Here is a 72,089-nt window from a genome sequence, read left to right on the forward strand (position 1 = left end):
AATCTTCTTCGACAGCAAAATGGCAGGCCTTTCTTTTGTTGTGTCTCTCGGTGGATTAACAATGCCGACCTTTAGCCTGGTAGGTGAGCACAAACTATCTGTGCCAACCAGAGAACCTTCTGGAGAAAGGGTAGTTACCTAATGGTTGACAAACTCCTAATTCCATCTATTACTTTGCCTATTGCCAGTATTAATTAAGCAACAATCATATCAAGTCTCTTTGTTGTTGTTGTTGTTATTGTTACTGTTGTTGTTGCTGCTGTTGTTAGGTGCCACAGAGTCAATTCCAGCCACAGAAACCCTATGTGCAACAGAACAAAACACTACACAGTGCTGTGCCATCCTCACAATCGTTCTGACGTCACAGCCCCTAGTTGCAGACAGTATCAGTCGAGCTCCTTGACACCATCCATTTTTCCCCAAGCATGATGTCCTTCTGCAGGGGCTGGTCTCTCCTGATAATATGTCCAAAGTGTGCAAGATGAAGTCTTGTCATCCTTGCCTCTAGGGAGCACTCTGGCCGTACTTCTTCCAAGACAAATTGGTTTATCCTCTTAGCAGTACATGGCACTTTCAATCTTCTCCAGCATCACAATTCAAATGCATCAATTCTCCTTTGTGCTTCCTTATTTAGTGTCCTGCTTTCACATATATATAAGACAATTGAAAATACCATGGCTTGGATCACGTGTACCTTAGTCCTCAGAGTAACACCCTTGCTTTTCAACACTCTAAAGAGGCTTTGTGCTACAGATTTACCCAAAGCAACATATTTTGGTCTCTTGACCGTTGCTTCCACGAACATTGATTTTAGATCTAAGGAAGACAAAGTTCTTGACAAACTCAACACCTTCACCGTTCATCAAGATGTTATCTAATAGTTTATCACGAGGATTTTCATCTTCTTTATGGTGAGTGGTAATCTATATCGTTGGCTCCTTTAAATCTCTCAAATGCCATGATCTCTGTGGACTTGAGCGCCTCATGGCTTGTCCCCTCGTGAAACACTTCCCTGAGTTTCCTGACTTTGCTTGACCCATTCCTAATGACCTTCACTAGTAATCAATCCAAATTTTCCTAGAGAAAGTATAATATAAACCAGACAGATCTTGGCTGTTTGCTCACAAGACCTTTCCTTGCACAGAGTGGATCTACTTCTATTGCCGTCTCCTATTTGCTAATCCATCTCCTTTACTTCACAGACTAGTGTGTCAGGTAGACCTTGTAATCATTGCAACCCTCACCACGTGGGTAGCGTGCAGCACCCAGGGGAAAGTGAAAAGACACATCAACAAAATGATGGGTGGACTGAAAATATGAGAGGTTAAAGAAAATGGTCAGTGAGATCAAAGCCTTAACCTCAGGGTCCCTTTCTTAAACATGTGGATAAGATGACAGATTTGATGTCACAGAGCCACCTAGTCATCACTTTCCAAATATTTTGCATGGTTTTCTTCCTTTTCTCTTTGAAATACACTTTATCACCTCAGAACTTTTACATGACACACACCTATATAAACAAAGCACCATTCAATAGTTTTACTTGTGTGTTGACTTTGAAATAAACCTCTGCCATTGAGCATAAGGACAGAGTAGAACTGCCCCTTTCGCCTTCCAATGTTGTCCATCTTTACAGGCGCAGAAGGGCCCAGCTTATATACCTCCGTCTAATGGATTCTAACTGCTTCTGGAGCGGAGTATAGCATTGGAAACCCTGCGGGACAATTATATTCTGTGCTACAGGGTCACTGTGAGCTGGAATCAGTTTGGCTAGATGGAAGTGCATTGTATTCTGTTGTGGTATTCAGTTTCACTTAACTAAAACTTAGTTAAGTTTATAATATTTTCATAAATAAAATATTAAGGAGAGGGAAATCTCAAGAGTAAGAGGGAGCATCCTGGTGGTCCTCTGCCTTAGATGCTCAGTTATTAACTGCAAAGTTGCAGGTTCAACCTCACCAGCCACTTTCTGGGAGAAAGCTGAAGGCTTTCTAATCCCATACAGATTTATAGCTTCAGAAACTATGAGTCACTGTGATAATTAAGGTATTAAAGTACTAGGTCAACTTGGCTGGGGCAGGGTTCTCAGTGGTTTGGCAGTTACGATATGAATCCTTCATGATGAGGTCTTCTCAAAAAGTGTGACTTGTTTTCTATATAAGTGGACACTGTGGAAAGCTCATTTGGTTTTGTGGGATCCTGTACCTGGCTCATTGACTGATGTCACTCATCAGGCTCCAGTTCTTTGGACTTGAGCCAGTGGTCTGCTATGTTGCCTGCCAATCCTGAGAGTTGTCAGTGGCCTGCCATCTTACTTGCAGATTTTGTATCCTTCAATTCTGCTCTTTTTTTGATGTACTGTTCTTGAGTTCATCAGTCCCTTGCAGCTGCATGAGTTAGAAGAAGCTTCCAGCATGATATCTGACCCACAAGCTTGGAACTTGGCCACTTCTCCAACTGTGTGAGCCATTTCCTTGATGTAAACTTGTCTCTACATATACATATAGAAGCATCACTAGTTTGCTCCTCCAGAGAACCCAGTTTGAGGCAGCAGTCACTGAGTTGGAATCAAGTTGATGATAGTGAGTTTTGTTTGACTTGATGATATGCATATTCATTATTTTATTTTATTTTATCATTCCTAACAGTAAAAACACAACTTCATGAAAAAATGAAAATAAATCATATGTAGCAGTATGGAGCACATGAACTATGTACCAACCTCATCTTCGAAAATATTCAAATGACTCCTCCTCCCAATCTCACCAAAATGTTGCTAGGAAAAAGCAAACAAACAAAATATTAAAACAAAAATTCTTTTTAATAAGATACCTGCTCAATGTCATCTTTATGAGTTACAGTCTACAGATGCCTTAGAATCCAACACTACAGAAAAGCCTGCTTTGGGTTCTGAAGGTCATTGTGCATGCTCCAGGACCATTCTGAAGGTCATTGTGCATGCTCCAGGACCATTCTAAAGGGTTGATGCCCATGTAGTCCTATGCACTCTGCACTTAATAGATTATTGTTCTGAATATATATCATGTATGTTTTGTTAATTTCTTGAGATGCTTACTGGTAATTATTACGTTATTTGTGTGAGCATCTCTGTCCTTGATTTCAAAGGCAGTATGTTCATCATAAGTTGAAGAAGCAGCTTCTCTAATGGATTCATGCATTTTTATGTCAAGTGAGTAGAGCATAAGTAATTGCCTTGATCTGATTTACATGCCATTTGGGCTTAAGTTTTCATTCATATATTCAAACTTAAATCATTCCCCTTATTCTTTCTGAATATGTTAATATATAAATATTGCGGAAAACGTCACCATATACTGTTCCCTGGTGAAGTGAGTGTTCTTTCAGAGGAGAATGTGTCTTAATGACATTTATATTTCACACAGCAAGTCCGGGGACTAGCTGATGGTAATACTTAAAAAAAATGCTGACATGATGGTAGTATTCTTTAAAAAATTATGTTCTTATAAGTTTGTTACAACAGATTAAGTCCTAAATTGATGTCTTCTTTCTGATGGGTCAGGATTTTCCAAAGAAATCCTCATAGATTTTCCTTCACCTCTCAAATTATCATCCTTAGTCACTATTGATTAAGTATCCCTCGGAGCTTCATTTCCTTGTACACGCTGTGCAAAGCCAGTGAAATCAACACAATATTTATTTTCTTAAAGGGCCTTAAACTTAAGGCCCTAATGGTCAGTTCTGAAGGAATTCAAAGCAGCAAATGGGCATCCTGTTTTCCATTCCAGAAGAACTTCACAAGACCCAAAGAAGAGGGTGGTGTGAATTTGATGGGGAGTCGTGGCTTCCCTGCCTTTGCGAGCTTCATGAGACTCGGAAATGGGGAAAATGTTAGAGTAAGTATCTCGACAAAGAGCCAGAGAACTTAGTGTTGCTGTTTGCTATGAACAAAGCTTTAGGTCTATACCCCACTAGGAGGTTTCCATAACACCTGGGGTCAATTAAATTCTTGCTCATAATGACACTACAGGACAGAGTAGAACTGCCTCCCAGGAGCTTCAAGACGGTCATCTTTTAAAAAAAATCATTTTATTGGGGGCTCGCACAACTCTTATCACAATCCATACATGCATCCACTGTGTCGAGCACATTTGCATATTTGTTGCCATCATCATTGACACTGTCATCTTTATGAGAGCAGATGGTCACATTTTTCTTCTGAATTGTGTCTGGTGGAGTCAAGCCCCTGGCCATTCATTTAGCAGCCAAGTCCTTAACTATGCCATCTGGGATTCCTGGAGATGGCCATGCCGCCTTGGGGACAACTAAGCTCATCGAGAACACTGGACCGAATATGGGATATCCCTTTGTCTCACTGTATTTTATTATCACAATGATTGTTCAGGGCCCTATACTCAGGAAACATTTTCCCTCTGTCCGCTGAAACATTTGTGTGGTTTAGAGCCAAATATAGCCGTGACTCACCAGGATCAAGTGGAACGCCTCTTATAGCATTTCTTTTAATAAATTGAACTTCATAAAGTTTCAATCACACAAAACAATATAAGGATACTGATGTTGTGAATAGCAAAAGTAATACCATCACTGCCAGAGCTTTGGGCATACGTGTTGAGCACATGCTTTTCTTTACCATTTACAGCCTTAGGTGATGCCACAGTCCAAGATCCCATGGCAAGACTTCTAAGTAGTTGGACAGCTCAGGCTCCCTGGGCAGTTGTCCTTTTGTCGTCGTCACTGTACACCCTCAGTTAGATGGAGTGGGCTTGCAGTGATGGTGGCATAGTAATGTCCTACCTCTGTGGCTCCTGCCTGCAATTGACATCGCTCTGTCCAACGTCTGTTTTGCTGTCGTGTCATTATTCACTGATTATTTGATTTCAGAGGAGGAAATGAAGCAGCAAACAAAATGCACATAATTTTTTTAAGAATTGCTCCTCAGAGTAGTGATCATGAATATTCAGTGATCATTCTTGAAGTTTTTACAGGCCCACTAAAGGTAAGAAATGATCGGGATACAAGAAGTAGTAATTAAATTTTTAAGCACTTAGCCCGACACGTGTTTTGTTCTGTGTTCCCTGACAATCTGTTGACTTCTCAGATCTCCCCTTGTAGATGGTTGAAACCCGGGATTTCTCATCATTGCCCCCATGTCACTTAACAGTGCTTAGTGCTAAAGAAATACTTTTGATATTATTTGTCCATTGACTCATATAATAGTATAGTTTCTATTTGGAAACAGTTACCCTCTAAAGGACAAATTGATGGAAATAGTGCAGCCTTTACAAATAAGAATAAAAGCTTTCAAATTACAACATGTCAGAATATTTTAGCCAGTGGAGTATAAGAGTAGTTACTGGTTAAAACAAGTATCGGAGTTGAACGACAGTGATCTGCGCGTGATGCTCACAGTATTAATTCTAAACTATGTGATAACAAACCCCACTCCCCAAAAGTCCTGGATATTATTCTGAAGTCTCGGCTGAAAAATGGTTTCATTATAGAGTGAGGATACCATATACCCTAAAGACCTACATATATTAAATCCCTTAACCATTTCATAAACCAAGTTGTACAAAGTATGTTTTTGCTTTATTAAGTCTCTTGAATCCGAGGTTTTCATCCCAATTAAAAAAAAAAAAAGGTCGTTTTGGGAAACTGCTGCCCCTGGGTGACACAAATGGCATATATACTCAGCTGCCAACCAAAGTTTGGTGATTAGATCAATCCAGGCACATCGAAAGAAAGGCCTGGAGATCAGCTAAAAAAATCAACTGTTAAAAACCTTGCGGGTTAGTCCAACTCTGACACTAACTCACCTCCGCTGTGACCACTGCATTGTCTATGAGATGGCTATTGCAAAGAACTCATTCTGGGGTGGGTTATTTCTACTCTGACACAGAATCACCTGCACTGTGACCATTGCATTCTCTATGAGATGGCTATCGCAAAGAAAAATAGCTCTGGGGTCTAAACTGTTCCAGACCTAAGCTGTAGTATTGTCAATCATCTCAGATGCATTTGAAATCTAGAAAAGAACTAAAGAAGACCAAAGAAAGGAACTGATGTCTTTTGAGTGAGAGTATTGGTGAAGAACATCAGCTCCTCTGTGAGTTTCCAGAACACACGCATCTGGACTAATGAAGTACAGCCAGAATGTGCCGTTGAAGCAGGGATGGTGAAACATTGTCCTACGTGCTTTGGTCATTTCATCAGACAGGGCCAGTCCCTAGAGAACACTAACACACTTAGTGAATTAGAGGGTCTTTAAAAAGAGGAAGTCTCTCGAGTATATGAATCAGCACAATGGCTGCAACAACAATCTCAAATGCAACGATTGTGAGGACGGCGCAGGAGCAGGAAGTGTTCGGGTCTGTTGTCCAGAGGGTCACTATGAGCCAGAAGCAATTGAAAGGCACCTAAGAATATTACCATATGTATAAGGTACAACATGTGCCCTTGACATCATCTTTAAAGATCAGTGAAAGCATTTGAATGGTGGTCACACTGAGCGCACAGGTCATGCCCCTGACCTTACACCAGGATTTCTCTTTCGTTTCACATTTCACACTCTGTCAACAAAAATAATCATCCCATTTGCCACCGTCTGCTGCAGATGTACTAGCTCCCACTGAGTCACGTGATAATACACTCATTTGCATGGAGTTTGGACAGTATTGTTGTTGTGTGCCATTGAGTGGGTTCTGACTCATAGCAATCCTAAAGAGCAGAGTGCATCTATCCCCTGGAGTTGCCTAGGCGGCAGTTGTTCCTGGGGCAGCTCGCCAGGTCTTTTGTCCTCCATTGCTAGTGGGTTTTAGCTGCTGCATTGTCAGTTACTTAAAAGGGGGTGTGTGCATAGATTGCTGCTGCTCTTCTCTGGAACAGCTCAGTTAAGATGCTAAATCAATGGCACACAGCAACAACTATATTTCTCAAACTTCACACAAATGTGTATATTATCATGCGACTATTTGGGAGCTATTACATTTTCAGTAGATGATTGCAAATATGGTGATATTTTTCCCTGGCTCAGTGCCTCATATAATGTGACTTTGTAACCTTTCCTGCCAATAAAAACTGAACCCGGTTTCCTCAATTCAATGTAGACTCCTTGAACCCCCCTGAGACTGTAACTATTTACGGGAGTAGAAAGCCTAGTCTTTCTCCTGCAGAGCTGCTGGCGGTATTGAACATCCAACCATGCGGACCTCTGCTCTGTGTGACATAGACAATGTCAAATGGAATGTTGTTTCATGCTTCCTCTTACTTCCCTGCAATCTTGTCACTGAGGTCCAGTCAGCTGAGGCAACAAGGGAGACTTCCTGGTGGCTTACTTCAGTGAGAGTATAGGCTTTTAAAACCCTATAGAGCAAGTTCATGGTGAAACATAAGTCAGAATCAACTGAAATACCAGATTGGTTTGGGTTTTTAGTATGTAAGATGATGAAAGATAAGTGACACAACCCCTCCACTTTCCCTAGCCAGCTACACTCCATTCAGTCCCCAATCAACCTACTCTTCACTGATAACACCGAAGTCCTCGCCTAAATTAGTCTACCAACCTATGGGCTCATGAGGGATCAAACTACTGCCCACCGCCATGAAGTCTGATTCAGGTGCATAGTGATCCTTTGGAAGAGAGTAGAAGTGTTTCTTTTGGGTTTCCAAGGCTGTGAACCTCGACAGGAGCAGAAGGGACCACCAGTGGAATCTAACTGCGGACCTTTCGGTTTGCCGTCCACCACATAACCCTTTTGCAGCACCCTAACACCTATGCCACAAGTAAAAATAAATTACTGTGATTTAGCAATATCACATGCTTGTTTGTTTAAGCTACAGATTTGAGGGATTGCATTATTTTGGTAGGAAGTAGTGCCTAATGCAGTACTACCTGACATGTACTTTTAATTCATATAGGGCAGCGGTTCTCAATCAGTGGGTTGCAACTCCTTTGGTGGTCAAATGACCCTTTCTAGGGGTCACCTGATTCATAATAGTAGCAAAATGGCAGTAATGAAGTAGCAACAAAAAGAATTTTATGGTTCGGGGGGCACCACCACATGAGGAACGATATTAAAGGGTCATGGCATTAGGAAGGTTGAGAACCACTGATATAGGGGATAGGAAAAACTGACTTACCAGCCAGTGTGATATGAAGCCAGTAACACCTCTAACAGTTGTTTGTGACTTACCAAAAGCCTTTGAGATACCAGAATCGCTTTCCTTACTGTACTACATGAAGAGACACTTAAGGTGGAGGCTTAGACTGAGTTATGTTCACCTGAGACCTGTGAATCTTGCTAAAAGATGTTCCAACCTCAATATTATCCTGTGATTTTACTCATGACTCTAAAAGATGACAAAAATAAGCATCTTGCTAGCTCGTCCCATTGCATGAGACCAGTCAGCTGTCCTCTTCTGCTCCAGGTCAGCTCTCGGAGTTTATTGATTTGATTGGCAATAAATTAGGACAGAGAAGACTTTGTTTGAAAACTGCCTTGAATACCTGGGTACTACAGGTAATGGAATAGGACGCAATCACAGGACAATGGGCCTCCTGCTCAGTGACGAAGCACATCAGGGTGCAGGATCATCATTTATCAACTATGAGTGTGGAGGCAATGGTGGGAAGTTTCAAGGGAAGGTATTTATCATGAGGTATTGTTCTATTAAGCTGGCTTTATTTTGGTTATGTCAAGTGATTGATGTGCAGGAGATGTAATCATTTTGTCGAGAAGATGTTAGGCCGGCAAAGTGTCACCTGCTCAGTGTGCCATTATTAAACCGCTGCTGCCTCACTGACTCCCCAACAAGGAAGTTTCAAGCGCTTGTTAATCAGAGAGAGGTAATCCAAAAGCAAAGGCAAAGGCAAAATGAGGTGACAAAAGTACCTGATGTACTTTCAAACCATCAAGAGAAAGAACCAATTACATTAAATACAAGTTATCGTTAAAGAAAAGGTTAAAAAATTACTTATGACAATCACTAGAAAGTCATACTATCTTTGCTTTGGAATTTAAAAAAAAATAATTGACTCTTATTATCTCTCTGGAGAAAGATAATTAATCTTGGGAAATTATTGGTGTCTCTTAAATTAAAATTTCCCTGAGAAAATTGGGTAATAGATTTTATAATTTTAAAAAATGTTATCTGACCTTGGGCCTTATAATAAATTTACTTGCAACCCTGATATTGAAGAGATAAAAAAATAACCCAGAAAAGCGTTCACTATTACATCTGGGTGAATGTTCCACAGCAGGGTCAGACTTTGACGTATGCTTTGCCATTAAAAACAACAACTGTGCAACACAGATTTTATGAACTAGGAATATTACAGTGAATAAAACGATTACCTTGAAAAATTAATTTTTTTCATTCTAAATTGAACCAAATTAACTTTGGATACACCTAATAAGTTTCACAACTTAAGACTCCATAACACCTTTGCCAGTGTTAGCAGAAATACAGCTAGAATGTTTGTTAGAAGCAAGAATAGGGAGGCAATGACTCCCTTCGGACAAGTCATCAGAAAACATTAGCCACTAGACTAGCTCATCATGTGTGGTAAAGTGTTGTTGGTCTCTATCAACTCAGGTGTGACCCTTGGTGACCCTACAGCAGAGCACAATCCTGCATCATACTCACAGCTGTGGTTATGCTTGGACCCATGCTTGGACCCACTGTGACAGTCCATCTGGTTGAGGACCTTCCCCTTTGTCATTGTTCCTCTCCTTGACCAAGTGTGATATCCCTAACCAGGGACAGTCTCTCTGAATAACATGCCCACAGTCCATGGGACAATTTCTCACCATCCTGGATTCTAAGCAATTTGTTGGCTGTACTTCTTTCAAGATATATTTGTGGATTCTTTCAGCAGTGCATGGTGCTTTCAGGATTCTTCACCAACATCGTAATTCAAACGCATTGATTCCTCTTTTGTCTTCCTCACTCACTGTCAGCCTTCACTCTTGTAAGAGGTGATAGGAAATACAATGGTTTATTCAAGGGATAACAAATCAAAAAACAAAGAGCTACCACCTCCCACCAATGCTGGGGGGAGTGAGGGGGAGATTAGAACCCTCATACACTGCTGGTGTGGCTATCAAACTGTAAAGGCGCTGTGGAAAGCTGCATGGCACTTGCTCAAACAACTAGGAAAGAAATGCCATATGGCCCAGCAATCTCTTTCTGTGGTATGTACCCTAAAGAAATAAGAGCCAACGTATAAGCAGCTATATGCACACTCATGTTCAGAGAAGCACTATCCGCAATTGCAGGAAAATGGAAACAACCTAAATGCTCAGCTCTAGAAGAACTGATCAATAAACTGTGGTACATACACACGACAGAGTGCTATGCATCACTGAAAAATAAGGATGAAACTGTGAAAGACTTTATGATGTGGATGGATTTGGAAAGCATGATGCGGAGTAAAATGAGTCACTCACAAAAGGACAAATGTTGTATGAGTCCGTTGTTAGGATAGGATAAAAGCAAGTTAGGGTTTTTGATACTAAAAGGAGCAGACTTTGATGGTAACTGGGTTGGTTACCTGAACAAAGGGCAGGAGAAACGAGGCTAGAGGGCAGCCAAGTGCTAACTAGGATAAAGGAAGTGATAAGATTCTACAAGATGACATAAAGGGGATGGGATGGCAGGGTGAACTATTAGTAGTTTTTAGTAAGTTTTCAAAAATTCTTGAGAAATCATGATTCAAAATGTAAATTCCCACCTAATTTTTAAAAAAAGGTGAAAAAAAGAAAATGCCATCATTTGGGTCAGACGCACCCTTAAGTCTTCAAAGAGACATATTTACTATTTGATGCTTTAAACGGGTTTAATATGACATATGATCTCTGGACTGCTGACTTCATGAGCATTGATTGTAAAGTCAAATAAAATCAACCATGAACAGCATCACTCTTTTATCCATTAGTCATGAGGTGGTCTATCATTCCAGCTGGAATGATTCTGGTTTTCTTTCCATGGATTTGCAATTTATATTCAAGGTCCCAGTCTTTTTCTTTATCAGCAAGGGCTTCAACTCCTCCTTGGTTTAAGCAAACAAGGTATGTTATCTGCATATCATCATTGCTAATAGACCTTCCTTTAGACATGATGTATCCTTCTTCTTCAACTAGTCCAGCTTCTCAGATTATTTGCTCAGTATATAGACTGACTACTTCTGGTGAAACAATTTGACTCTATTACATATAAGTCCTGATTTTAAACCATTTAGTTTTTCTCTTGTATTCAAACAACTGGGTTCTGGTCTATGTACAGGTAAATGAAACCCCAGCAAAATTTACTGCCAATGAGTTGATGCCAGTGCATAGCAACCCTATAGGACAGGGTACAACTGCCCCTGTGTGTTTCCAAGATGGTAACTCTTAATGGGAGTACAAAGCCCCATCTTTATCCTGGCGTGGAAGGGGAAGACTGGTGGTTTGGACTGCCGTGTTTATGGATAGCAGACCGCCTTGTAACCACTATACCACCAGCACTCCTGTACAGGTGAATTAGTTAAGTGAAAATATGATAGTTTTACCCAAGAGCCTCAACAATCAACTCAAGCATAAAGGTAGAGCAAGACCAGCCAATTGTATTGCAACTTCATTTCTAAAGCACTTGGTTAGGGGAAGGCTGTGGCCTACTAGGAGGGGCCCTAGTTACAGTCTCAAAAACTCACAAGGGCAGTTCTGCCCTCCTGCGGAGTCACCGAGTCAGTATTGATGATGGCAAGGAAACCCTGACTCCATTTTCAGCACCGCCATGCAGTCTGACTCCATTGGGTTCTTTCTGATCTTTAAACCAGCAGTGTAACTATCACTCCCAGGAAAATCTAAGAAGGGGCATTTTTTGTACTCAGATTTTCACAGAAAACCAAGAAACTTGTCAGGGCATGTGCTTTATGATTTACTGAAAATGATCACTTCTTAAGTAGCTTGTGTTACTGGCGTGGTCTTCTTGGCTATGTCTCAGAGCCACCTGCTCATGGGCCATGCCTGGCTGCCTTATGACCAGGCTGTCAGAATCCCAGAAACAATTTTGGAAGCTTAAAATAAAACTGTAATGGTGTTTATATATCCTAATCCTAATTCTCTCCTAACTACTATAGCACCACCTATAACTGTGATAAATTGATCTGTTATCAGGCATCAAAGAACAAAAAATAATATCATTGTGAATGAGGGGGAGTGCGGAGTGGGGACCCAAAGCCCATCTGTTGGCAACTGGACATCCCATTACAGAAGGGTCTCGGGGAGGAGAGGAGCCAGTCAGAGGCAATATGCCGGGAGGAGACGAGTCAGTCAGGGACAGTGTAGCAACAATGAAACATACAACTTTCCTCTAATTCCTAAATGCTTCCTTCCCCCCTCCATGATCATGATCACAATTCTACCTTAAAAATCTGATTAGACCAGAGGATGTACACTGGTACAGATAGGAACTGGAAACACAAGGAATCCAGGACAGATGATCCCTTTAAGACCAGGGATGAGAGTGGTGATACTTGGAGGGGTGAAGGGAGGGTGTGCTAGAGGGGGGGAACCAATGATAAGAATCTACATAATACCTTCTCCCTGGGGGACGGACAACAGAAAAGTGGGTGAAGGGAGATATCAGACAGTGTAAGATATGACAAAATAATAAGTAATAAATTATCAAGGGTTCATGAGGGAGAAGGGAGAGAGGATGGGAGGGAATGAGGAGCTGATGCCAGGGTCTTACATGGAGAGGAAATGTTTTAAGAATGATGAAGGTGATGAATATACAAATGTTCTTTATATAGTTGATGTATGTTTGGGTTGTGATGAGTTGTATGAGCCCCCAATAAAATGATTTTTTTTAAAAGAAAAGAAAAACTCTAGAAGATTTTAGATAATAAGTTAAAGATTCACATCAAGAAAGGTGCCTGATTCTCTTTTGGGTTAGAAAAAAAATTAAGTATTACTCTTTCCTCTTTTGTTTATGCCTATATGTGACAACTAAAATGTTACAATACATCATAATTTTTGTTATTTTGACTACTCATTTTGTCACCGTTTTGTTTCTTTTGAATGTAAAAATATAAATGCCAGGAAATTTAATTGGGAGAAGATGTTTAGAGAATTGATAAGCTCGGTTATACGGTATTCTGTCTCAAGTTTATTATGTGTTATGTTTTAAACTTTTTGAAAATAAGGTTACTCATTAGGTAGATCCAACTAACTTTCCTTTTGATATTATACTGACAATTTTTTTGTATTTGCATTAGTGCCATGTAGTGAATTATTTATTATGGTTCTTTGAGCCTTTCTTACTCCCACCAAATGACCTTCGTTTCCCTGACGAGTCTGAGTAAGAATTATGTGGGGGGAATACTGGTCGGATTATGATTCAACGGTGCGTGATTGGGAATAGAGCTTAACTGCTGTTGCTCTCATCCTCTGGGATAAAACGGGCCATCTCAAATGCCGGAAGGCAGGTGTGGATCTCACTGCCACCACCAAAGAGCCGGGCATGGTGCATGTCCCCAGGATCTCTACACATTGGCTCTTCCTGAACGCAGAGAGAGCTTGTCTACTGAGGGAGCAATGGGGGAGAAGCAACAACAAGCAGTGTACGTCCCAGGCCACAGAGCAGGTAAAGCCCATGCTGTTGAGCCAAGGCTGGCCTGTAAAAAGAGGTGCATCTGGGGGGAGCTGGGTTTCTCTGCCCTACCAAGCTAGAGTTGAGTGCCTTCAGGTGGAGGTTTACATTGGAGGGGCCTGCTCTGTGAGCATTTTCTGTCAGCCCTAGATGTGGATTGCAACCCTGCACCAGCAGGGCAGATGTCAAAGACAAGAGAGACCTGCCTGTAGGCATGGCAGAGAAGAAATGATCTTAACTGAAAAATTCTATCCTGAGCATTTCTCACTAAATTGTAACCTGTTCACTTTCCTAAGAAACCCCATAATCATGAGCATCATCTTTGAGCTTTATGTAGCCAATGAAATAAATTCTCGCCCTAGCAGAAGGCAGGGTACAGGGGAAATAGAGTGCCCTGAAAGGAATGGTTGGTATCAGACAGGGTTAAGACGGATGGAAGGTGGACTTATGTCTCACCCCAGATTTGTGGCAGTCAGTCTTGGGAGCTGGCAATGATCAAATATTGCTCCCGTGATATATTTTTAAAATTAGCTTGATAAGTAACATGCATCAGATCTTTCGCTTTAAAAATATTATAATAAATTTAAAAGAACAACAACTACACAACAGGCACTGACATTGAGTCAGTGGTGACTAATAGTGATACCCTGTGGGTTTCTGAGACTGTATCTAGTTACGGAAGTATTGTAAGTTATCCATGGCCATATACGTTTTGTCACCTTTGGATAAGCTTTTGCTTTGCTCAACTGGTAAAATTCTTGACCAAATTTTCAACAAAAAAATGAATTGTGTTGGACATATGCAAAAGACTGTAACATGGACTCTAGTAGACTAAATCAGGACTTCTAACACTGTGGTATAGAACATTACGGGGTTCACAATGACAACTAACAACATTTTCAAGAAAGAGAAATTATCTGCATAAAACTGAATAGACAAAAACATTACTATGGTTTTCATGTGGGAATAGTGCTTACCTTTTTTTTTTTTTAATCCATACTTTGGATGCAAGGAATAGTCCCCCACCCCCCCCCATTCTCCTACATTACCTAACTAATTGTTTTGACCTATTCATTTGCATTGCTTCTTCTTATGCTCTCAAATATGTGAGGAACGTCAAATAAGAGCTGAGAGGAAATATTTTAAAAAATTAGAAAGAAAAGTTAAGTGATTAAAAAACGGCAACCATACGTATAGTCAGTCACCAAACCAAACTCATTGTCATTGAGTGTTCTGACTCAAAGCAACACTGTTGAACAGCAGAGAACTGTCTTCTTTCCGTTTCTGAAACTGTGACTCTTTGCAAGAGTAGGAAGCCTCATCTTTGTCCTGCAGAGTGACTGGTAGTTTTGAACTGCTGCCCTTGTAGTTAGCAGCCCAACCCATAACCACTACTCTACCAGTTCTCGTTCTACTGAAACACCTGATTCTTACATTAAAGAAATAACGGACTTTAAGTGGGTTTAGGCATTATAACTCTCAGATTAGATCTTCAGCAGCAAATATGTAAAATGCCCCTTACTTTGAGCAAGCAAGGTTGAATGCCTTCCTCCACTCCTGATAACTCATTCTTCATATGGCCCAGCTTGTCTGATTATTTGCTCACTGTGGAGTTTGAATACGTATAGTAAAAGGATACAATGTGGGGAATGCACCTTTCCTGACAGGACATTAACATAGGGCAAATCAGGAATCATTTTGCCTCCAGCACAATGTTTTATAGAATGCCTCACAACTCTCCCGATGTCTGGCCTCATTGCTGTGGCCACTGTGTCAATCCATCATGTTGGGCATCTTCCTTTTGTTCGCTGCTCCTCCACTTTACCAAGAATGATGTCCTTCTCCAGGGACTGGTCTCTCCCGTTAACATGTCATTGTGACAGCGTATTTTAAACAGACCACCCAACAGGAAATGTCCACCCTGTTTGAGCTTGCTGATCACACATTTTGGGAACTCTGGTGGTGTCGTGGGTATGAGTTGGGCTGCTAACTATAAGGTCAGCAGATTGAAACCACCACCAGCAAGACAAGCCTTTCTTATCTCGTAAAGAATTAGACTTTGAGCATCTCCTAGGCGCAGTCCTACCCTGTCCTGTAGGGTCACTGATTCAATGGCAGTGAAATCTTTGAATATTGCTCCTTCTACCTGTGGTCACTCAGCAGGTCTCATGCCTTAACGACCTGGACTTTAGATGACTTTACAAAACTGTTTTTTTTCCTTTTTCAGTATGTTTTTATAGGGCAGAAAGGTTTTTGATCTCCAAGCCTACCTGATTTTACCCCAAAGTATTTCATACATGACAGTGCTTCTCAACCTTCCTAATGTCACGACCCTTTCATACGGTTCCTCATGGTGTGGTGACCCCCCAAGCATAAAACTATTTCCATTGCTACTTCATCACTGTCATTTTGCTACTGTTTTGAATTGGGCGAACCCTGTGAAAGACCCCCCAAAGGGGTCGCGACCCACAGGTTGAAAACCGCTGATATTTAAGTATACATTAATACTTATTAGAACTCCACTCATCGCCAGCAAATGTATCTGGCTCAAAACAAACCTAGAGTATAGGGTGGAATTATCCCTGTGGAACTCTGAAACTGTAAATCTGGTTTCTGAGACTCCATCTTTATGGGAGTGGAGAACCTTGTCTTTCTCCCGCCTCATCTTTCTTAACCAGAATCCATTCAACCTTGTTTCTTCACCCATTTGTATGCAGCTGAACTGGAAGGGGTTAAACCTCAGATGTTTTTGTCACCAACTAAAGATCTAAACCATTCATTTACATTTAAACCTGAAATGGGTAGAACCAGAGGAAAAGGTTTCTAATGTGGCAAACTTTCAGGTCATTGACTTTCCTTTATATTAACAACTAGGATTTATTCACTGGTAAGGATAGTTCATGCAGACTATTGATATAATTACTGATTTCATATTTACTACCTTTGTCTCACATGCCTTTATGAATGAATTTTATTTGAATTACTGTTTCATACCTAACCCTAATTTAGGGTACAAAAGAGACTCCAACCTCAAATATAACTTAAGGAGAATATTTATTAAAAAGGGTAATGGCAACACCAAGACCCAGATGATGTCATCTAATTCAGCGAGGTCATCAGCACAAGGTCATAATGGCATGTAAGGATTCACAGTCAAGATATCAGTTAAATAAGAAACAAAGGGAACGGTCACAGATGCAGGATTGATGGCACATCAATACATCACAATGGCAAGTAGGACTACAGAAATGGAGACAGGACCATGGTTGTGACATGTACATTTAAGTTAGATCGAAAAGCTTATGAGATTGGTCCCAGGCCTTAGGACTAAGGCAGCTAGGGCACGACTTATAGGCCATGACTCACGACTCACAACTGTTCATCAAGGGCACATCCAGACACGTCCCTAAGATACTGTCCCTCCTTGAGTTGAATGTAGAGGTGTGGAGTAATCTATTTTCCCATGCACTCTGCCAGAGGGCAGGATTATCTACATCCTTGATTAATGATCAGAAGGAATTCAATGGATGCTTAATCTATGGGAGGACCCTGCTAATTAATAGCTTTTGTGACACTGCCATCTGTAGTCTTCTGTGAATGAAGTGCTCAGAAGTTAAGCCTCATTGTTTCTTAACTAGTCTTGTTCAATCTCGTGTTTCATAAGGGGCTTCAAAAAGTTCATGGAAGATTGGAATTAAAGGACTATGGGATATTTTCCATGAACATTTAGATATCCCCTCATGTTAATTAATTTGTGTGAATCTTTCTATGTGCTTTAACTAAAAAAAGTTCTTTCATATTTTCTCATTAGTTTTTAATCTGTACTACTGACTATATTAATTATATGTATTAGAGTTATAATTATTATTAAAATTAAAACATTTTTTGTATGAATGTTACTTCTAATGCAATTCTTCTGAAGTTTAATATGACAATATGTAATTGAGATTTGAACTTAAGTTTCCACTTTAAAACTTATAGCCTAATCACAGGCTAGGTAGATCATAAAATGTGACCCTGCTCAATACGTACCTTCATAAAATGATCACTGAAGACAGAGTGCTATAGTAGAGTAACAGACATGAGTTCCATGGTGTCCAGCTAGGAAAGCAGGTAATATCTGGTGACTTTGTAACTTGTCCTAAAACAAGTAGCCATGTAAAGTAGCCAAGCAAGCAGTCCTCACAGAAGAAAAATACCAACCTCAGTGTGGTCAAAGAGTTTCAAGTACACCTTATGATCAGTGTGAAGAATGTGATGGAGTTCATATTCCAAAGCATTCTAAAACACTCGGGAGGCTGTGGTGTACGGTGGGAGATGGGACATTTTTCCATATGAATTATTTCTGACCATTAAACCAACAATGTACCTATGACCCCTGGCAGATGTAGAATGTTTCCTTCATATGGCCATCGTGGATTCCAGTGAACTTTGTGGCAACTACCAATGACAACTGTAACTCTGGTGCCAAACTCTAGGGTCGCCTACTCTAAGTTTGGCTGTTCTCCAAAGTGTGTGACAGGGAGACTTAGTGCATTAACCAATCAAATAAGCCCAAATTGTCAATGTAAAACAATCTTAAAAAGAGAAATTACTTCCGGAGATTCAAACTAGATATATACACATTGGTATCTCCTAGTCTGACCCGTTCCTAGTTGTGCAACTTTGGGCAAGATACAGACTTTGTTAGTCTCCTTTTTTTCACTAGTCATATGAGGATTACTATAACTAAAACCAAATTGATTAGAATCCAATTCATAGAAACTGGATAGGACCATCTGAAGCTGACTGTCTTAGACTATACATCTTTATGGGAACAGAGAGACTCTTCTTTCTCCCATGGAGTGGTCTATGGGTTTGAGCTACTGACCTCATAATTAGCAGCTCGACCCTGAACTCATTACATCACCAGGAAATGACTAATTATATTAACCTTATATATAGTAAATTGCCAAGCATCTCTATAATAGTAAGGTAATTAGTTTAATTGTCTTGATCTTTAGAGAAATGGTAGTGGACACATCACAGTATGTATCAGTATAGAGAGAGGAGAGTGGTGGACATAGAAGTCGCTATAAGTGATGAGGAAGGATTTTTTCCAGAAAGAAGATATTATTTCTGTGACTTTGGCTGGCCAGAAAAGACCCATTGGCTTTATTCTCTCTCTTGTGAAACAAAGGGCTAGTTTAGACCGAGACAAATGGATCTCTTAATGATAGTACCATTCCCCCATCTCCCAGCTAAGAAGATACAAAATGTAATGGACACCAAAACCTTCAGTAATCAAGATAAATGATATTTTAAAAATATAATTTAAAAGTCTAAAATGAATATCAAAATTTACATAAATACAGGATCAGTATTACTGATTTTCTGTCATTATGTGTTTCCCAAAACTTTATTTTCTAATACCATAAATTAGCTTTGCCTATCTTGTAATTTATATCTTGTCCAACATATAGTATGTTCTCTTTTTGTCTGGCTTCTTCTATTCAGCATTACGTTTGTGAGATTTTATCCCTATTTTTGTGCAATTAGAGAAGGCTTATTCTCATTGCTGTGTGGTGTTCCACTCTGTGAATATAACACACTTTATCGATTTTAACTACTGATGGGAATTTGAGTATCTTTTTCTCTAACAACTTAAAAACAAAACAATGCATGGATGTAACAACCCAAAACAAACAAGTAGTACAGAATGTCAAACGAACCAAAGAAAAGCTTAACTGTAGTATAGATTGGTATTTCCCTTTCTTTATTGTTGTTAATAATAAACCCACTTTGACAGAGTTTTTGAGACTGGTTCTTCATGGAAAGAGACAATTTCATCTTTCTCCTACAAAACAGCCGGTAGGTTTGAACTGCTGACCTGTGGTCAGCAGCCTCAATGATCATTTGGAGAATTCCACTCTCATATTCTGAATTGGGTTGATAGATCTCTTAAGGACAGTGCCATTCTCCCATCCCCCACCTAAGATGAACCCATGATTTAAATTAAAACAATCCTTGAAATTTCTACTTTTGCAGGCAGCAAATATCAGTCCCAGAAAGAGAATATGCATATGGAAAAATCTCTGTAGCAAGTACCCAGCTTGACCTTTGATTCTGTGTTCTGGCAATTAATTACTTGGGAAGATTAAGTTAACCAAATTATACTTCTCTTGCATGTGTTCAGAGGATCTTAGCAAACAGAGAGGAGTGCTTGTGCTTCACATAGGAAGAATGAGGTAGTTAAACTCAATCAACATAAAAGTCCGAAAAGGTAAAATGGTGACACTTGTATATGTGAGGGTTTTTTAAAAATTCCATTATCTGGTGTGACACTCTGAATTTAAAGTATTTTAAGACTCCAACAAGGATTTATATTTTAAATGAAATTTTAATCATCACGCCTAAAACTGTCTTTAGGCGCTTTGATGATCATGACTTTTGGAAATGTCTACCCCAATGTATTATAACATATATTTGGACCTACATTCCCATCAGAGTCACAGGGCGAGAGCCTTCAGGAACAAATTAGAGTGCAGTGTACTGTCTTTACTCAGTGAAGCACGGCTTTCCCAACTAGGAGCCTCATCTGCATCATCACTGGACCTGACTACCCGGGGAAACGAAGCCTGAGCTAGGTGTTGGGAGCAGTACAGAAAACAACCGGTGTCATATTTAGTTTCCTGCTCCTGAAGTCTTGGAAACAATCTTGAGGCTTTAAAGAGACACCCCGTGTCTCCTCATGGATGAGTTGTCAATCCAGTGAGATTCAAAGTCACTTGTCTCCTCTGGATACCTGTGAAGATCGCTGCTCAATGATTTTTGAAAGGTAAATGTTTTCCTGCCTTTATGTTTTCAAGCCCTTGGACAACTCATATGGCCATGATGGCTGAAACATTCCTTATGATATCACATCTTCTGACAAGTTGTCAGCCATCAGGAAACACATAAAAATTGTCACAATGAATCTAGTCCACTTCATCTGCTTTCTTTCTGGACAGGAGAAAAGACTACTTGTTATAATGTGCCAGCTTGGCATTTTGGAATAACTAGCTCCGAACTCAGAGGTAGATATTTTGTTGTCAGTTTTATGTTAACTGTAGAAGTGTAATAAATGGAACGCAGTGCCTGTGTTTTTTCCCTGTACTTAAAACAGGTTGAATAATCTTGAAGCATCTGTCAGCTTTTTAAAATCATTTCAAAACCAGCCTTTGCTTGTAAGGCGAGTGTAGGATGTTGGCTGGTTTCTAATATTATCACTTAATTTGAGTTGTACAAATGGGCAATGAACCAAAGCTCCTTGAGAGTTAAGTTGGTCCTTGTAGATGCAAAATAACTTGATTTATCCATGTTCTTACATTTTGCCTGTTCACCAGAAGAATTTGGAGGTCGAACTGCCCCCAGGAATCATCCCATGATTGCTTCATGATTAATAAACTCAGTATTCCACTAACACGTAAGCTCCAAATTTGATTAGAACTATCAGACCTGAGTTCAAATGTGATCTCAATAACTGTGTAACCTTGGGAATGGCCCTGTGTCTCAATAGCTAGTGTCTCCTTCTTTGACACTAAGAGAAAGGTTAATTCCTACTTCATAGAGATATAAAGATTACATGAGATTCTTGTGTCTTAAATGAAGAAAATTAAACATGTGAACAACTTTCCAGTGCCGGAACCTTTGAATTTAGGAGTTTCCTCAATCTAGAATGCCCACTCTATCGAAACTTTTCACCGAGACAACCTCTATTTATTTTTGTTGCTTCTTAAGTTTCCCAAGTTTCTAAACCAGATGAGATTGCCATCTCTAATACTCACAGAATCTCTGTAATATTGTTTCTCTAGACATTGGTTAAATCATATGTAATGCATGTTTTTTTTTTACCCTATGAAAATTAAACTTTGTGATGATGGAGCCCATGCATGCTTTATTGCCCATCAGAACAACAAATGGCACATGATGGTCTCACATAGTGTCTCTCTCGAGTACTTTTCTTCTCCCACAGGCAGCATGTCCTCTCCTAGTTTTATTTGCTATTAACAGCACGATAGTGGTGATATCCTAGTGAAAGAACTAGCCCTCTTATATAGACCCAAGAAGGGAGTAATTTAGACAGCACATGAGCTCTCCAAATTTAGTTTGTTTGGTATTCAACTTTAGGTTTTGTAATGTTTAGTGGAATGAATTTTTCTTATTCTTTTGGACTTGTATACAAGTAGTGTGTGTGGTTTTTTTTTCACCACAGTTATTCATTGCCTAAGGTTTATGGTGTTGTTTCAAAGGTATGCATAAGGTTTTTAGTGGTTACTTCTTCCAGAGGGGACAGTCAACTCCTTCACTGCCTTTACTTAGTCTGAAAGGTCAGCTGAAATCTATTCATTTTCAGTGATCCCGCTGGCATCTGAAATACCAGTGATGTAGCTTCTAAGATCACAGGAACACAAACCACCGCAGTATGACAAACTGACAGACAAGTGATAAACGGGAAAAAGTTTGAAGTTATCAAGGATTTTATCTTCCCTGGATCCACAATCAAGGCACATTTAAACAGCAGTCAAGAGATCAAAAGCCATGTTGTACTGGATCAATCTGCCCCCAAGATCTCTTTAATGTACTGAAAAGCAAGGATGATACTTTGAAGAATAAGGTGAGCCTGATCCTAGCCATGGTGTATTCCATTGCCTCACATGCATGTGAAAGTTGGACACTGAATAAGGAAGATGAAAGAGGACTCGGTGCTTTTGACCTGTGGTGCTAGAGAAGAATATTGAAAGAACCATGGATGGCTAAAAGCACGAATCAATCTGTCTTGGAAGAAGACTGGCCAGAGTGCTCCTTAGAGGCAGGGATGGTGAGACTTCGTCTTACATCCTTTGGACATGTTGTCATGGGAGCCCAGTCCTTGGAGAAGGACACCACATTGGTAAAGTAGAGGGGCAGTGAAATGAGGGGTTCCCTCAAGGAGATGGATTGATAAAATGGCAGCACCAGTGGACTCAAGCACAGGAACAATTGTAAGGATGGTGCAGGGTTAGGCAGTGTCTTGTTCTATTATGCATAAGATCACTATAGGTCTGAGCCGACTCAATAGCACCTAACAACAACATTTTGTTTTCGTTGTTGCTTTTAATGTCCTTACGTGCCATCAAGTAGATTCCAACTAGGAAAATTGGGAGTTGTTAAAAATTAAATGGAACACAAAACAATAGGTATTCTAACCATAGCAATATGAAATAGACTAGTATTGGCCATTTTGAATCAGAAAATCATATGGTTTACAGTACCAGGAAAGACAAAATCAAAAGGACTTGCGCATTCATTTTCAAATTGGACAGGTCAAGCTCTCTCTTGGAGTACAATGCTATCTGATAAGATAATGTCTACCTGTATACAAGGAAATCCAATCAATACAACTATTCAAATTTATGCACCAACCATTAAAGATAGTATTGAATAAGTTGAAGAATTCTACCAATGTCTTTAGTCTGAAATTGATCAACTATGTCATCAAGATACATCACTAATTATCAGTGATTCAAATGCAAAAGTTGGAAACAAAGTAGGAACAGTGTTTGGAAAATATGGCCTTAGTGATAAAAGGAGACCTAGAGATCCCTGTAGACCAACGACTTCTCCATCATAAATATTTTTGCATCAACACAAAATTGTATATGTGGATTTCTCCAGACAGAATAAGCAGATATCAAATTGACCACATCTGCTGGAAGAGATGATGGAGAAGCTCACTATCAGCAGCTAATATCAGGCAAGGAGCCAACTGTGGAACAAACCATCCATTGCTCATATGTAATTTCGGTTTGAAATAGAAGAAAATGCAAACAAATCCAAGAGAGCATGAGAAGAGACTTGATATACCAAACACTAATCACAAAGACCCGGTGAGCTGTGGGATGACATTAAAAGCATCCTGCATGAAAACAAAAAGTCATTCAAAAGGCAAGAAAGAAAGAAAGAAAGAAAGGGCAGAACAGCGTGGATGCCAGATGAGACTCTGAAACTTAACTTAACTGTGAAGTAGCTAAGGCAAATGGAAGAAATGTTTAAGACAAAGACCTGAACAAAAAATTTCAAAGAGCAGCTCCTACAAAGTCAAACACTATAATGAAATGTTCAAAGACAGGAAGAACATGCTCAGCATATCATAAACTGAAAGTACTCAAGAAAAAATCCTAGGCTCGAGTTGAAATACTGAAAGATTCTATGGGGAAAATATTGACTGATGCAGGATGCATCCAAAAAAGTATGTAAAGAATACGCAGGTGCAGTACCAAAAAGAACTAGTCACCATTCAACCATTTCTAGAAGTAAACATAAAATCAAGAACTAATAGTACTGAAAGAACTCCCCACTGTACTGAAAAGTGTAAGGCAAAACCAAGGGTCCGGGAACTGATGGAATAAAAATTGAAATGTTTCAACTGGCTGATGAAGCACTCATTAATTTATGCCTGGAAATTTGGAAGACAATTAATTGACAACTAACAGGAAGAGATCCATGTTTGTACTTAATACAAAGAAAGGTGGCTTAACAAGATGGACAAATTGGAGAACAATATCATTGATATTGCATGCAAGTAATTTTTTACTGAACATAGAAATATATGTCTGAAAATATTATAAACTGTTGTACAATAACTGTTGTAAGGCTAGATTCAGAAAAGGATGTGTAACAAAGGTTATTGTTGTTGATGTCAGATGTATCTTGTCTGAAAGCATATAACACCAGAAAGATGTTTACTTGTGTTTCATTGACTATCCAAAGCTATTCAATTGTGTAGCTCATCACTACAGATAGTTTTGAGAAAAATGGGAATTTGAGAACACTTCATTGTGCTCATGTGGAATCTGTATATGACTCAAGAGGCATTTGTGTGAACAGTACACTGTTTAAAATCAGGAAAGTTGTATGTCATGGTTGTATCCTCTCATCAAGCTTATTAAATCTGTATTTGGAGAAAATAATCAGAAAAGCTGGTTTCCATGAAGACGAATGCAGTATTAGGTTTGGAGGACGATTTACTGACAACCTGCGATATGCAGTTGACTCCCTCTTACTGGCTGACAGTGAGGAGGACTTGAAGCCTTGCTGATGGAGATCAAGGATTGCAGCCTTCCGTTTGAGTGACAACCCCATATAATGAAAACCCAAATCCTCACAAGTGGACTAATAGGTGACATCATGATAAAAGGAGCAAATATTGAAATTTTCAAGAAATTTTCCTTGCTTGGATCCACAATCAATGCTCATGGAAGAAGCAGACAAGAGCTCAAAGGAAGCATTGCATTCGGTAAATTGACAGGACAAAGCCTCACTTTATAACACAACTCTGCAAAAGCATATCTATCTTGGTGAAGTCCATGATCTATATCGTATTGAACTGAAATCTATCACTGATGAGGGGCATATAGGAGGAAACTTCACGTTAGTTCTATAGCTCACAAGCTGATACTATAACAAGACGTTGAGCAGGACTTATTTCAGACCCAATTTGAGCTATTGAGTTCATACCAACAAGACTGCCAGCATTCATTACATTGGCGAGACAGATGGTCCGCACTGCAACAACCAATTAATGTAAAATGTGTTCTTTGTTGGCATTTAACCACAAAGGAGAATCTTTTTTTTTTTAAGTACCTTGTTCTTAAAGTTTATTCTATTTTCAGACCAGAATTCTTTTGGTAGAAAATGAAAGCACTTAAAGCATCTATGGGTAGAATTTTACCTGATTTTTTAGAACATTTATAGGAAGGTAAAGCATATGATTTATTGTTTTATTTAATTTTAAAGACTGTCAAATAGGATATTCACTTGAAATATTCTGATGTTCCATTAATCACATTTTTTTTTCATCTGGCAGAAGAGTTTAAGAAAATTGCTTTACCAACAATTGCTCAATCAGGTCATTTCCCACCTTCTTAAAAGTCTTTTATTAAATTGTGTAGGTGTCTCTGGATGTAAGAATTGCTCTGGGTTGTTTACAGAAGTGAGAAAACACAAATGCAGCCTTTATTTACAACACATCTCTTTTTAGGTCCTGGATGTTTGATCAGTCATGAAACACATGTCTAATAGTTGGAAGTGATCTAAGAAATTTTTGCCCAACTTCTTATTATTTAAGGGATTTCAGTACTCAAAACAAATGGTGTTCCCTAATTCTCTGACCAGGTCAAAGGAGCACAGGTATGTCTGAGTGACAAAGGATGGGTAGGAGGCATGGTTAGGTAGCCTCCTACTGTCACATAGTTCACATAAGACCTGCAAAGCTGTGCTTCCGAGAGGGTATATTATCTTTGAGGCCGAAGTGAAGTAAGCAGCTTGGTTTATTTGGTTTGGTAAAACAAATATTAGAATTTATTTATATGAGTGTTTTTAATTTTTTAAAATATTCTTCACTAGTGTTAAAATTCACAGAATATATTATTACAGGCATTCCAGTATACTACTTATGAATACATTTGTTGTCATAGAATTATTCTGCTTCAGAGTATTTTCAATGGCTTTGTTTTGGGGGGCGGGGAATAGAAGCCAGGCCTTTCTCCAAAGTATTCCTGGAGAGATATAGAGGACAACCTTTAGGGGTGGCTTTCCGCTCCTTTAAAGAGTTACAGTCTTGGAAACCCACAGGGGCAGCTCTACCCTGCTCTATACGGTTGCTACATGGAGCCATTCCCCTGACGGCAGTGAGTTTGTTTTGAACCTTTAGGCTAGAGGCTGAGGGCTTATCTGTTTGCGCCACCCAAGTAGGAAATGCAGAAACAAATTGTTTTATCAAGAATTTAGAGGTCATTTATTATGCAATAGCTTGCCTTTACACCATGAATAACTGTATTCTATTTCTTTAATCTTATCTTTGAAATTCAATATTAGTGTTTGAGAAATGATTGTGATTTGTGGATGCAGACTTGATTGGGAGAGACCCATTGATGAGCTCTTCTTCATTTTATATTTTGTTATTTGCTTTGCTTGTTTTATTGTGGATTCGGGGAAAGGTTACAAGACAGATCACGAATTTTACATTCAGCAAACCGTACACTTTTTATTATTTTTATTAGTTTGTAAAAAGATCATTTTACTGGGGGCTCTTACAGCTCTTATAATAACCCATACATCAATTGTATCAGGCATATTTGTACACATGTTGCCATCATTATTTTCTAAGCATTTACTTTCTAATGAAACCTTGGTATCAGCTCCTCTTTGTTCCCTCCGCCCGCCATCCTTAGGACCCTCTCATAAATTAAAAACGATTATTATTTCCATGTCTTAAACTGACCACTGTCTCCCTTCCCCCACAGTTTCTGTTGTTTATCCCCTTGGGAGTGGGGGTGGGGGTGGTTATGTGTCCCCCTTCCTTCCCTCCTCTCCCCATGTTCCCCCTACCCTCCTGGCATCACTACTCCTGTTCCTGTTCCTGGATTCTGTATGTACAGAGTTCTTATCTCTTATCTGTACTTGTGCACATGTACTGGTCTAGGTTGCAGTGAAAGGCAGGACTGGGGCCATGATAAGGAACCAGAGGAATTTTGTGTTTCGTCAGTGCTATACTGCGCCCTGGTTGACTCATCCCTTCCTTGTGACCCTTCTGTGAGGGGAAGTCCCATTGTCTACAGATGGGTTTGGGGTCTCTGTTTTGACCCCTCTCATTCTCAACAATATGGTTTTTGCTTGTTTGTTTGCTTGTTTTGGGATGCCTGTTACTCGATCCTGTCAAAACCTCATAATCACACAGGCTGATGTGCTTCTTTGTGTGAGCTTGTTGCTTCTCTGCTAGATAGCTGCTTGCTTAATTTCAAGTCTTTAAGACCCCAGATGCTGTAACCTTTAATAGCCTGGCAACATCCATCTTCTTCACCACATTTGCTTATGCACCAATTTTGTTTGCAGCAATTGTGCCAGGAGGGTGAGCATCACATAATGCCAGGTTATTAGAACCAAGTGTTCTTGCCCTGAGGGAGGACTTGAGCAGAGGCCTGAAATCCATCCATTTCCTCAGTGTATTGCCATGTAAATATATGTACATAAGCCAATCCCTCTATTTTTATAAATTAAAGTATTTACCTATGTATACATTTTTGCTTATATCTCTATCCATAGCTTTGCTTCCTAGATCTTTCCTCTGTTTTCTTTTATATTCCTCCTTCCCCACCATCATGTTTACCCTTCTTCCACCTCTTAGTAATTCCTCTCAGCTAGATTGTTGTTGCTTCACCACCCTCAGAAATTCTACATCCTCCTCATTGTTGATTTTAATTCCCTAGTTGTTCTCCTATCTATGGTGTTGGATTTATACAGTTTTGTTTCATCTCAGTCACTCTTCTTTATTATTTTATTTTTATAAATAATTTTATTGGGGGCATTTACAGCTCTTATACCAATTCATACATCAATTGTATCAAGCCCATTTGTACATGTGTTGCCATCATCATTGCCAAAATATTTTCTTGATACTTGAGCCCTTGGTATCACTGCCTCTTCACCATCCCACCTCCCTCATAAATTCTTCATAAAAATTATTACTGATTTCATATCTTACACTGTCTGGTCTCCCTTTACCCATGTTTCTGTTGTTCTTCCCCCCCTGGAGGGTGAGGGGTGTTATACATTGATCTTTGGGATAAGTTCCCTCTTTCTCCCTCGCCCCCTCCCATCTGATCCCTATCCTCATAGTATCGCTACTCCCATTACTCTTCCTAGGGGCTTTATCTGTCCTGGATTCCATGTATCGAGAGCTCTTGTCTATGCTAGTGGACATGCTCTGGTTTAGCCATATTTGTAAGGTAGAACCGTGGTCATGATTGTCAGGGAAAGGAAACATTAAAGAACTAGAGGGATCTTGTGTGTTAAACAAGTGGCCATCTAGCATCTAAGCAACAAAGCCCACATGTAAAAATAACACCAGCCTATGTGATCACAAGGTATCGACAGGATCAGGTATCAGGCATCCGAAAACCCAAAACAATCATATGGATGCAAACGAGTAAGGTCTGAGTGGAGACCCAAAGCCCCTCTGTAGACAATTGGACATCTCCTCACAGAAGGGTCACAAGGAAGGGATGAGTGAGTCAGAGTGTCATACAGCACAAACTAAACACATAACATTCCTCTTCCTTTTATTTTTATTTGGATGGTGGGATAGTTACATAATCTGTTGTCAACTTGGGACTATTAAGAGTGAAAGGGTGGAGTCTAACCTGTCAATCAGGTCACAGCTTGATGACTGCATTTGGAGGCACCACGGAGATAAATAGCTCATGGGAGGCCAGCTACACACTCCTCTCCCTGTGAGACATTTCTGTTGACAAGCCATATGGAGCAAAGCTGATAGAGCCAGAGCCCTGCAGATGGTGGAGACACGTGGAGACCCCCACCAGTTCTGAGATGCTGCCATCACCACTGGATCTACAAGATTTTCCATGCACTGACCTGTGATATTCCTGCAGTGTACATTATTGCATGTGTTGTGTGAGTCTGAAGAGAAATTTACAGACTGGAATCTGACATATGGACTGATAACGGACTTATGGACTTGATCTGGACTGGGCTTGGATGTTTTCTTAATATACAATTGCTCTTTTATATAAAGCTCTTTCTTATACACATATGAGTGTCTATGAATTTTTCTCTCTGGTCTACCCAGACCAACACAGATGGTTTGTGCCAAGATATACCAAGAGCATGTTTAAACATAGACCAAAATGCATACACAATGGGTTTGTATACAAGCTTCTACTCAAGACTTCCAGGGAAGCAATGATGACCCAGGAAAGAGAATTGTGTTAGTCTGGAGATACTCGAGAAACAAATCCAGAGAGAGAGATATGTGTATAAGAAAGGGGGTTATATACAAGCGCAGTTGAATATTGAAAAGCATTCCAGCCCAGTCCAAGAAATTTCATATTAATCCATATGTCCGGTATTAGTACATATGTCTGATACCCATCTATAATGTCCTCTTCGGACTCATGAAGCACATGCAATGATGCCAAATGCAGGAAGATCACAGGCCAGTGGGTGGGAAATCTTGTGGATCCAATGGAGGTAGAAGCATCGCAGTGCTGGCAGGGGTCTCCATGTGGCTCCTCTAGTTCCCAGGGCACGGGGTCTGTCAATGTAATGCCATGTGTCCTGTCAGAAGAGCATCTCTCAAGGAATGAGAATAGAGAGAGTTATCTCCCACCTCCAAGGATGAAATACAGGGTGTGTTGGACAGGGTTCTCTAGAGAGACAAGACCAGATTGCTAGTAATTCTATATAAATATATTTATAAGATAGATATATAATACAAGAAATGAACCGTTAAATTATTTACAGATAAATAATACAAGAAATTAACAGTTAAATTATAAAGCAGTGAGACACTAGCAGTCCTTTAAGGCTTGAGAGCCGCCAGTTGCCAGTCCCTTTCTGTAGAGAGAGCTGGGCTATATATATCCAGGCAGCAAACAGCAAGGCAGGTCCCCAACTGTGATCAACTGTCGGTCCCCAGCTCCAGAGATGAGCATTCCAATCGTGTGGGCTTAAAGGGACCTCAACTTACAGCGACACAGTCCATAGGCTAGGCATCCCACAGGTAGTGTACCCCTTTAAACTGAGGCACAGAACAGGCAAGGCGAGGCTCACCGAGCCATTTATCCCTCTGCCCTTCAGTTAATCCTACTTGTGTTTATCTGCCAGGCTGGCACAATAAACTATCTCACAAGGGTTCCCAGAATTCTCTGGCGAAGGCCATGCCCACACAGAGGCCTCATTCGCTATACAATGATTGACAGGCTAGATTCCACTCCTTCACTAATAATACTCTCAAATTGACAAATTTCTATAAAACTACCACAAGAATGAATGGAAAATAGTTGTTGTTTTTCTCCAATCATCAGAGGGCATAATAGCTATATTTAATTTGAGAAAAACATAATGCACTCTTTAGAGAATACAGAACACTGTACATTTGGGAGAATCCTCAGCATTCCCGTGATTACTAGACATTCTTCCTAAGCTCGGTTCTGACTCCCAGTGAGCCTCTGTACAACGCCTAGCCTTATGCCCTTTGCTCAGTTGGTTTCGTATTTGAGCTCGTTGTTACAGCCACTGTGTTCATGCGTCTTGTCCAGGGTCTTTCTCTGTTTTCACAGCCCCTCTACACTATCGCGCATGATGTCCTTCTCCAGGCACTGGTCTCTCCTGACAATGTTTCTAAATTATGTTAGGCAAAGTCTTGCCATCCTTACCTCTCGGGAGCATTCTGGCTTGACTTCTTCCAAGACAGATTGGTTTGTTCTTTTGGAAGTCTGTGTTGCTTTCAATATTGTTCACCAGGATCACAACTCAAAAGCATTCAGCCTTCTTTGGTCTTCCTTATTCAATGTCCAACTTTCATAGGCATATGAGGTGTTTATTTGGAATGATCTGGTATACACATATTTCATTCTTTTTTACAGCTGAATAAGTATTTTCTCATAATAAAATTAATGATTTTTTGTCACCTGTACCATCCATTAAATATTGGGCTTTTATGTAAGCTTGTGTGTATTTTTACTTTAATGAGATTGAGAGGAGGAATATATCCAAGGTGTCTGTATGGGTTCAGGAATGGATGGGGCACTTAATGTGAAACATAATGACTGCTTTTATTAATAGCATATTTTTTTATTTAAGAGTTTCAAGATATAGTAAGTGTGCATGGAAGGAAGGCTTATGAGGGTGGCTTTTAAAACACTAATTCATTTTTTTCAATAATCGTTTGCTTAAAAGGGCATATGTAGACACAAAGATTCTTAAGACTATTCATATTTCAAGATTATTCTTTGGAGTACTTAAATCGAAAGACTCCTTTGATAAATTCTGTGGTTAATTCCGAGTCTATATGCATAAGAGATGATTAGTAGAGGCATGATGTGTTAATTCAGGTAGACTAGAGAAATTCATGGACACACATATGTGTATAAGAAAGAGGTTTTATGCACGAGCAGTTGAATATTGAGAAAACATCCTAGAACAGTCTAGATCAAGTCCATAAGTCCGATAATAGCCCCTATGTCTGATATCAGTCTATAAATTCCTCTTCAGAATCACACAACACATGCAATGACGCTGAATGTAAGATCACAGGCCAGTGGATGCAAAGTCAGTGGTGGTAAAATAGAGTGGAAAATACACATATATATATACACACACACATACATATATATACATAAACATACATACAGAGAGAGAGAGTAGATGGCATGAACTTCAATAAGAGACAGCTAATCAATAGGTCTTTTCACCTGTATTAATAATCTCTTTGTTTACCCCTCCCCAATATCCCTATTATCTTCTCCTCTTCTCCTGTAGACAAATGTAATTGCTTGCAATATGAAAACAAAACAGTGGAATTCTTGTTATAAAAGAGAGGAACTCATTTTATTATTATTATTATTCATTTTATTGGGAGCTCTTACAGATATTATAGCAATCAATTCAGTTAGATCAAACATAATTTTACAATTACTACCACCATCAGTTTGAAAATCTTTTTCTTCTTCTTGAACTCTTTGATATTAGCTTCTCTTTATCCCCTTCCTCCCTCACCTATCCCCCAAGAACCCTTAATATTATTACTATTAATATGCTTCAAATGCTCATAATTATAAAAATGAACATACACAAGTCTAACACAGTTAATGAGGTTAAACAAAAATCATAAATAGTCAGTGGAGGAAACATTAAAGAACTAGAGGATAGTTATGTGTTACATGAGTGCTACACCACTCCCAAGATTTATCATCCCTTCCATGTGGCCCTTCTGGGAGGGACTATCGAATTATATTACAGGTGAATTTTGAATCTCCACTTTGTCCATGCTCCTGCATATCCATTCTACTGCTTCTTTTTAAAATTCTGATACTATTCCCATCAACACCTCATGATCACACAGGCTGGTGTGCTTCTTCCATGTGGGCTTTGTTGTTTCCCTGCTAGATGGCAACTTGTTTAATTTCAAACCTTTAAGAATGCAGATGCTGTATCTCTTAATAGCCAGACACCATCAGTTTTATTTACCACATTTGCTTATGCACCCATTTTGTCTTCACTGATCATGTCAGAAAGGTGAATATCATACATTGCCACATTATTAGAACAAACAGTCTTGTACTAAAGTATGATTTAAGTAGAGTCCCAAAGTCCATCTGCTTCCGTGTTGCATATATACAAATACACCTAGTTACACCTATCTTTTTATATCTTATCCCCATTGCACCCTTAGACTTCCAGTGTAGCCCCCTTATGAGTAGCCCTAACCAGTTCATTTGAGGAACCAAATGTTACCCTTGAGTCAGAAATCTACAGTTGGGGTTTCTCAGGCACTTCATTGCTTTGCTCCTATTGCTGGTCTGTGACCCTCCTCTCTTGGTTTGCCCCCATGTGCGTGGGTCAGACTGACCTCACTCCCCGAACTGTGTCTTCAGGGTTGTCCTCTCTAGTGCTGTCATCTAGGGAGGGGACGTCATGTCTTGAGCTGAGGCCAGCCCTGCTGTCCTCTCTGACTGAACTTCTCTGAGCAGGTATGTCCGCCTCAAGAGTTGGGGCACTATCTCTCTCCCTTTTCTATGGAGCCATGTATAATATCCTCCCCTTGGGTAGATTAGGGCCCTGTTCCCCCATTGCTGTTATTTTTCTTCCCCCACTCATCAGTAGGCCTTTATGGGATGTGTGGGAGCAGGGGAGTGGGGATGAGGGGAGGTCCTTCAGCACAGGTGCAATCTGTATCTTTCTTCTCTCTCTCTTGCTCTCGCTCTCACTCTCGCTCTCTCTCTCCAATGCCTGCATCATTGGATTTGGTCTTGGTCTTGCCAAAGTATCAGATCCTCAGCCTGGGACCTGTGAGTTATGTGCATTTTCCCCTATGTCCGTTCTGCTGGTTTAACTTACCTCAGTGGACGTATGTTGTACTTACCCTTTTGGGCTTGGCTAATTTCACTCCACATAATATCCTCCAAATCTTTCCACTAGATGGGGCGCTTCATTTTTTCATCACTACTCTTGGTTGATATATAGGACTCAATTGTGTGTATATACCACCATTTTTAATCCAGCCATCTATTGATGGAAATTTAGGCTGTTTCCAATTCTTTGAGATTGTGGACTGTGCAGCAATGAAAATTGGAGCACAAATGTCTAGTCATGGTCTGTTTCTTATTTCTTTGGGGTGTAAGCCCAGTAGTGGAATTGCTGTGTCATAAGGTAGGTTGATTTCCATCTGTTTTAGGTATTGCCAAATGGCTTTCCACAATGGCACTGTGTTTCTACAAGACCACCAGCAATGAATGAGAGTTCCTGTCTCACCACACCTCCTCCAACATGTGTTTCTTTCTGATTTTTTTGAATTGGGCTATCTTTGTGGGTGTTACATGGTATCTCATAGCTGTTTTAATTTGCATTTCCGGGGTGGTTAATGATCAGGAACATTTTCTCATATGTTTATTGGCCATTCAGGTTTCCTCCCTTCTTAATCTTCTGTTCAAGTCCTGTGCCCACCTCCTCAGTGGACAATTTGTTTTTCCTTATTGTAAGCTGGCAGGATTGCATAGATTTTAGTGATAAGCCCTTTGTCTCATAAGTCATGGCTAAATATCTTTTCCCACTCTGGGGGCCCTCTTATTACTCTCTTGATGAAGTCTTTAGATGGACACAAGTGTTTTTTTTATATTTAGTATGTCCTACTCATCTATTTCATCTTCCAAAACAGAGGAATTCTTGTCATAAAAGGTGGAGTTAATGTTCTTGAGGTGTTTATTTAACAAGGAGAGAGAGCACACTTGATCTTTCAACATAAGCTCTGATATTAGGCAAAGAGTTGGAGAACCAGAAATAAATTCAAATTAGTCCAGGAAAAAAGTAAGATTTTTAAAAACCCAAAGGTAAACCATGCATTTTTAAAGGACTTTATTACACAAAATGCACTGCTATCAAGTTGAATCCACGTTATTGCAATCCCATACAACAGTGTAGAACTGTGCCATTGGGCCCCAAGACCGTAAATCTTTTTTTAAAAATCATTTTATTGGGGTTCATACAACCCTTATCACAATCCATACATACATCAATTGAGTAAAGCACCCTTATACATTCGTTGCCCTCATCATTCTCAAAATTTGCCTCCTGCTTGGGTTCCTGGAATCAGCTCCTCATTTTCTTTTCTTCCCTGCCCCTCCCTTCCCGCTCCCCCCTCCCACATGAACCCTTAATGATTTATAAATTATTATTTTATCTTATCTTGCACTGCCCGGCGTCTCCCTTCACCCACTTTCCTGTTGCCCATCCCTCAGAGAGGAGCTTATATGTAGATCCCTAGAGTAGTTCCTCCTTTAACCCCCCCCCCCTCCCTCTTCGTATCGCCACTCTTACCGTTGGTCCTGAGTGGTTCATCTGTCCTAGATTACCTGTATTTCTAGATCCCAACTGTACCACTGTGCATCCTCTGGTCTAACCAGGTTTGCAAGGTAAAATTAGGATCATGATAGTTGGGGGGTGGGGGGGCGTGTTTGAGAACTAGAGGAAGGTTGTGAGTTTCATTATTGCTACACTGAGCCCTAAGTGACTCATCCCCTCCCCACTACCCCTTCTGCAAGGGATATCCAGTTGTCTGCAGAACGCATTAGGTCACCATCATGCACTCCCCTCATTCACGATGATATGATTTTTTACCCCGTCTTTGTTGCTTGAAACCTGGTCCCCTCAGCCCTTCATAATCACACATGTTCGTGTGCTGATTCCATGTGGGCTTTGTTGCTTCTGGGCTAGATGGCTGCTTGTTTACTTTTAAGTCTTTAAGTCTCCAGATGCTATAACTCTCAATACCCAGCCACCATCAGTCTTCTTCACCACACTTACTTATGCACACATTTGTCTTTAGTGTTTATGTGGGGAAGGTGATCACACAATGATGGTTTTTGTTCTTTGGTGTCTGCTACCTGATCCCTTCAACACCTCGTGTTCACTTAGACCTGTGTGCTTCTTCTCTATGGACTTTGTTGCTTCTGAGATAGATGGACACTTGTTTGCCTTCAAACCTTTAAGACCCCGGATGCTATAGCTTCTTGATAGTCAGGCACCATCAGCTTTCTTCACCACATTTGCTTATGCACATGTCTCTCTTCAGCGATCATGTCGGGAAGGTGGGTATCATGGTATGGCCCTTTAGCTTAGCAGGGTGCTATTGTATTGTGGGAGTGTGCGTGGGGAGGCCCAATGTCTGCCTGCTACCCTACTATTGAACCTATAAATATATGCACATAGATCTATTTCCCCTTAATCATGAACATATTTACATATGTACATGTCTGTATTTAGGCCTCTATGTATGCCTTTTGCCCCCTACTCTTTTCCTCTATTTCCTTACGCTTTCCTCCTGTCCCACTACCATGTTCAGCCTTCATTCTGGTTTCAGTAATTCTTCTCAGTTACCTTACCCTTCCTTGGCCACTCCCTACCAGTCCTCCCATCCCCTCCCTCCACTGGTTTTGAACCACTCATTATTCTCTTGTCCCTGGGTTGGCCAACACCTCCTCCCTTCCCCTACCTCCAAAGCTAACAAATAAAAAAGCCACTGACATACAAAATTTAAAAGAAGAAGGGAAAAAAGAAAACAAAAAGACAGCAAAAAAAAAATACAAAAAACTGTTAGTAGTTCAAGGTCCATTTGTTGACCTTTAAGAGTGTTTTCTGGATGAGTCTGATGGGGTGCCACATCCTGGCCCCAAAGTATATCCTTTATACTCCCTCAGGACCTCCTTGCTCTGCTTACCCTGTCGCTCCATTGCATGCCACCAGTGTTTTGCCTCAGTGTGGTGGGGTCAGCTCAATTTTACATCCCCCACTGTGTCTCAAGTGCTGTCCCGTGTAGGGCCATGGGTCAGTGCAGGATGTTGCATCTCGCTGTGGGGCAAGACCGTAAATCTTAACAGTAACATACATGCTCATCCTTCTGCCTCAGATTGAATGACAATTTGAAGCACTGACCTTGTGGTTAGCAGCCCAATGTTTATCCCTCTGTGCAACCAGGCTTCCTTTCAAACAAAACAAAACTCTCTCTGGGATCTCCTACAAGGAAACAGACCACTATTATCCTTATCAGAAGGGAGTGGGTCATACTTGTTGTGGGATAAACCGTGGTGACTTCTTGCTGTAGATGGCTGATAACCTTTAGGGAGAATGACCCCTGATCTGCTTCTGATGACCTCCAAGTGTATAGTCATTTGCAGCAGCTAAGTTTGGCATATATTTTGGGGAGACAACTTGGGAGAAATCCTGTTTCCCACAGTGAAGTCCTAGTTTGTGACCATGGCTCCAAGGGAATTATAACTAACAACCTGTTTTGATCTGTATTATATTTGGGTTTGGATGATAAATGATATGGTCACCCGAAGAATGGGCTGTACACATTGTTATTTTAAAACTTACTAGGAAATGATTACTTGCTAAATGTTTGTATGCTTCTCATAAACCAAAATAAAATAAAACAAATGCACTCTTCTGTGATGCTTATGTAGACAGAAAATAAAATGAATATATATATAGTTGGTACCAGAGTGGTAACAGAAGACACATGAGCTTCAGAGAACATAGGCTGCCCTCACCGGGCCTGGTTGTCTTCACATCTGTGTACCTAAAAGCGCATCTCAAATTGTGTTTTGGGGAAAAAACGAGTGACAGCCCACCACAGAGGAGCACGCAGACCTCTCCAAGGCATACATGCTTCCAATTTTGAAATGCGTTTTTCCTACTACAGAGTTTTGCTCATCCTGACCCTAAAAAATTTAAACAGTTGGACCAAGTTTTATTCAGGTTCAAATAGGAGGTGTTGTGGTTCCCTGCCTTAAAAAAAAAAAAAAAAGTTGCCAACCAGTTGACCAAGTGTTGCTGATGAAAAGACAAGAGAGATTTTATTTCTAACTTCCTCTCCTTTCTCCATAAGCCCCAGCACGGAACCGACCAGCAGTTCAATCGCAGTCAGTGTCTCCACAGAAGAAAAGGTGCAGGGAACTATGAGGGCCACGGACGCTGTCTGGGGCTGTTCTACTCAGTCCCATAAGATTGTTCTAAGTCAGAATCAACGTGGTGGCAATGTGTTTGGTTGGTTTGGTTAAACAGCTGCAGTGATTCTCCAAACACATCGCTTCTGGCCTAAAAATGAGTGTTCCCACTTTTATCCCTTTCTGTGTCTCATACCCTTTTGACACACCTCCCAATCCCCCACCAACACCCATACCAAGAACTGTTTCTCTGGTTTTTGTTTGTTTGTTTGTTTCTATCTTGTGAAAGACAAAAGTAATTATGGGCAAGGTACTGACCAAAATAATGAAATGAATGGATTATTATCATAGGTCAGGTTGATGCTATTGAGGTATTTGCTGAATAAAGCAAACACATTTGCTCTTAAAATCATGAGCCTTCATAATTGATATTGAACAAAGGAATATTGTGAGTTAGTCCTTTAAAACTATCCCTATTTTCTGCCACATTCTTCCAACAAGTAATTCAAGAAGAATAGAGCTAAAACTGCTCAGAAAAAAATATTAAAGATAAGTAAACACCAGCATAGTCCATCAAGTATAAAACTCATTGCAAAACAGAATATTTTATAAACCTCAACAAATATTTCTCATTCAATGGACATGTCTTTAATTCACTAGATATTTTTTCCACACCACTCTCAGTATATTGTCTAAGAAGATAAATATCTGGCCAAATGATCAGAATATTTTTGTGGGCGTGATAAAGAAAAGTTTCTGTTTTCCCTCAACAGTGTCAGAACAATAATAAACCTTTCAGAGAGCAAAGTGTGGCATGGTAATCAATATAACTCATGTTGTTACTCACGTATTCACCTCAAAACATTGTTAGCAATGATTTTCCACACACTCTAGCAAGTTCTCCAAGTGGGTCCTGCCTGCTTCCTATGTCACAGTCCGTGAGGACAATGAAAGGAATCAGACCACCACCTTCTGACCTATAACTTTATTTTCAATTAGATACAAACTTAAAAAAATCATTTCATTGGGAGCTCATACATAGATACAAACTTTTATGTTTGGGAGTGCGTATGGCTTGTGCTTAGCTACTAATCTAAAGATCGGTGGCTTCAAGCCACCTACCAGCGCCAAGGAAGAAAGGTCTGGTGAACTGCGTATAGCCAATAAAATTCCACAGAGCAGCTCTGCTTTGTAGCTTGGGTTCCCTGCAGTTGAAACTGACTGGATGACAAAGATTTAGGTTTGTTACCTGTTTCCAGTTTGTTTGGAAACAGTTTCTTTGCTTTGCTTAATATGTACTTAAAACTGTTTACAACACAACTATTGGCAGGACTCTGTAAATGGTATGCAGGAACTTAGAGAAAAATAGCAAGAAAAATATCATCAACAAACAAAGTTGACAGTTGTTCTAGAAGGCAAAGTGAAACGATTCATATAGATCAGTTTTCCAAGTTTTCTTGGCATAGAAATTCACATACAATTCAGTAATTCAATCACATCGAGAAGAGCTGTACAATATTGTATATATATTTCACTCCATGCTTCCTGGCAGCCAATGCAAAGAAAGGAAGGGGAGAAAGGAGAACAGAGAAGGAGAATGACAAAGAAGGGGGATGAGTGCAGGTGGGGAGGAAGGAAAGACGGACGGTGGGCAGGAAGGAAGGACAGAAGGAAAGATGATAAGGAAATCAATGGCCATGATTGCAAGATAGAAGCCTTTCTGGCAGCTCTGTGGAAAGTGCAACACAAGCACTGTTGTGTAAACAAGGTGGAGGTGCTGACTACCTGATCCGTGTCTGCATGTAGCCTCAGCCTCCCCTTTAATAGCATTATCCATAAGTAAAATTGATATTACAGCACATGTATTGCCAGAAATATTTCCCTGCCTTACATATTTCACTTTCCGGTTCATTACGGCACATTTGCTCTTAAATACAGTAGTTTGAACAGCTGTCTCTAGTTTCTATCAAAGTACCCTAAAAATCCTATAATAATATTTTCCACCTCATTTCCTCCTTTCTTTCGACTGCATTGTGATAAAGCACTGTGGCCGATAAGGGAAAGTGACAGGCTTGTCAAACTCTAGAGCAAGCATTTGCATACTGTTATTTTATTCAGATGATTAGAGCAGTCACCAGAAACTGAGGGAATTTACTTTTCAGTAAATTCCCTGAATACATTTTCACTGATTATGGTGTTTTATCCTGCAATCTGTCACTCACAAACCACCTCTTTTGTAACTCTGTTAACATTTTTTTTAAGTCAAGGAAAATGGCCTTAGTTTTTGCTAACAGATGCATTGTTAAGGAAATAAAATCAATATAGGAACACTGGGCATTGTCTTTATTTTTGATGGGGGATTGAATATTAGGCAATAATAATGTGATGATAAAGCCACTAAATATCTCTAATGCCTGTTATGCATTGAAAAAACAAGATATACAAAAGCCCTAACTAACCCCTCCCCTGTGGACTCGCTGGGTGATGCGATGTATAAAGGGATCCACCGCTACTGACTGGAAGGTTGCCCCCCAAAAAGGTCTGATGATTTACTTCCTCCGACAGAAAACCCTGCAGAACACACCCTATGTTGACACACAGAGGGTCAGCGTGAGTCAGAAGCAACTTGATGGCAGCTGGTTTTTTGCAATAGTTTTGCTTGTGTTATGCTAATAAGGTCCTCCTAGAGGCTCTTGGGTATGAAAAGGAATTTCTCCTATAGCTGGTGTTTTATAAAAATAGCAGAAAAGATCCACAGACACAGTCAGGGGGGAGACAGAATACCAGGTAAGGAGAATTTATCCAATCCAGAGACATCCAGTTGTCTGACCCACACAAACCAGATAGAGAGTTTCTGAGGCTGAGCAAGGTTCAGAATTGGTGGTCGATTCCAGAAACTAGAAGCTAAACGCACCTAAGAAATGGACACGTCTGGACTCTTACTTAGAAGGCCCACCTCCAGAACTGTGAGAAGACGTGGGTCTCTCCTCCAGAGCCATTCCCTTAGAAGGTTTTCATTGTTTTGTTTTGTTTTGCTAGGAAAGCACTAGATAACTAGGAGGGTGTTTTTAATCCCTGACCTTCAGAATGCTACACACACACACACACACACACACACACACACACACACACCACCACCACCACCACCACCACCAGTCATGGAGTCTATTCTGATTCCTAGCAAAGGAGCAGAACCGCTCCCACAGGGTTCCCAATCATCTGACTGGAAGCACACTGCCCATCATCCCCCTGCAGCTGACATCAGCCTTTCCATGGACAGCCCGCACTTACCCACTCTGCCACCAGGGCTCCCTGACAAGTGCTCCACCAACTTCAAACGCTGCAAAGGACAGTGGCAGAAACGTCAGAAACATCAGTAGCTGATTCAGAAAAGACTTTATCTCTCAGTCACACTCATTACTGCACTTGTAGGGTTAAAAAAAAAAAAAACTTCTCACGCTGACGTTTCAATATGACTTGCTCTCCGAAAGGAAGAGGATCTTCTCCTGGCTCTTGAGTTTATTTCTCGAGCACATTCAGTCCAATGGTCAACTGGATTAAGCTATTTTTCTCGTCCAATTTTGTTCTCTCCAACCTTGAAGGGAAGGAAGGCTATCAACCAAAAGCTCTGACAGGAATTGTGCTAAAAGCAAGTCTTTTTCCCTATTAATGATATGCGTATTAGAATGCTTACCCCAGGAAAGAATAATTTTCACAGGAGGAGACAGATTAAAAAAAAATTACAACAGTTGCTCACAGTGATAGCTGCAATTCATTTGCAAGTCAGCTTGTAATTTTTTTGTCTACTCGCATACAAAGGGACAGAGGAAAAAGTCTGGTCTCCAGAAGCAGACACCTATGTATTTGCAATCTTGCTCTCTCCTTACTACTTCTGTGACCTTGAAGTCACTGAAGTGTTCTGAGTTTAATTTCTCACTTGCCAAGGGTGAAGACAAGTGACCAGCTGACATCAGGTCAATGTGACTCATGGCCACCTAGGCTTCTGTAGAACTGTGCTTCTTAGAATTTGCAAGTGCAGATCTTTGGGGAAGGAGATTGCCAGGCCTTTCTTCTGTAATGCCTTGGGATGGACTCCAACCTCAAACCTTTTGTTTAGCACCCAAGGACACTTATTGTTTGCACCATCTAAGGACTCCCAAATGGTGAAAGTTACTTCATATCATTTTTCAGCTTGTTCTTGAAATAATGTTCATCTTAGATGCTTCACATTAGAAAACCTAGGAATAGCCTTTCCCCTGGTGCATAGAGACCTTTTCTGTGACCTATGTAGTGTTGGGCTGCTAATGATAAGGTCAGCAGTTCAAATCTGCCAGTTACTCTGAGGGATAAAAGTAAATCTATCTACTCCTGGAAAGATTAACAACGTCAGAGACTTTATATAGGGTACCTATAAGTCAGAAGAGATACAGTACAGTTACTTTGGATTTGTTTGTTTGATGGATTGACGATTGTTTAAGGTTGAATAAAAGAAACTGCTAGTCTGGGTTGACGAGAGAAACAAATCCTTATATATATTAGAAAGAGCTTTATATCAAAGAACAATTCTATATTAAGAAAACATCCCATCCCAATTCAGATCAAGTCCATAAGTCTGATATTAGTCTATAAATCCCTCTTCAGACTCATGGAGCACATGCAATGATGCCAAATGCAAAAAGATCACAGGTCAGTGGGTGAAATGTCTTGTGGATCCAGTGACAGTGGAAACATCTCAGCACCAGTTCTGGACTTCATGTGGCTCCTCCAGCTCTCCGAGTCCTGCTTTTCAACAGGAAGGTGAAGAAGAGAGACAGAGAGAGAGGCTCTTCCAGGTCTGAGCATGTCTCCGCATGGCTTGTCAACAGGAAGACCAAGTCAGAGAGAGTAAGTTTTCAAAATCCTCATGAGAGAGAGAGGCTCTTCCAGGTCTGAGCATGTCTCCACATGGCTTGTCAACAGGAAGACCAAGTCAGAGAGAGTAAGTTTTCAAAATCCTCATGAGAAGGCCTCATGAGAAGGCCACGTCCACCAGGAGACATCATCAGGCGGTGACTTGATCGACACCCCTATGCTGTTCCACCCCTTTGCTTATGTATCAAGTTGACCTGAAATCATGGAATTGTCACAGAGACTATGGATTTTTCCCTCTTACACATATCCCAATATACAAAGGCATTTGGCCTTGACTATGTGGGTAACATTTTGCCAAGCAGCTCACGTTACGAGGTAACACTCAGATCTTTCTGTATCAGCCCTGCCTCAACTGTGTCTCTGGGTAGCACATAGAATTTTGTTCAGTGGCTGAGCTAAGAACACCTCCCTCTCTTCTCTGCCTTTCTCCCTCACCCTCTCTTTGTCTCACTCACCCCTTCTCTCTACCCCTCCTTACCTCTCACTAGAGACATGGTTGTGAAACTCTTCACCTCCACATGGTGACACGGGTGAGTTTCTAGATACAACTACACCTGAGTGTGATTCCTGGTCTGGCCCCTTCCTCAAGATAAGGCATTGAACAGTTAACTTAACCACCTGGGTCTTATTTCCTTTATCTATAATATGGGATTTACCTGATCAACTACTTCATAGGGTAAGCATACCATGAAAATTAAAATGGATATAGTGGACAAAGGGGCTTCAAAAAGTTTGTGGAAAACGGCATTCTTTTTTAATGCCATGTTCCACAAATTAAGACTTACACTCTAAGATGCCTTGAACATTCATCATGTTAGCAAAATTAGACTTGGAAGCACACACACACACACACACACACACTTAATTCTGAAACCTCTAAGGGTGGTACAACAAAAACCCTTGTTCCCATTATTCCCTGAACTCATATGTGACTTTATTCATAATAGTTCAGACTCACCTTCCTCTCATCCCAGGATCTCTTTCCTCTGTTGAGGATTTAGACACAGTCAGTCATATCCTTTAGGACTTCCTTTTTGCTAAAGCTCAGAGGAACTTCCCGTCTGTGCATGGATGGACAGGGATCAGCAGGCGATATCCCAGTTTACCTTCTTCCTGACACATCTCTTGTTAAAAATGTCCATCATTTAGTCTACCAAAGAGTTGAGGGGCATTGACCTGGCATGTGGCCTGTGTAGTCTCTTATATTTTAAGAGATCATAATTGCAAAGCCAACCGAGAGAGATCTCTGCAAAAAAAAAACAACAACCCCAAAACCAGGGATTGGTTGTCCAACTTATCTCTGTGCTGAGAACTCCCTAGGCCCACAGGAAGATTGATGAAAATCTCTAAGGAATGATGGGCCGTAAATCATGAAAAGAGATAAGTTGGTGCTTCCCTCAGTGCCAACAGAGAGAAAGCCTTCCCCGGCAGTGGGCCTTCTGCATTCACAATCCTAGCATCCTAAATGGGGAGAGAATACATTTCTTTTTGTTTCAGTCATCCACTTGTGGCATTTCTTTTATAGCACCACTAGACCATTAAAATTCCCTCCTCCAACTCAAACTTGTACTTTCTAATTATTGTAAAAATCTTTTTTTTTTTTTAAGGTACCTCAGAGAATTTATTTTCATTAAAAAGGATGGAACTTCCTAGCTTGGAAGCCAGTTCTGCTGTCCATTCTGTTAGATGGAAATCACCACCAGAGGGAGGGATGTGTTCTAGTCAAGTTCCTGTGAGGGTGGGGGAGGAGTATGGCTGTGGGCTCCCACCTGCAGTTAGGTTAACAAAGCTGTTCTCCTCTGCTGAGATGGCTGGCTGGCTTTGTCTGTCATGGTAAGTGCTGTATTTGGTGCTGCTGAGCTGGCAGGGATCCCTTGCATCATCGAAATCCACGAAATGTCAATGTCATCAACAGTCTGAAACCAGTCCTGACTGAAGGGTGCATTGTAAATATCTTTTGAACAATCTAGAACAATGCCAATGTTTACTTGCTGGTTGCTATATTTTCATTACCCTTTATAAAACTCAATTGAGAGAAAAGGACAATTATGCGTATAATTATTTCTTCATATTGATAGGTGTACAGGGTTAATTTCCAAGTTTCTTAAAGAAATACTTGTCCATCTACTTCTGCAAAATCAACTCCTAAACATCTTATGATGCATAGGTCTAATCTGACCCCAATGGGGTTCCATGAGGTACAGTCGATTTGACAGCAAACTAAACAGTAGATCTACATCTGATGGATGCTTTATTGTGACCAACATCTAAGGGAGAATTTTTACTTTAAACCTAAGGAAGACTGAATGAATTTCATTTTCATATTGGTGCTTTTTTTCCTCGTATTAGAATGTCAACAGAAATATTTGACACATTACAATAAAATACCATGTACCAAAATTTTACTAGATCTTAACATTTCTGCAACATGGGGAAGGAGGAGGTACCATGGGCTATTTAAGATATAGTAAACATTTTAATTGAAATATTAGCCCTTAACATAATGTAAATCAGCATAAGTCAAAATTCAGATATTTCTCTCAGCTTTTAGATGTATAAGGCATTGCAGAAAATTGTCAGAAATAGCCTTTCTTCACTAGACGTAAGACTTACTCCTTTCAAGAATTTATCTACTTTTATAAGACATTTTAGCTGATAAGAGATATATAAAAATATAATACTAACCTTAAGGTCAAGCGTGTTTGCTATAGAATCCCTATAAAAAGGGGGGAGGGTGGATATTGTTTTCTTACCAGTTCTATTCCCCCCCCCCAGTTTTTTAAGTTACCCCCTTGACAGTCAGATGCAGTACTGAGCCTTACCTTTCTAGATGTTTTATGTGTATGCGTGAGTTGTTTTTCCTCCGCCAACATCCCCTGATTATTTATCCCACACTACCTGCCAGAGGCTCTTTCTCTTGCTTGGGGGCAAACAGCTTATTGTTCATGTTGATTATGTTGAATGCCTGTTTCCTCATAATAAAATAATTTTCTAGTCATCAGAATCCTCCTAGAGTCTGCAGAACTGTCCCCAATTTCTATGGCAATGACAAAGGTTTGCACTTCACGGATAGTTAATGCTCATTAGAACGATTACATTTGCAAGGAAATTGGACAATAGGGATTTAAACTAAATATCAGTCACTTTCCAAATGCACATGAATAGATAACAAGAAGGCAGGGAGAGTGAGCATGGGGGAATTAAAGCCAACTTCCACATCCAAAGGTTTCTCCCAATCAAATTTGAAGGCAGAAAACAGAATTAGAGTGAAGCAGCTGAGAAGCAAATTGCAAGCCTAAGGTGTCAAGGGGCAAGATGTCACTAAGAGATGGGCTAATCTCCGACATGGGAGAACAAACTTGAGCGTTAAAGTCTGAGCATTGGACGCTTTCTTAACATTGAACTTAAGTAAATACCTTAATTCTCTCCAGCCTCAGTTTCTTTATTTACATAAACCTAATGACATCTACCACTAAGGCTTTTGAAGCATTAAACCGAAAAATAGTGCTAAAATGCCAAGATAAAGAAAAATGGCCTGGTATGGCTTTTTATCCATCACCTTTGTAACCAGTATGCAATGAATAGCGGGGGTGGGGTGCATGTAAATTAGTTATAGAAGACTGACTCCGAGAGTGGTCATTTATGGTGGTATAGTGGGTTATATATGCATGAAACTGCTAACCACAAGGTCAGCAGTTGGAAACCAGCAGCTATACCATGGAATAAAAATGAGGCTTTTTAAGTCCTGTAAAGAGTTAACAGTTTCAGAAAGCCACAGGGATAGTGCTACCCTGTCCTGTAGAGCTGCTATGAGTGGAACTGATTCCATGACAGGGATTTGAGCTGGGTATAAAATGAGCCAGCTCAGAAGCGGGAACAGAGGAATCCCATGACCATCAAGGATAAAAGCCATTGAGACTCCTTCCCTGAAGTCATAAAGGCAGGAGAAGCACCAGAGGCCGCAGGGCTGAAACCATGAGACAGAGCAGCAGAGAATTGGCAGGACCAGAGCAGACTAGTGGGCTTACTGGACCATGGAACAAGAAAGGTTTACTGCGTTTAGTCATTTGGTCAGCGGGCTGACTTGCAAGTGGGCTGCTCTTTGGACATTTTTCAGTACTAACAGAGTCATGTAACACTTGCACAATCAAAGCAGAGGTCAAAGTGGCCACATGATTTAGAGCCAGAGACGGCAAGAACCAGTGAGAGACACGCCTGCCAGTATGACAGAGAAGAGGCACTGCTACAGACTAAACGGCTGACCTTTTGCAATTCTTTCAGATCCTAACGTGTGGTAGCCTGTTAGATTTGCTAATAGACCCCTAAAATCATGAGTATTGTCTGTGAGTTCTATGTGGCTATTATCAATTAGTTTCAGTATTATTATTAATCCTTTGCAATGGCAGAGAAATAGAGTCCAGGAGAGGTGTCAGAGTAGGATCAAGAAGGAGGGAGGGTGGAGGCATGTTTGACTTCTGTCTTACAGCAATTGTCTTTGAATCAATGTGCAATTAGATCCTCCCCCCCCCCCCCCCCCGCTGTTGTAGCCAGAAGAGGTCAGATGTGGCCCATAGGCCATTTCCTCAAAGGTGCAGCACATTACTTCTAGCATATAGTGAGCATTCACTTAGGTGTCTCTTTCCCCAATTCACCTCTTAGAAAAAATAACATTCATGCCTGCTGCAATTTCTTTTTGCAGCACCGTGTGTGTGCAATATGTTTTGAGTCTCCCATTCAGCCACTCCCATCTTCAGGAATTAAAGGTATAGAAATATGAGGGCGCACAATGGAAAAATTTCAATTTGCAAAGAAAAACTATGACAGAAGAGATATCTGTACACGTCTTCAATGTCATCTATCAAAAAAGTCCCCTGAATGTTTCAAAGGAAGTAATCTTAGCTTTTCTTTCTTTCTTTTTAACTTTGCAAATAAGTTCTTTTTTAAAAAAGATTCCTTGAAAATTGCCAGCTATGGAAAACTTTTCTCATCTATTGGGAAGTCAGTAGAATTATCGGACAACTATAATTGTTAAAAATACAAACAAAAAGAAATCTTTAGCGTGCCCCCGGATTGTTGCTTCAGAAATCAGAACTATCAGCGCTCACAGAGAAGCACTGAGACTGAGACAAGTGTGGGAAAGACTGTTGTTTGCAGAGGCATCTGAAAGACAGCTCTCGTCTGTGTCTTCTTCAGTACGAACAAAGACTTCTATTTATTTCTAAGTTGCACGGAGATTTGGATACCATGTTTGTGTTTGGATCCATCGCTGTAAGGCTTTGGGAACTTTTACTGACTTTCTTGTTGATCTACTGGTTCCATACATATGAAAAATAAGGTGATTAAATTTCATTTAACTCATAGGAGCTGCTTTTAGAAAGGCCTGGAGCAAAAATAAGTTAGGCTAGTTAAACAAGATGGCTGATAGGAGGCCAGGGTTTATGGATTACTTCATGCCAGAAGCCCCAGGTCATATCCATGTGCCTGGGAAAGTCTGGGATAAAGAACATGAAATGTGAATGTTTTCAGAAGTGATTCTGTGTGTAGGATTACATGTTGAGCTGAGTGTACTATGGGTATTGGTTTCTCCTGCTTGGTGTTGTAAACTGGACATAAATATGTGATAGCAATGATGGTCTGGAATTATGATTATAGAGCTTATAAACCTGCCTTCAATCGAGACGTGATTGGGTTTACTAAAAGAGATCTTTAACACTTTCCTTGAAGAAACAATCTTTTTGCATTAAAGTCAAAGTTAAGGGGGAGAGAGGGGAAAAATGAGGAGCTGATACCAAGGGCTCAAGTAGAAAGAAAATGTTTTGAAAATGATGATGGCAACATAGGTACAAATGTGCTTGACACAATTGATGTGTAGGTTGTTTTAAGAGCTGTAAGAGCCCAGTAAAATTATTTATTAACAAAATTTATACTATGGAGCAAAACATATATGCTTCATTAGTCATATTTTCTAAACTTATAAACGACTATATAGTCACTATTTATTGCTAAGGGAATCACCAAATAAAATAGAGATTTGGTTTAAAATGTTCACTACATTAGTAAATCCAAATTTTTTCCTTCAACAAAGTAGTTATTGTGCAAATCAAATAAGGTTGAGCAATTAGTGATGACCATCATCTAAAAGGCAAACTTCAGTTCAGCAGTATCAAGATAATCCAAATTTTAAAACAAAAATCAGAACAATTCTGCAAACCATTTCCTCACTATTCTTCATCAAGTGCAATTGGTTTCTACAAACATATTTATTTTAATTTACTTGTCATGGAATCACCTTGTCGTTAGAAAACTTGGTCTGGTGGCCTGTGTCCTTGTTGTTGGGTATTGCCACCAAGTCAGTTCCCACTCAGTATTACTGCACTGCGCAGCCTCACAACCACTGTAATGCATGGCTGCACCCACTGTGTAAACTTGTTCGGTTTCGGAAGTGGGGGAAACCTCGATTCTTTGCTTCACACACGGAAAGAATTCACGCCGAAGCACATTTTGTAACACAAGTGAGTTTTTATGACGGAATGGAAAAGTTTCAGGGTTCACAGTTTCAAAAGGGTACACACTATTTCTGGAAAGAGTGCCAGGCCACACAGAAGCTGAGCTGGGGTTCACAACTGGGCACGAAAAAACAGGTGGAAAAGAACACTGACATGTGCAGAACTGGGGAATCCAAGAGGCCAAGAGCATGTGGGCCTTGAACAGGCCCGAGCAGGCCCTTAGCGGCCACACAGGCCCGTGTGTGCCCTGAATGCTAGATGCCCTCTTTATAGCATGCCCATGAACTAGGGTAGAGCAAAAGAGACTGGTGGCACGCCAGTGTGCCAGAGGGTAAGAGCCGAAGAGCCCAAGCTTTGTAGACCCTGAGCAGGCCCAGAACAGGCCCTGCGGAGGAACACCCAGGAGGCACGTGTATGCCCACGCCCTCCGACCCTCCTCAAGACCAGAGCGAAAGAGAGAAATTGCCTTTCTAGCTTTTAACATGTCCGGCCGGGGAGGCATGGTTGAAGATATTGGTAAACCCCATTGACTGAGTGAGGCCCACCTGTGTGATGCCATGAGCCTGGGCCTAGTCTGTGCACCCAGGTGTACCTGCCAGCTGGGCCTGGGGGTGGAGGCTTAGTTTGCACATGCCCAGTTCTGGGGTTTCCTCATAGGTGTCCAATGGCTGCCTGATTTCTTTCCAACTTCCTCCATGGGGGCCTTCACAGGCATTGGGGAGACAACCCCAGTTGGCCCTATCTCTAGCTACCTTTCAAACAAATCCCATTTAGACTCTTTCTCTTTTTGGCTGACCTCTGTCAAGTAGGAGGGTTAACCCCAAACCTTGTACCAGGTGGAAGCATGTCCAAAGTACATGAAATAGGTCAGCCTTGCTTCTCGGGAGCATTCTGCTATTTTCACGAACACGACCTTGTTTGTTCTTCTGGAGGTTCATGGTATAGTCAATCCACTTCACCAAAATCATAGTCAAAAAGGCAGTTCTTCTTTGATGTTTTTAGTCATTTACCACTTAGAAATAAACAGGTTTTTGCAATATTTTCCCTATTTTTCAATTTCAGAACAACCATAGGAAATGTTACATGTTCATCAGAATGGCCAACCTTTGTGACTCTGGATGCATTATATTGATATATTGCTGTTGTTGTTCCCTGCCCTCAAGCAGGTCCCTAACTAATGGTGACTACGTGTTATGAAGTAGAACTATTCCACAGCCTTTTTAAAAAATATAATTTCATTGTGTTTAAGATGAAGTTTGCCTAATTAAGTTCCCATATAGCAATATCTACACAGATCATTTAGTCATATTGGTCACATTTGTCATAATATATCATCATTCTCAATCATTTCATATTTGCATCCTTTCCAGCATTGTTTCCCTGCCCCCTTCTCTTTCAAGTAACTGTGTTTTCATATATATTTTAATACCGTAGTATAATTTTTTACTATTTGGTCTCACATGATTTTTTTAGCTGATTACTCAGAGGTGTTATTCTTTGTTTTAGAGGCTGCCTGTTATTTAGCTAAAAAGTGACCAAAGGACAATTTCAGTTGACGTTGTAAAGAATGCCCGAGTGTGACAGGCTTAAGGAGTCTTCTGATAATAACCTGTCCAGTAAGTCTGGATCTTTAAAGAATTTTGGCTCTGTTCTACATTTTTCTCCTGTTCTATTCTCTACCAGCGAGTCCATGCTGGTTCCTAGAGACTCCTGTGTGTTTCGGAGACTCAGTCCCATCGAGTCAATGCTGGCACATTGTGAACTAACCGCCATCTCCCCCCAGGGGTTACCAGGAAATAATATTTATTTCTCCTGTGGAGCTGCAGGTAGTTTTGAACTGCCGACCATCCAGATAGCAGCTCAATGCATAACCACTGCAACACCAGGGCTCCTACTGGGCTAGAACTCTGGTGACCCTGCACTCTGTGTGGAATAGTTTACCAGACTATTCTTTTGTGGAGTAGCTGGGCGGGTCTGAAGTGCTGACCTTAAGATTGTGTCACCAGGACTCCTTCTATGTGGAAATACATGGAAATATATCACTCTGTTTTGAAATGTTCTGATATCTATACATTAAAAAAAATCCTTGTTTTAACTCAATGTTTCTAGTACAAAACACCAACCCCCAAACCTAACCCACTTCCATCTAGTCCATGTCTACACATCTGGAATTTGTGGAGGGATGCGGAGATGAAATCTTTACAAGCAGACAGGTTCCTCTTTCCCCCACTGATTGCTAGTGAGTTTGAACTGCCAGCATTTAAGTTCTCAGTCCAGCGCCTAACCCAGAGCAGCTCAGTGTCTGCTATATCACCATCTGCTCTGGATTTTTTCTCTCTCGTTAGGGTAAATGCTGTTAGAGAAATGAATTCTAGAGAAACACTAGTAATAAGCAAATAGCTTCGCATGTACCTCTCTTAGTTAAATAAGCATGCGATGTGGGAAAGGGGTCACTCATGGGTTAATTCACTGAATGGAAAATCTCACATATCACTGATGATCTACTCTGGGTTCAATGAGAATTTGATGTGAAAACATTTTAATGAGGTGCTACCTGTTAGAATGATTGGCTCAGGAACATAGATGATCCTGCTTAACTATTAGATAGCTCGAAAGTCTTACAATAAAGCGATCACCACTTTTATTATCTGTGGCATTTTGTGATGCAGATGTTGCATTCTTATGCAAAATGTAACAGATAATTGTTTTAAAATACTGTGCTGAAATTAGGCTGATAACTCTATTTGCTCTGAAATGCCATGTAGTAAAGGTTCTTTTCACTCATCAAGATTAAATGCGTGTGGCCATATGTTAGAGCCATCTTTTCCATTGAAAGTATCAGCAGCTGAAAATCAACAAAGTCAGACCTCTCCAAAGAAGAGCTGCTTTCCTGTTTCTTACTTGGCAAAGTACCTTCTTTCAATGGAGATGTGATTACGCTGTGCTTATGGATGACACCGTACGATGATGATGCTGTAAACAGTAAATCATTGTCTATATAAAATTGATGACATTTTAATATTAAAATGTATAAAATCTGTCAATACTCCAGAATAGGAACATCAGCAAAGATTACTGGTCTACCCAAATAATAATGTAACCATTAAGAGAATAATATTTTCCAATTGCAATTGCATGCCCTAAATTTAACAGGGCTATCATTTACAATAATTTGGCAGATTTGGACCATATTTCTCTCAGAAATTCATTTCTTCATTATGCCTCAAAACAATTTATGGTGCATTTATGGTGTTGAAGGTAATTTGCTTAGTTTATTGTGAATGGAAATCAGTAATTACATTCAATCCCATTTTCTGCAGACATAAAGTTAATTCATGGTACTAATTTTACACAGCATATTAGCTTGTGTTAGTTATGATGAAAATGTAACTGTGGTAAATGCCTCTATTATAACCGAATTTCTTTGGACCTTAATGATAAAAGAAATGTTGACTTAGTAATAGCAATTGCATGGGTGATTTTGTGACAAGCCCTCAGACTGCTGTACCTTACTAGCCGTGTCTGAGCGCTAGTTCTTGTTCACTCTAGTTTTGAACCGAACTCAATTTGAATCCAAACTCTGCTGTTTCTTTGTGTGTGCATTTGGACCAGTAAAATAGCTTGCCTGCATCTCAATGTTGCCACCTGAAGAATGGGAGTAATCATAATACCTCTCTCATAGCATTGTTGACAGGGCAAGTGAAAGGATGTAGGCACAATCTTAGCTTCTTTTTCAATTCTATGGCTCTTCCCTGGCATTGCACTAGTCAGTGTAAGTTACCACGCCCCTAACTGATAGTGCACTGGGCAAATTTGCTGTACAAGATTTTTGATTTGTTGAAGAGCAAGGGCGTCAATTTGAAGATGAAGGGCAGCTACCCAAGCCGTGGTATCTTCAAGTGCTTCATATGCATGTGAAAGTTGGACATTGAATAAGAAAGGCTGAAGAAGATTTGGAGCATTTGAATTTATGGTGCTGGCAAAGAATATTGAAATGATCATGCATTGCCACAAGAACAGTCATGTCTGTATTGGGAGAAGAACAGTAAGAATGCTCTTTAGAATTGAGAATGGGAACGTGGGTCATTTTATTAGGAGAGACCAGTCCTGGGAAAAGGATATGATGCTTGGTAAATTAGAGGACCAGCGAAAAAAGAGGAAGATGGTAAAGGAGATGGATTAATCCTGTGTCTACAACAATGGGCTCAAACATAGCAGGGATTAGGAGGATGTGTGAGATCGAGTCAGGGCTTCAGTCTATTGTGCATAGAATCAGTTGGAGTTGGAAACAACTCAAAACCATATAACAACAACTTCCTGACTAAAAGATGCTACTGTAGAAGTAGGCCAGAATGTAAAAAAAAAAAAAAATTAAAATAATGAATACATAGAAAAAAGAAAGGGAAAGGAGACACAGAAAGAGAAGAGATGTGCAGGAGAAACAAGAAAAGGGAGAACAAATGAGGAGCAGAGGAAGAAAAGAGAAAGTGGGAAGGAAGAAAGGACAGAGGACGAAAAAGACAGAAGAAAGAATTCATTTTTGTGGCTCTCATGTAGTGACTTCCAGCCTAAGGGACCTGTCTTCCAGTTCTATGTCAAACAAGATTCTGTGGAGGTCCAGAAGAGTTTCGTTGGCTGATTATGGAAATAATTGTAAGGTCTTTCTTCTTAGGTTATCCATTGTCTGGAAGGTCCGGGGCAATCTGTCTACTGTAGGTGACCCTTTTCATTTTAAACATTGGCAGCATGGCACCCTGCGTTATAGCAGCATGCAAACCAGAACAGCATAGCCCGTTGATAGAGAGGTGTTAGTAGATCGAATTAGAAATGCAGATTATCAGCCCTCACCCATCCCTACTGCAGTAGAAAGACTGGGATGGGACCCAGTAAGCCCTCTAAGTACTTCTGCATCTTCCCACAGTGTGGTACCCTGTGCACTAGATGAAATGAGCCCTGGTGGTAAAAGGAGACTGGATGCTTTAGGGACAATTCTAACAGTTTCTTCTAGAAAATCTATTCATTATTTTATTGGACAATAATTTATATCACAGGGACCCTATGGTACTGAGTAGAACTGCCTCTGTGGGTTTCCAATACTTAAATCTTTAGGGGAGGAAATAGAAAGCCTCATCTTTTTCCAGAAAAGCAGCTGGTGGTTTTGAACTGCTGATCTTGTGATTAGTAGTCTAACACGTAGCGCACCATCCCACCAGAAATAATTTACATGAAATATTCAGTATGAATTGGGCTGCTCACCTCAAAGTCAGACCCAGCAGCTGGGGAAAGATAAGGCTTTCTCCTGTAGCAATCCATAATGGAATCAATGGCATGAGTTTGGTTTGAGTTTTTGAGATTACATGAACAAGTCCCTTCACTTCTGGAAGAGTTCGGCCAATGGGGAGCATCTAAATGGGCCTGGATGAAAGATGTGAGTGCAGTCGGAGTACTCATTCTCCAGGAAGACTTTTCGTAGGCTTACTTTAGGCTTTTTGATACTTCCACAGATGCAGGACTCATCACGCGGCTCTGTACAGCTCAGTCTCTCTCAAGGTCCTGACTTTGCCTCCCTTTAGGATGAGAACACTCCCCTGTTACTTGGGGATAACTAGTGCATTGTCACTTAGCTGTATTGGCTACACCTTTGTAAATGAGTTCCCCATTCAAACGAGATGACACAAGTTGCAGGAGCCAGTTCTTTTGGGTTTGTTGACTTGTTTGTGTCTTCAGCAGTCTGATGGGTACCGAGTCTCATGAAGACGTGAGGCTTGTAGAATTTAACTCGCACAGAGCCACTGCGTAAGATTTGAAACTAGGGTCTCTCCTAGTTAGTTAGAAAAGACAATCCTAACATTTGCTTCAAGAATATTCACTTAATATTTCCTTAGATTGTAGTGTACATAACGTATTCAGCTCAATGATCTCTGATAAATACATATACTCTTATAACCCACACACTCAAAAAAAGGATGCAAAGCATTTTTACTCGCTCCAACAGCTCCCTCCAGCATTTCTTAGTCATTCCTCCCAACCAGAGACCCAACTTCTGTTATGTTGCCTGTTCTAGTACTCCGTAGAAACTGGACCATAAAGAATGTCCACATTTGTGCCTGACTTAATTGCTTATTCTAATATTTATCTAATCATTCCTGTTTGGAGTTTATCAGAATGAATGCAGTCCTTTTTAAAGTACTTCTGTATTGTTCGACTACACCATTCTTTTAAATTCCATTTTGATATTGACAGACATTTGAACTTACCATATTTGGGCTATTCTAAAAATGTAAAAATCAGTAGGAGCATGTATATACAGGTATTTTGATGAACATATATCTAAGTATTTCTCTCAGACTGAGACTTTTGGATCCTATAATATGAGTATGTATGCTTAGCTCTAAAATAAAAATGCAAAATGAATCCCATTTGGCTTTATTATTTTACATGTCAGACAGAAATGGTTAGCTGTTTCAAATACTTCAGCTCTTTTCTGTTGCTGTTCTTCAATATTAATCCTTATATTCATATAATCTGATTATAAATTCCTTGTCAGAAATAGTGATTTGTAAATATTTTCTTTCCTCCTTTGGCTTTCTTATCTATTTCTTCAGTGACTCGTTTTGAAGGACAAATGTTTTTGTTTGGTTTTTGTGAAGTCCAATGAAATTTCCCTATTTGTTTCTAGAGTCTTTGTGATTTTAATTTTGTGTTAGGGGTGTGACCTGTTTCAAATGAAGTTTTGTGTATCATGTGAAGTAAGGTTGAAGTTGATTTCTCTTCCTTGAAGAAATATAATTATTTGAGCATGATTTATTAAAAACTATTCCCTCCCCCCAGCTGAATGATTCCGGCACTATTGTTGAAAGCTTGTTAACATGCTATGCTTATGTGGGGATTTTGTTTTATCATTTTCTAATTTAATGTTGCTCGATCAGGGGCATTATGCCTTTGATTTCAGGTTTTAAAATTAGTGATACCTCTTACAGATGATGCCGTCAATGCTGGTAAATGTTTCCTATACAAGGGGGCTTCCACATTTTAAGAAAGTATGTAAATTAAAATAACAGAAATCTTCTAGTTTTTGAAGTTCTTTGAAACCAAAACCAAACCAAACTCACTACCATTGAATCGATACTGACTTCTGGTAAGGCTTTATGACAGAGTAGAACTGCCTCTTGGGGTTTCTCAGAGTGTAATTCTTCCTGAAAGAAGAAATTCTTCATCTGTTTCCTGAGAAACGGTTGATGGTTTCAAACTGCTGACCTTGGGGTTAGCAGCCCAACCTGTAACCACCACAGCATTAGGGCTCCTTCTCTGAAGTTCTGTAATACATGGGAAGATTATGTCATTTACAGGTATTAGATCAAGTGTACAATAAATGTCTATCAAATAGCCTTATAATAGATTTAAGTCTCCTTTTTATGCTTTGTCTTCTTGCTCTCCTAATTAATGACAGAAGAGTGTCCAAATCCTCAATTAAAATTGAGAGCCTCCTCTTTCCATTTTGCTTTTACTTCATGGATTTCAGAGCTTGTTACTGGTATCTTCCCATTTAGGGTGGTTATAACTTCTTGAAAGGAGCTCTTGTGACTGCTAACTACGAGGTCAGCAGTTCGAAACCACCAGCTGATCCATGGGAGAGAGATGAGTTTCCTGAAAGAGTTTAAGCCTCAGAAAACCACAGAGACAGTTCTATCCTGCCCTATAGTGTCCCTATGAGTTGGTATCGACTTGATGGCTGTGAGTTTGATTTCTTGGTTTGGTATACTTTCTTGATGATCCTTTCATTATTTCATGGCAAAAATGTTATGTCATAAAGCTGATATTGTGTAATATTAAAATGATTACCATAGGATTCTAATAATTTGTTTACACGATATATTTTGGGCATCCTTTCCTTTTAACTTATCCATATCTTCATATGTATGGCAAGAACTTCGTTGAAGTAGTTTATTGTTCAGTTGCATTAGTTGGTTTCCAAATGTTATTTAGAAGTAGACCTAACAGTCACAATGAATTTTCTTTTTTTCATATTGTTGGATTTGAATGATACTATTGTATTAACTAAGTCTGAGGGAAACTCATATGAAATTTTGTTTTACAAATTTATATTTGTTTCTAGTTTTCCTTTCAGGGTTATGCTGACTTCTTAAAATGAATTGGAATGTGTCCCATTCTCCACTGTTTTCTGAATTTATTTATGATAAAGTCTTGTTTTCTGCTAATGTTTTTTAGAATTCAACAGTGAAGCCATCTGTATAAGATGTTTGTTATGGAAATTTTAATTATGAAAATTCTGTATCTTTAACAAATACAGAGATATTTTAATTCTTACATCAGTCATTTGTATTTTTCAATGATTTTGTTTGCTATGTGAAATATGTGAGCATCAAATTATTAATATTTTCTTATCACCAATAATACATTCTAATTTCCTATTACCTTCCTTTTTACTTTAGCTTGTCATATATTTTACTTCTATGTTTAATATAAAGATTTCCAAATAAAAATATGCTCAGACATATCAGCAGAAACTATGAAGAAGAGGAGAGTGTGGAGTAACATATTCCAAAAATTTAAGGAAAACAACGCAAACCCAAGAATACGCAGCCAAATTATTGATCCAGATAGATGGAGAAGTAAGAGTCTTCTCACACAAGGAAAAACTGAAATAATACATTAGAAGGAACCCAGCCCTACAAAAGATCCATGCCGACCCAGTATGTGCAGAAGAACACGACACACACCAAGCATAAATAAGAGACCGCCACGTAGAACAACCTCACCCAGAGGGCAACAAAGAGAAAAGAGACCCCAAGATAGCATTGGCTTAAAGATGGAAAAAAGTTAAGAATGATAAACACACACACACACACACACACGCACACAAACGCACAACACACTAATAAGAAAGGAAGGTAGGAAAACACCCAACACAAAAGTTGTAAGATTACATCACAGAGTCCACAGATGGAGATAATAACCCTGAATATCAATGGATTGAACTCAGGCATTAAAAGACGGATGCTAGCAGACTGACTTAGAAAACAACCCTTCAGTCTGCTGCCTACTGGAGACATACCTCAAGTCTACAGACAAAAATAGTCTGAGAATCAAAGGCGGAAGAAAGGTATACCAAGCAAAGAGCAATTTAAAAGAACAGGAGTTGTAATCCTAATCTTGGATAAAATTGACCTCAAAATGCAAACCATAAAGAGAGATAAGGAGGGACACTATATAATGCTCAAGGGAATGGTAGACAAAGAACCACTAAGCACTGTAAATGTATATTCCTCGAATAAGAGACTGTAGAATACATTAAGCAAACACTCCAAAAGATGAAAAAAGGAATCACAGCCTCAACAATTGTAGTGGGCCACTTCAATACAGTGTTCTTTGAGAACGATAGAGCACGCACAGGGAAAGAAACTCAACACGGAGTTTAGAGATCTAAAAACTATAATTAGACAATTTGACCTAATAGATATTTACAGAACTTTCCATCTAAATAAAATAAAATTCATATTTTTTCAACCACGCATGACAGGTATTTGAAGATAGAACACATTATGGGGCATAAGGTGAATCTACATAAATTTAAGGACATTCATACCATACAGACCTCTCTGACCACTGTGCCATAATAAGGCTTAAAATCAACAAAAGGCAGATGAAGAAAACAAGAGTAAATAATTGGAGAATGACTAACTCTCTATTGCAAAAGGAGTGTGTACAGGAATAGATCAGAAATGAAATTAGGAGATTTCTAGAAACCAATGAGAATGAAAACACCACATACCAAAACTTACGGGACACAGCAAAGGCAGTTATCAGAGGAAGATTCATAGCAATACATGGACACCTGAGAAAGGGAGAGAGACTCATGATTGATATGCTGGCACAAAATTTACATCAACAAGAACAGAGTCAGCAGGGCAATCCTACTAATAGCAAAAGAAAATAATAAAATTCAAGGCTGAGATTCAGGAGAAGGAAAATAAGAAAATTATGGGCAAAAATAATGCTGATAAAAGTTGGTTCTTTGAAAGGATCAACAGAATCGACAGACCGCTGGCAAACCTAACCAAAGAAAGGATGGGGACAAATTTCAATAGCAAGAATGAGGGATGAAATAGGGGACATTACAACAGACCCTAATAAATCAAAAGGATAATTACACAGTACTAAAAAGGATTGTACTCTAGTAAATTCAACAACTTGAAAACATGGACAAATACTTGGAAAAACAATCCTCCCCTAGACTATCCCCAAAGGACATCAAGAATCTCAACAAACCCATAGCAATATAAGAAATAGATAAGGTTATCAAGGGATTATCAACAACAACAAAAAATCCCCTGGACCAGATGGCTTCCCTGGAGAATTCTACCAAGCATTTAGGGAAGAACTAGCACCAGTCTTACACAAACTCTTCCAGTCCTTCAATGAATCTAGTATAACTCTGATACCAAAACCGGCAAGGATCCCACAAGAATGGAGAACCACAGACCAATATCCCTAATGAACAGTGATGCAAAAATCCTTACCAAAATACTGGCCAATAGAATACAAAAGTATATAAAACAAACAATTCACCATGAGCAAGTGGGATTCATGTCAGGGATGCAGGTACCATTAGTATCATTTGCCACATTGACATGGAAAACTATAAGAACCATATGATAATATCAATAGATGCAGAAAAAGCATTCGACAACATCCAACACCAATTCCTGTTTAAGACGCTTGAGAAGACAGGAATAAAAGGAAAATTCCTCAAGACAATATAAGCTATATATGAAAAGTCAACAGCCAACATGGTAGTCAATGGAGAAAAGACAAACACAATCTCAATGAAAAAGGGGAGCAGAAAAGGATGCTCCTTGTCCCCACTCTTATTTAACATCATATTGTAGGTTTTAGCTAACAGCATAGGGCAAAGAAAAGAAATCAAAGGTATTTGTCTAGGGAAGGAAAAGGTGAAGCTATCATTATTTGCAGATGATATGATTTTATATATGGAAAGTCCCAAAAGCTCCAAAACGGGAATACAGAGCAATAGAGGATTTTGGCAGAGTGGCAGGATAAAAGATGAGCAAACAGAAGCCCATCAGACTGCTATACACATTGGATAAGACCACAGAAGAGGGGATTAAAAAGGTGGTACTCTTCACAATAGCCAAGCACAAATGGAAATATCTAGGGATACACTTGACTAAAAGAACAAAAGATCTATATGAGGAAAACTACAGAACACTATTACAAGAAACCAAGAGTGACCCCAACAAGTAGAAGAATATCCCATGCTAGTGAATTGGAAGGCTCAATATAGTAAAGATGTCAGTTCTGCCCAAGGCACTATATAAATTTAACGCAATCCCGATATAATTACCCTCATCTTTCTGAAAAGAAATGGAAAAACTGATTATCAACTTCATATGGAGAGGGAAGAAGCCCAGAATTAGCAGAGAACTTCTCAAGCAGGACACAATGGGAGGGCTTGCTTTACCTGACTTTAACACATATTATACAGCCATAGTGGTCAAAACCACATGGAATTGGTAGAATGACAAATACTCAGACCAATGGAAAAGAGCTGAAAACCAGAAATAAAATCATTAACATACAGACAACTGATCTTTGATAAGGGCCCAAAAAATATCGAATGGGGAGCAGATGCCCTCTTTAACAAGTAGTGCTGGAAAAAATGGATATCTACCTACAGAAAATGAAGCAAGACCCTTATCTCACTCCATGTACAAGAATAAACTCAAGGTGGATCACAGACCTTGAAGTTAAACCCCAAACTATTAGGGCCATCAAAGAAGGAATTGGGACCAACTTGAGAATTTTAGCACGAGGAATACATAGGCTATCAGAAATAGGGAAGGACATAAACACAGAGGAAGCACAAATTGACAAATGGGATAAACAGAAGATAAAACACCTGTGTATATCAAAAGAATTCACCAAGAGAATAAGAGAGTCCATGGACTGGGAAAACATCTTTAGCAATGACACATCAGACAAAGGCCTTATTACTAAAATCTACAATACTCTGCTAGCTTCTAAAAAGAAAAAAAAACCTAATTACCCACTGAAGAGGTGAGAAAAGGACCTGAGCAGAAGTTTCACAGGGGTTGAAATCTGAATGGCCAATAAACATATGAGAAAATGTTCCCGATCTTTAGCCATAAGAGAAATTCAAATTAAAATAACAATGAGATACCACCAACAACCTCAAAGATAGCCCAATTCAAAAAATCAGAAAGCAACAAGTGTTGGAGGGGCTGTCAGGAAACAGGAACTCTCATCCACTGCTGGTGGACCTGTATGTATGTACAGCCACTATGGAAATCAATCTAGAGATATCTAAAACAGATGGAACTCGAGCTACCATATGACCCAGCAATCCCCCTATTGGGCATATACCCAGAAGAGGCGAGAAACAAACCACAACCCGACATCTGTGCTCCAATGTTCATCGCGGCACAGTTCACAATTGCAAGGAGCTGGACACAACCCAAATCTCCATCAACTGATGAGTAGATTAAAAAATTGTGTTGCATACATACAGTGGAGTACTAAGCATCACTAAAAAGCAGTAATGAATATATGAAGCACATTGCCGCATGGGAAGAACTGGAGGAAATCATGCTAAGCAATATAATCCAAGCACAAAAGGACAAGTACATGAGTCCACTGAGGTAAACTTAAAAAAAATGCAAAAGGGGCATAGGGAAACAGCTACTGTATACAAACATTCCTGGGGTGAGGACCAGGTAGAATGGTAGGGGCCACACCAAATCCAGGTATACATATGGTAGCCAACTAAAAAGGTGTGAGGGGAAGACAAAAATGAAAAAAGAAATGGGTAGTGGGGAAACAGGGCACTAACCCACCCAAGCAGAGGGTATTGTTTATACCTCCATGGGGAAAGAGGGAGCAGACTTCAACCAAGTGCTCCAACATGTGAATGCAACATGCCAGCATGGAGCAGGGAACCAGTGGAGAGGTGTTAGGGGCTGGGCCCAATCCCAACTTCATGGACAGCTGGCTCTCCCCCAAAAAGAATTCATTTCAGAGGACAACACTGATGCTGCAGCTCAGGGAGAGGGACATGTCTGATCAAAGCACATGGGAGCAAATGAAGGGGGAGGAAGAGAGAGTGGAGCACATCCTGGCCCACCACGCCTTGATGACGATGATATGCCGGCTCAGAGCAGCCAATCCACAGAGAAGACCATATGGCCCTCCCCACTATGAGACACGACATCCCTCACTGACCCATAGCCCCACAGGAAACAACACTGGAGACAGTGTGGGAATTGGTCTGATTTGATCCCACCACACCGAGGCAAAACACTAAGGGCGTGGAACAGAACAGCAAGGGGAACAGAGCAACAAAATCCCCATATAGACTTTTGGGCCAGGGCTTGGCGCCCCAACATACTGGACTGGAAATCATTCCTAAAGGCCAACAAGCAGTCCTTGAACTACTAACTATAAGCTTTTCTTTCTTTTTGTGGGTTTTTTGTTTTTGTCATTGGCTTGTTGTTGCCATTGTTTTGTTTTATTTTGTTGCTTGGTTTCTCTTTGTCTTTATTTTGTGCATGCTATTATCTCCGCAGGTCTGTCTAAATAAGATACGCTGGATGAGCAATCTGGAGGAGAAAATAACAATAATGGGACCAACAGTTTGGAAGGGACATAGGATAGGTGGAAATGGGGGGAAAAGAAGTGGTGTTAACAAACCCAGGGACGAAGGCATAACAAGTGATCCAAATTGGTGATGAGGAGGGTGTAGGAGGCCTGGTAGGGTGTGATCAAGGGTAATGTAACCGAAAGGAATTACTATAACCCAAATGATGGCTGAGCGTGATAGTGGGACAAGAAGAAAGTAAAAGGAAATAGAGGAAAGAGCTAAGAGGAAAATGGCATTTGTAGAGGTCTAAATAAAGGCATGTACATATGTAAATATATATATCAGGATGTGGAAATAGATCTATGTGCATATATTTATAGGTTTAGTATTAAGGTAGCAGATGGACATTGGGTCTCCACTCAAGTACTCCCTCAATGCAAGCCACTTTGTTCTATTAAACTGGCATTCCATGATGCTCACCTTCCTGACATCGCTGAAGACAATGTGGGTGCATAAGCAAATGTGGCGACAAAAGCTGATGGTGCCCAGCTATCAAAATATATAGTGTCTTGGGTCTTAAAGGCTTGAACGTAAACAAGGGGCCATCTAGCTCAGAAGCAACAAAGCCCACATGGAAGAAGCACACCAGCCTGTGTGATCACGAGGTGTTGATAGGATCAGGTATCAGGCATCAAAGAACAAAAAATCATATCATTGTGAATGAGGGGGAGTGGCAGGTGGGGAAGTAGGCAACTGGACATCCCCTTATGGAAGGGTCACGGGGAGAAGACGAGTCAGGCAGGGTGCAGTGTAGCAACGATGAAATATAAAACTTTCCTCTAATTCCTAAATGCTTCCTCCCACCCACTATCATGATCCCAATTCTAACTTACAAATCCAGCTAGACCAGAGCATGTACACTGGTATAGATAAGAGCTGGAAACACAGGGAATCCAGGATGGATGATCCCTTCTGGAGCAGTGGTGAGAGTGGCGATATGGAGAGGGTTGAGGGAGGGTTGGGTTGAGAGGGGGAACCAATTATAAGGATCTACATATAACCTCCTCCCTGGGGGTTATCTGACAACAGAAAAGTGTGTAAAGGGAGACGTCAGACAGTGTAAGATATGACAAAATAATAATTTATAAATTATCAAGGGTTCATGAGGGAGGAGGGAGTGGGAAGGAGGGGACCTGATGCCAAGGGCCTAAGTGGAGAGCAAATGTTTGGAGAATAATGAGGGTAACGAATGTACAAATGTGCTTTATACAATTGATGTATGTATGGATTGTGATAAGAGTTGTATGAGCCCCCAATAAAATGATTCCCCCCCAAAAATTATATTTTCAGAAACTCACATGGGCAGTTCTACCCAGTCCTAAAGGGTCTCTATGAGTTGGTATCAACTCAATGACAGTGTATAATAGTATCATCATCCTTTAGGCTAATAAATTAGTATAAACTTAATTTTAGTTACAGTCAACTGCTGTTATAATTCCCCAGTCCTTAGTAAATTGAAGTGTATTTTATTTGGCCTTCAATTAGGGGGAGGGGGGGAGATCTAACTACTAACCACAAGGTCAGCAGTTCAAAACCATGAGCAGCTCCTCGAGAGAAAGACTAGCCATTCTACTCCTGTTAAGAGTTACGATCTCAGAACCCCCCGGGACACTTCTACCCAGTCCTGTAGGCTCACTAAAAGTCAGAATCGGCGACACAGCAGTGAGACTAGTCCGATGTAATCTTTTGGCAATTGTTGCTTTCTATCTGCACCCATAATTCTCCAGGCAGACACATTGTACTAGTTAACCTAAATGAATTTTCAGTTTCCAGAACATTTCAGAGCTTATGTATTTTTCATCTAAGGTCTAAAGACCATATCTATCAGAAAAATAGTTCCAGGATTTCACCTACTCTCCATAGATTCAGAATGTCTAGAGTCTATGATAATTTGCCAGTCTGTTCTGTGTGTCTCTGATCGAAATGCTCAATAATGTCACCAGGCACCCTCCCGTTCTTCGGATCTCAGAGCAAAGAAGACAAATGTTTCTGGAGGCAATTAGTCACCCATTGTATATCCTCCTCTTATTCCTGACTCTTCCACCTCCTCTGTTGTTCCAGGTGAGCAGAGACCAATTGTGTCTTAGGTGTCCACTGACAGGCTTTTAAGATGTAAGGCACCAGGCAATAGACTGTGGGGTAGAACAGAAGCATTAAACATTTTACTTGAACAATGAGCTGTACTCCTAGACCTCCAAACCACGGAATCAAACTCCATGAAATGTTTCGTTGTATATAAACAGACTCAGCAGCTAATCATTTTCTTTTTTCCTCTGGTTGTTGCAAGTATATGTACTGTGTATATTTTGCCAAGTCGACTTTGTAAAAATGATATGGATTACCTCCTCTAATTTCACACGAGAAAAAAATCAGCGACATCAGCCCAAGACTGGATCCTGTGAGGCCGAAGTCAGACGTGCCTCCACTTCCCAACCTTTTATTACCAGTTCTGACTCTAGCCATCCCTCCCATGTACTCTTTTCTTTTCCACTTAGGTTGCTAATTCATTTGCAGTGGTCAAACAGAACTCACAAATAGTACTCCCTCTTATGCGGTTTATGGGGAAAGCAACAAGGTAAAATTCCAGATCAGAACCAACTCTGGAGACACTGTTTTGATCAGAACAGTCTGTTCATAAGCATGCCCATTCCCTCAGTCTTTTGACCTGATTAGCAAAGTGCTACAAAACTCTTTAGTTTTCAGTCTCTCAACTCAGAAGACCCTCTGCCTGGTCTCTACCTGACTCAGATAAGTGTCCCCAAACGGTTTTATCTTTGTCCTTTAAGCACCCATTCTCTCAGTAGACTCAGCCTGAAAGATACTCAGTTCTGGTTCTGTGGGTTGATAAATCTAGTTCTCCATGATTAAGTACCCAGAGGAAACATTCAGCTTTCTTGCTCCCTGGGGTGGGAAGTCTACAGCTTTGTCCTATGCTCTTGCTTCTGTCATTTCTCTACCACTGCTTCTCAACTGCTGTTTCTCATCATCTCTTCAATGTCACAGATCTCATTTCCCTGCAACAAGGAGATTCAGCATAGTGATCCCAGATCCAAAGGCCAAACTTCACTCCCTGTTCTTCCTTGAAGATAGTGAGAGTCCCCCTTTCCATCTTTGACATGGCTCCTTTTAAACCCAGCTGGGTGCTAAAGCTGACCAGGCCCCACACTAATGTTCTAAACATGTTTTCATGGTCTTACCCCATAAGAGCACTATATACCTTATTTACACAATTAAACTATCCAATCCCCTCAGCGTGTCGTAAGCACTTCACATATGCATACTCCTACCATACTGCTACCCCGTCACTGGGTAATAGTAACAAAGACGATACCTAGAAAAACCCTGGTAACATAGTAGACTACATTGAACTGCTAACCACAGTGTCAGAGGTTCAAGTACACCATCTACTTCTTGGGAGAAAGACAAGTTTGTCTGTTTCTGTAAAACCTTATAGCTACCCTAGGAAATAGTTCTAGTCTGACCTAAAGGGTCACTATGATTTTGAATCAACATGTGACTACAGTTTATTTTAAGTAGAGTCTTATTAATGGAATTTATAACAATGCCAACTTTTAACGAGTGTATAACTTATCGACAGCAATTACAATAATTGGCTGTGTAGCATTATCCTTACTCAGTGGCATTTCCCACAGTGTTAGTCCTTTTTCTCCTCCCTCCAGCTCCTTGTAATCGCTAAGCAACTTTGATATCTATTGTGTTTTGCTGGATTCTCTCGGGAAGTTAAACCAGTGGCATTTATATATGTACATAAAGAGAGACACTTATGTCAAGAAAAATGGCTCACACGGCTGTAGAAATGGTTACAGCTTTTTATGACTTGTGTGGCTGTCGGGACGGAGAAGCCAGGAAGCCGAAACATAAACCAGGAAGCAGGAGGACGAGGTGGGAAGAAGGCCAGGGACAGTATAGCTGCAGAGGCGGATTGGCAGATCAGATAATATAGCAGACCACCGATCGCTCCCAGGATCAATGTCCAGGTCTGGAGTTTGGTATAACAGCTTTAGGATTCACCCTAGCAAGAAGAGAAAGATTAAGTTCTCAGCATCTAATCAAATGTCTGAAAAGCGACCATACCTCAAGGAAATGTCATTAGGCGGTAACCTTAGTAAGAAGTCACCTAGCATTATTCACATTAAGTCAGGTCACATTATGGGGACCACCTTACTGTCAAACTACTGAAGATCCTGGCCCAGCCAAGTAGACATGCAACCTATCACATCTATACATTTTCATTTTCTTGAAAGCATGCAGTATGTATCCTTTGGTTAGCTTATTTCACTTAGCATGTCTTCAAGCTTCAGACATACCATAGCACACGTCAAGATTTCTTCTCTGCTAACCAATTGTAACCCTTTCCATGCATCTATCACCTCTTGTTTATGCATCTATAATGTTAATGGGCATGCATGGTTTTTCTTTTCATGTTGGCTATTGGAAATAGTGTTGTTATGGACATGGTGTACACATTTCTTTGGGGTCTTTTGACTATTCCCCCCGCCTCTGGACACAGATTCAGCGTTGACATGCTATTGTTGGCATACAAAATATATCCTGTAGGATTTTCACTTGCATTGTTTTAAAGAAATATCAGCACCTACACTTATCAATTTTTATTCACTTGTGTTGTTATTTTCTTCTCCACTTTATTGTGGTTAAGAGTGTTTCTAGCACTTTGAGTTTCAGCAGTCTGGGGGAGGGCATGTTTCAGATATTTAAATAATTATGTGCTTAAGTATTGTTCTTTTTGTCTTTGTAGTGCTTGGGATTTGTTTATCTTCTTTAATATTTCTTTCAAATTTGGAGATATTTTGTTTTCGAAATAATTCCTTCTCAATTTAGGACTGAGTTTGCATGGATTTTTCACCCATTATATTTATCTTTTCTGCTATATACTTGAGCACATTTCCATTGATGTTTTAAAATCACTGCACTGCTAGTTCCAATAACTGTTGCCTCGAGGTCAGTTTCTCTTAGTGGGTTTCTTTTCTCTGGGCTACATACTACATTTTATTTAATTTGTATCAAAACGCTATTGGGAAATTGGATTTGGTGTTTTATGGCATTCAGTTTAGTTCTGCCCAGCTCTTAATTTATTGTTTTCTAAATTTGAATAAACTGAAGCTAATTCGAGGGTTGGCTAGATTTCCAGAATGACCTTAATCTTGGGGCTACATAAGTTCTATTTACATAGAAGGGGATTTGTTTGTTTGTTTGTTTTTCTGGGATTTTAATTGAATGACTTCATGCTCAGTGGTATACGTCCACATGATTGATAAGAAGTCTAATCACTCCTCATGTTGTTTGACCTCCATAAAGGAAAGTCTCTACAAATTGCCACAGACTCGCACCTACAAATATGAAGTCAGTAATTAGCTAAAGATTGGAGGAAATCACTACGTTGGCATCTGTGACCCTTTCAATGGCAACCTGTTTACAGCTTCACAATCTGAGTTTTCCTCTCATCTGTCCAATGAAACCACTGCTGGTTAGCTGCTGCTCCCTTATGAGAAAATGTAGAAACAGCCTTAAGACAGAAGCCAGGGTACCTGTGGTTCACACATCATGCCTTTCTACTTCACAATGCCAGACAATACCTACGTCATACGTTTTTATCTATGGATAAGAGAGCTTGTAGTTAGAATGCATCTTATCCACAACTAAAACTGAAAGACTTATGTACATCATAAGACTTCTCTAAAAGAGGGAAAGGAAAAGCTCCAGGCAGGGAAATAAATTTTAACTCTAGAATATCTGAAAAGGGTCTAATTTTCTAAATATATAGAAAACTTCTAGACCTCAACAACAAAGAAAGAGCTATCTGATCTAAAAATGGACAAAGGCTCTTTACAAAAAACAGACAAACAAAGACAGGTCACTCACAGACAAAGACACATAACGAAATGCTCATGACCATTAGCCATTAGATGCAATTCAGCACTGTGATAACATCTACCATTAGGTCACTAATCAAAGAACAAACAGAAAATCACAAATGTTTCTAAGGTTATGGCAAGATTGGAACTCTATATACTGCTGATGGGAACGTAAAATGGTACAATCCTATGGAAAATGATAGCATGTTACTTTCAAGGCTAGAAATAGAAATACCATCTGATCCAGTAATCCCACCCTAGGTATAAATCCTAAAGAAATAAGAACTGACTATGACATGAGCAGACATAACATATCATGTTCATTGCCACATTGCTCACAATAGTAAAAACACGGGGAAACAAACGAATTGTCTATCAATGGATAAATGGAGAAGCAAACTGTTATCTATATATGAAATGGAATCCTATACAAAAATGCGTGTGTAGGACATCTCACAACATGGATGGGATTCATGGATATTACGCTGACTGAAGTAAGCCAATCACAACAGTACAAATACTGTACGCTACTGCTGTTATGAAGAAAGGGAAAATAAGGAAGGAAGGAAGAAAAAGTTACACACAGGAAAATTAAGTTCATTGGTAGTTTTCTGGGATGAACAGAAGGGAAAGAAAATTATAAATTAGACGGAGAAAAGGCCACATAGCGTAGTATGGAAGAAGTCGGAGCAACATGGCCAAGGAAGACACTAAGAGGAATGGAAGAATAATGGAAAACGATAGTCATTAACATGGAAACTCTGGCAACACAGTATTCCTAAATGATCATGTATGAACGGGTACATAGGTAGATAGTTATGCCAAAGTGGCATAGAAGACTGTGAGGGTGAACACTCACATGAAGTTATAGTCTTGGTTGTGGATATTTCAACCTGAGGAATTAGAGGTGATGTATATTACTATACAAACAATAGGCCATACACAGAGTCATTGAAACTTCTTGGACATAACCAAACACTCAACTGGACAACATTCTTAGGCTTGAAAGCAAAGGACCATAGATATGGGGTACTGCGGGGAGGGACCTACATGGTTCATAAAGGTCTTGTTTTAGGTGGGGGTGATTGTAAAATTCTCCTTGATATGTTTGAATGATTGAACCCTTGGATTTTATAATATGTAGATTACTTGCCAACGCAACTGTTGGGGGGGGGGGAAGAGAGGAAAAAACAAGACATTGTTCTGTATCCAACTTTGGTGAGTAGAATCTGGGGTCTTAACAGCTGGTGATATCCACCTAAGATGCACTGTGTGCACCCAGAGCAAAATAGAATGCGGAAAACCAGAGATTCAAGGAAGCAATAACTCTAAAGGAAAAAGAACCGTGTAAACCACAGCCGTCATATCCTCATGACCAAAACAAGTAGATGGTACACCATTACTACTACCCCTGTTCTAACTAGGATCACAACGGAAGGTTCTGGGCAGAGGGTGAGAAAATTGTAAAACGAAGAAATCAGAGACTGAGCAACTAACTTCTAAGACCATACCCCTAAGACACCCTTCTAACCTGGAATGAAACCATTTCTGGAGACCAGATAAATAACAGACCCAGAAATCAAACCCGCTGACAATGAGTGTATTCCAAATTATAGAACGTTACATATGGTTTCTGAGAATATCAATCTTTGTGGCAGCAGACAATCTTTTATTTTCACCCCAGGGCAATTGGTGGTTTTGAACTGCTGACCTTGTGATTGGCAGCTGAACATCTTACCCAAGGTGCCCCCAGGACTCCTTCAACAATAGACAGACTCATAAAATAAACAAAAACAACTGAGAGAAGCATGCACCTTAGAAGAATCAATTATATGGGATCCAAGGGGTAACATTTTCCCGAAAGCAAAGATTGAAAAGCAGGAGAGGGTAGAAAATCTGGTGAAAGGAAGTGAGGACCCAGGGGCGAAATGGGGAGACTGACACATTGTTGGTGACGGCAACTAATATCCTGGAACCCATTGGCCACAACTATTTGTTCAGTGAACTTCCACCTAAAACACAATAAAAAATAAAACAATAAGCTTCTTTTCTTTTTAAAAAAAATCTCTCTTTGTCTATAGAAGTACATATTTGGTCAACATGGCTACCTTTTCTTATAAGTATCATGACAACTGGTTGTCCATTTATATGCAATTTCCCATGACAAAATCTTTAGAGTAGGCTAAATGAAACATGTGTATCAGTCAGGGATTTGTCAAAATCCGTAGGACATAATCGGTTCATGAGAGCCAGACCAGGGAGAAAAAAATTTATAGTTTTATGACTCGCTTTCAGAGTCTTAATGTTCTGGGTAATTTTCGCTTTCCTTTTCATTGGACTTAGGGGAGGACTTTGGGGCAAATTCTCTAAGAATGGCAGTGCCTTCCGAGAAGTTAATGTAAATGTGTCTCTCTTCATGTACCTACCTTTTGTCTTTGAGATGCCTGAAAGAGTAGGAGACTGTTTAATTCTCAGATTCTCCTGGAAAGGGAAAACTGACTGATGTTTAACTGAGCTGCCTTTTGCTATTCAACAGCCTGTTTCTTGAGGGCATGTGGTTGTCATATATGTTGTCAGTCTTCTCACCCCATCCCCACTAACGCGCCCAGCTGTGTCTGAATGCAGACTCATACTTTGCCACTCAGTGTGAGCACATGAATGCAGCACTTTATGTGCGGGGCTTTCAGTTCTTCATCCGTTTAATAGTTGTTGTCTTTTAATCACAACTTAGTAATACAATTTAACTATAAATTAAAATAAGTATATATTTTGAAACAGAAAACAAAATCATTCTGGAACGATACTGTATTTGTAGAATGTTTTCTTGTTCCCCTTGAGATGTGCTGATTTGCATAATATTTTAACTATCATTTCTTTCTTTTGGATAGAAAAGCCATGCTGGAGTTCTGAATGCATAACATGAAAAGGCTTGCAATCCATTCTTCTTCCCCCTCCCTTTTTCAAGTTGTTCACTGTGAAGATATAAGAAACAGACTGACACTCACCGCTTCAATGTTTTGCTTAGAAATGAAGCAGTGGATTTTGCACAATGCAGTTCATTCATGTTGGCAAAAGCCTGAACCCCTCAGGGATCCAATGTGGCAACATTTCCCTTTGTATGGCTTTTCACAAACCTTGGACCTGTATTAATAAAGTTTTTGACATGGATGCCCTTGAAAAAATCCCATGTCTATTCTCAGCCCAGTTCCAGTTGGCTGTAATTGTCTTGTTGAACACTTTGAAAGACACCTTTTGATGTTTGCTGAAAAACGCTGAAACTAGAGAATGGTTTAGCTGAAGAGCATGGTCATATGCCTGGGGTAAACAATTTTTTGAATCTCCTGGATACAGGAAATTATACATCAAATTGTTTCAGGTTCCCACAGATAAGGATGGCCTTATGCCGTAGGGATTTTTCTAGAAGAGG

Source organism: Tenrec ecaudatus, chromosome 18, assembly GCF_050624435.1.
Source record: "Tenrec ecaudatus isolate mTenEca1 chromosome 18, mTenEca1.hap1, whole genome shotgun sequence".
NCBI classification, from domain to species: Eukaryota; Metazoa; Chordata; class Mammalia; order Afrosoricida; family Tenrecidae; genus Tenrec; species Tenrec ecaudatus.